Source organism: Mchenga conophoros, linkage group LG14, assembly GCF_057382185.1.
Source record: "Mchenga conophoros isolate Kocher_MC1m ecotype Shallow Benthic linkage group LG14, M_conophoros_male_GT1.1, whole genome shotgun sequence".
Lineage (NCBI taxonomy): Eukaryota > Metazoa > Chordata > Actinopteri > Cichliformes > Cichlidae > Mchenga > Mchenga conophoros.
Genome location: NC_140539.1, coordinates 20,640,108 through 20,712,196, shown reverse-complemented (window position 1 = coordinate 20,712,196; position 72,089 = coordinate 20,640,108). Strand labels below are relative to the sequence as shown.

Sequence of the window (72,089 nt, the reverse complement as noted above, 5' to 3'; positions counted from 1 at the left end):
CTGTTTCAGGTTTACATGGAAGAAGAGTTTGCAATGTAGCCCCTTTCACTAGATAAATCAGGCTCCACCTGAGTCTAAGTTCTCAAGACCAGGAGGTTGCCAGGAGGACACGGTCAATTTCTAGGCCTTAATGACTGAGGCCTAAGGAGCAAAATTCACTGGTTATACAGCAAAACTGTCATGGCCGAGCGGCTAGTGCATGGTGTGAACCGAAAAGCAAACGCTCGAGGCAAGAAAGGACTTAACGTAAAGCAAGTAATTTATTTGAGGCTAATAAAAACATACAAAACAAAGGGCAGAAGGGAACTAAGACAGAGCTAACAATAAATTAAACTGGGAAAATAAAAACTAAACGCAGACCCAGACATGAAATACTTGAAAAGGAAAAATCTGAACATAAATACCTGGTCCATGGCACAAGATGAGCACAAACCTGGGAAGGAACAAAGGGAAACTCACACAATATAAACACACGAGGGTGACTGGGGAGAGAGGAAACACATGGAAACACATCTGAGGCGAATAGACAAAAAGACACAGGGGAAGCAAAACCAAACACACTGAACTCGGGACGAGAGATTGTCAAAATAAAACAGGAAACATGCTAAGATGCAGACTAAGACACATGGCTTGACACGGGAGCCAGAAGAAAGAAACAGACATGGGGACAAACAGGAACGTGGGGACAGTTAAAAGGAGATGAGACGCGGAGGGAGACCAAACACAGACATGACTGAGGAAACATAGAATGAAACACAAGGACAGGACTATGACACACAGAAGGTGAGGGAGACATAAACACAGATGACACAACACACTCACGTAGTGTGTAACACAGGGGTAAGACAAGAGGAACCTCACAGCCAATAAACCGTAAACTCCACCTTCATATTCATCACAAAACAGAGAAATTAAAAGTATTAATAAACCATTTATCATTAATTCTGTCACATTCCGTTTTGGGTTTAAACATAATTACCGTACATATAATATAAAACAAGAGTACAACTGATTAGCGGAACATCCCACATAACTCATAATAAAAAGGTTAAGGCACTACATAATATGACCTGTTCTCCTAAAAGTACAGGGTTTTTACGATCCAAGATGTAATTTTGTTTGTTTTTATGCTAAAATAACAAGCGATTACCCACTATTTAAAACTACTTACAGTATAATTTGCGACTCGTTTCCTGTAAAATACCTGAAGTTACTTAAAATGTTTCTTTGTTCCTTTAAAAACTTGAATTATTAGCCCTTTATTCTGGTGTATTTAATTTAAGTATTTGTAAGTAAATATAATTACAATGTAATTACATGGTAAGATAAAATATATGAAAATGTAGTTTTAGATGGATTACGCTGTCAGTTGGAGGCCAGTAAAAAGATGTGATCAATAACATTAATTCTAGCTGTATTCAGTGGAGGTGTCGATTGAATAGATTGTGTGGTATCATCGATACTCAACTCACTGTGACATCAAATCAAGCCAGTGTTAATGCTATTAGTTTCATTTCTGCTCTTCTATATTATCAGTCAAAGTAAGCTAAACTTGCTTTATGCTGTTGAAGTTAAGTGACAGTACTGTGGAGGAATCTGTGCAGGTGTGGACAAAAGAATGAAATCCAAACCAAATTATTGTTGATTTTAGCTCGTGCGCCAGCTGACTGAGCATTTTTCACTACTGTGAGACCACACTATGCTATATTGATAGTCAGTCCTCGGATACAGTAAATTGCTTGAGTAAGGGCTTGCTTTTACTGCTCATGGAGCAGCTCACACCTTAAGAAGATTATTGTTTATGTTCCCTCTGGCAGTATAATGTATGTCTACAGCAGGAAGTCTGCTAGCTAAGTCCATAAGCTTGGAGACGGGAACACTAATGTCCTGTGGTTCAGCTCCCAACATGTGAATCTGGCTCCCGGGCTTTGTGAGAGATAAAGTTAAAACAAAGCACTTACACAATATTAAAGTTTAATGTTAGAAATCTTAGTGAGAAGCTTGTAAGATACTTTTCAGGGAATTGTTAGACCCAGAACCTTAATGTCAATAATGGGTGTTAGTGGATGGTTTTTTTAACTACTACTTTTTGTGGTATTACTTGTCGACTTGAGCTTTGTTTTTTTATTTCCCTCAGATTTGTACTATTATGCATCCTTGAGAAAAACAAACAACAAGCAGAATTCCTTCATACGTTCTTTAATCAAACTGCAAAATGCTAAATGTCAGGGGCAGCAGTTTGCTCTATCTTCATCTGATTATGTTAAACTCCACGTTTGGGGTCCTTAACGCTGAGCTGCTCACTGACGAGCTGAATGTGGTATGTTAGATTTGCAAAGTATTTATTTACTTGAGTTTCTATTTTTTTTGTTTATAATGATGGTGGACTGTCAAACTGAATTACCCACTGCGGAATAAATAAGGTTTTCTGAACCTGAACACAGATAAACACAAGACACACAAATTCTGCACTCAGGTTTCCTGCAGTGCACAAATTATACAACCTTAATTCACTTAGAACATAATGGCTTACATGCTGTAAATGACTATGAGCTAATAAAATAATATTATTGATGTTGTCCGCACTGATTCAGTTCTCTTTGGATGATGTTCTTCCATGTCTCTGTTTGCAGCAGCTGTCTGTTCATCTCTTTGTGCAATGCTTTACTGCTTTCTCGACCTGCACAGCTGGCAAAACAGCTGGCTCAGGTACCAGGCCACCCAAGTCTTGTGACACAGCTAAGATTCATCTGAATTAGAAGGAGAGAGGAAGGAGGAAGATTCACACACGTACAAGTATCAAACCCGTACCAGATAGCATAAAGTCACACCCTGTATGGGTGAGGTGGATTCATCTTAGAGCAGCTGTTCCTCCATTACGTGATAACGCACTCAAAGGACAATTTCCCGGGCGTGGCTCAAGCGGCCGTTGACCTGAAAGAAACCTAGACAGCACGGAAGGTCAAGGTGTGGCTCTTATAGGCAGAGTTATGACGCAGGATAATGACAGTGTTACCTGAAGAGGATGTACAGAAGGGAGAGTGGAATAATCCCGTGTTAGTGTTTCCTGTGTTTGTGTCTGTCACTTAAGTGAAGGAGGATTGTGGGGGTGGTGGGGATGAAGAAAATGTCTGCCAAGAACAAGGACAAGAAGATAAGGAGATTGGGGCACAGACTGGGAAGAACAAGCCCGACTACTCTAAAGGTATTTGATAGAGATGAAGATGCACTTCAGACAGGCTGACGAATGAGTCTGGCCAGCTCGTGGTTCCATCTGTGGTGTTAACTAAGAGCTCGAGGAGTGAGAGAAGGCAGCACTGAGCATGTGTGCAAGGGAGAGCAAGCTCGGGCATCTGGTTCTGCTAAGGCCCCAGAACATTCCTTTCCTCTGTTCGACTCCGGCTGGCAGCTTTTAAAGGGACACATTTGGTCTTACATCCTGCTCTGGGCATTGCCCTTTCTCTTGTAGTTTGATTTATCGCTGCTGAAGGTCACAGGCAAGATGTCGGGCTGCCGGTTTAAATGTGGGTTCTTTTCTCGACACTTACGGCTGTTAGAGAGGAAACACTTAACAGCAGCAAACTTTAGCTGTCACACTTTTTTAATACATTTTAGTGTTGGCAGTTTCCATTTTCCTCTCACTAGCCTACTACAAACTAATTCTTTGTGGTAATCTTTGTTCTGTATTCACTGATATATTTGAATGCTAATCAATAAATCAATAAATTATTATTTTTTACTACAATATCAATACAAAGACATAAAGTAGGATGTGTAAATGCTTATTATACTCAAGCCTTCAGTCTTATTAGCATCAGCTGCTGAGCTTTTCACACGGGAGTTTGTTTAAACACTCAAAGTTAAACTGAAATAAGTGGAAGAAAATGACTCGTCTAAAATGTGTCTTTGGGCTGATGCAAGCCAGGAGAAACTTACAGCTGTGCCAATACTGTACAACAACTTTACAATAACATGTCATTAAAAACAAACGCTGAGCTGCAGAGCCATCACGAAGACTAACCCTGAGTGACAGATGACTTCCATGATGCAATATTATTGTTACATGATACAGCAGGTGTCACGGTGTGAATCCAGTCACATGAACGTGCTGCATAAGTAACAGGATTTTCAGACCCTGAGTGACTATCCTGTTTTTTTTTTAAATGTGTATGATGGTCAGAGCCTGGATTTTTAGTCTCGTTATCTTCATGTCACTCCTAGGAGGGGGGGTGGAAGTGTCTTCGGTGCAGGGAATAGCCAACCACAACAGTTCTTCAGCTGGCAGCTTTAGCTGGTACATGAGGACATAAAGCTTGCCAGTGAAGAACTGCTGTAGGTCAGCCAGTGAGCACCTTATATCCAACATTCGGATACACAGCATAACCTGAAGGGAAATATATGCAGAGCATCAGTGAAGTCAGCTATAGTTCCTTCTGAAAGACATTTTAAGCCTTTGACTTGTCCTAAATTTTAAAAAAATAGCTAAAATAATTTCACTTATTGTCAATCTTCTGCCAACTTAGAGAAAATAAGGCTAACAGTATGAAATACCTCTCAGTCAACCAGATGCAATAATGACTTTGTTTTTAGAGGGTTTTTTTTAGGTGCCTGCATCTAGTAACCTCTATTTGTACTCCATCTTAAGGCCCATCCACGCTGGCTTTAGCTTTCAGTCGTGGTGGTTGCTGCTTGGCACACCACCACACAACTGCTTCTTTCTGTGCTGGCTTCAAGAGGATCTTGTGGGAGAAAGGTGAAGAGGTAGAGAGAAAGATGCCAGAGAGAAAGAAGGAGAAGTAGAAAAAAGGCATGCTTTCTTCGTTTTTTGGTGAATATTGCGGTGCGGTGAGTTAAAATGTCCATGCGCACGTAAACGACAGCGCTGTGTGTGTAAGTGCCCGAAGCTATCCTGCATCAGGAGTACCAGCCTACTGTTTTAGCCTTCTCTCTGCTTTTTGCTATAATTGAGTACAGAAGTCTTTGCTAGCTAGATAGCTCGGCCTCTGGTTACAGCCTGGAACTCCTGATAGAAAACAGCTCTCGTCCTGTGGGGCAGTTCAGTTTACAGCAGCCGTACAGGGCTGAGCGAAGGAATTTTTCCTCGCAGTTCAGGCAATTCTACTCCCCTGGGTGTGTGACTGCTTCACCAACATGTCAAGTATGTTGTTATTTCACCTTAAGATCTCCCCACAAATTTTCATCCAAAAACGTGAGTTTAGGATTGAATGAATTGACTGCACAGCGCTGATTTGAACCGGCTTCCCCCCCCCCCCCCCCTTTATTTGTTTTTGCTATGAAGTAATTTTTTTAAAGTTAAACTTTATTGAGTGTTAGAGATTTAAAGTGACAGGAAAACCATTTATGGGATGTTCCCCTTTAAACATCCACATTCAGCCGGCGACAGTGTAATACTTAGGAGTAGCCCAGGATTTGTCTTGCCTGGCTTCCATTCAGCTGGCCTGACTTCAACTATTGCAGTCAGTCAGTCTGAAAAGCCTTTCCCTAGCAGCATATTCTTTCACAGTTCAAGGACAGGACTTTGGGCAAACTAGCCCTCAGCGGCACTGCGAACCCAGCAACCCATAGAAACTCAGCGAACCCCACGCTGCTCTGAGCAACACTGGAAAGCTCTGGACTTCACACACAAAACACACACACTCACTCCGTGTGACCAGATTGTCCTCTTCCACCGAGACTAGATCGAGAGAGAATTCTGAATCTGCTGTGGGCCTTGAACTTGCACTAAATCCAGAGGGATCCATTGTGAGTGCGTAATATTGGAGATGAGATCCAGGGCAAAAGCTTCCTCTTTTGTACTCAGTGAGCATATTTACAAAAAGGCACCTGATGCCACCACTGGACTTTGTTAACAGTGAGAAGATTAGTTTCTCCTGGTGTCCTATGGAGTGTGTTTGAACTGGTAAGAAGATTAGAGTTTTACGCAAGGACGGACGGAGATGTAAACAGATGAAATAATGAAAACAGGATGGAGAAAAGATGGCAGCAAATGGCGACAAGGTCAGAGATCATCGCTGCTACAAGAAATCAGACTGGTGACCATGCAGTAACCCTGATGTGACACAGAATGAAACAAGTCTCCCTCTGGCAATATACTAGGCGTTAGCAGCTTGTCAGTTCAGATATAAGCATAATGTGCAAAGGATTAAGTGCAAAAGAAGCATATATGGCAATAATACTTTTTTTTCCAGAATTGTAGCATTTGCTTTAAATGCAGCACTTTAGTGGGGAAGATAAAGAGCACTGTTTAATATTTCTACATGTGAAACATACAGGAAAGAAAGAAGTCTGGAAGAAGAAAATAAGTGCAAAAAAAGAAAGAGAAGAAAAAAATCCTCATTATTTATCAATTGCATGCAATAAGAAAATGAAGTTGAGCCTGTTGTGACAGAGAGCTGGAGTTTCTTTGTTCTTCGTGTAGTTTTCAAACCGCATTATTTCTCGGCTGTGTTTTTTTCCCCTCTACTCATGAAATGCTAAGTATGCGCACTACACGTGCAAGCAGAGGCCATCCCGTACACCAGAGTGGAGAACACAGTGTACCAGAGGACTGATTTATTACCCAGAGCTGACGATTCCCAGGACAATTACGGCAAGCCTAAGCAACAGGGTGAAAATGGCTCCTCGGAGTGTGTAGGAAGAAACAAGCAAATACACACAAGTGGCACACAGCGCATGTGTGCACGAGTGATAGAAGCAGTGAGTTGGCAGTGAGCTAGTGATAGCTTAAACTTCTGAGATCAAGACCCATTGTCCCCAAATCGTGACATTACTCTGAGGTTGACGTGCGCAGCGAACCAGCCCATGTGTTTTTGGTTATTCCTGAGGCAGCACAGACATGGACAGACTAAATACCTGTTAGGTTAAAAATGCAAACAAAACCATGGAGAACACAAACTCGGCAAAAAGGGTATTTAGTAGTGATGGCACGATTGTTAACTTTGCCTTAGAGCAAATATGAAGCTGTCCAGAGGCTCGACAAAAGTAACACATTAACCAACGCGCTTTAAATTGCAAAGTCACTGTAAAAACATTTAAAAATAACTCACAGCCGACTGCCAAGTAGACATCCTCTTACAAAAGTGACCTGATATTAAAGGGTGCGCTCACCCTCGTTTGTTTCCAGACAATCCCACTTATTTGGATTTGGCTGTGGGTATGGTTTGGGCTATAATGGTCTTTTTTGGTAAATTGGAATGCTATCTAATTGCGGAAGTATGACTAAGAGGAAAGAGACTAGATTCAATCTATGAAAGCAAGCCAACAACAACATATCCCAGAAGGCAATACGGGATGATGATACTGCCAAGACCAAAGAATGGGAAGCCCCATGAATCATTCCAGAAATGCCATATCTTATCCAAAATGAATTGCAAAAAATGAATCCAGTCCATATTGTGGTATTTGAACAGTTTTACTGTCAGGGGTACGAGTGGGAATTGATGCTAAATGTTTCTCCTGCAAGACGAAACAGAAAAAAGCTAAAATAGGATAAAAAAAACCACCACACAAGCATTTAAGGCAGACTTTGTGTCCAATGTAGGTGGAAGCCTAATGCTACAACTAAGTATACCATGAAGGCTTTCTTTATATGAAGCAAGAGAATCTTATACAGGTGCTTCCTGTGCTGAGGATATGAGCAGCTGTGCAACAGATTCTGGCAAGCCTCTTATCTGTCCTCCAAAAGCATCAACTATATCCATTTTACAAGCAGGATCAAGCCCTCGTCTTTTTTGGTATCGTAGTCATCTAAAATATTTTCTGTTGAAAGCGGCAGTCCTGGCAGAAACCCTAATGCTAGTTTTATTACAGCAAACTCACGGCACACCCCAGAACAATTAGTTCATTGCCAGTATAACAATTGCACACATTCAAGTCCAGTTTTTTTCCTCTCCAAATAACAATGTAATACTTGAAAAAAAAGTCACAATACTGCTTGTGCTCTTTATTACAGGGAGCCAGTCCTCTACAATTAACCATAGTTTTGAGAGGAATGCTCTGCAGGTTGCTTTGAAAGAAGAAGTTACCATTTCTACTGCAGCAAACATTGGAAATGTCAGCGTAGGCCACAAAAATGATCTGAAACATGTGTTTACTGGTATCTGTTGAAGAATTTCCTCATAATCTATCATATAAATAACAGCAGAGGTAATGCACAGTCTGGCATTTCTCAATCAGCCCACCTTGAGCTCATTCTTGTAAGATACAGTCAGTCACACGTACTACACCCAGGCATTCAAACACGTCCATGTTTGTAACCGTCATCTGAGAGTTTAAAATGTGCATTTAAGGTAATAGGCCAACCCATTAGGAACAAAAGGTGTTTGAAGATATTTTGCATTCCCCAGTGTGCACGCTAACATCCTATACGTGCACACGCTGATGGCCTATTGTATCACTGTCACGGTTTGGACTGGTCTGCACTCGATCATATGTGCACCCCCACCTCCCTTAATCCTTCTCTGAAGGCCATGACAAATTGCTTTCAAGTGAATAGTGGATCAATATATTTGCCAGGGCTTTCCTCCTACAGCTCTGAATTGGATTAGTGAAGGGGGAAAGAATTTCAAAAGCCATGAACAAGCACGCACATACACAAATCCCACTGAAGCGTAATTCCGGAAGAGATGCAAGCTAACACTAGCGCCCTTTCTCCTTCGCGCTCCTGGGTTATCAAAATCACCACGAAAGATTGGAATCTTCTTTGGTGAGTACAGGAGGAGGATAACTTATATGTATAATGCATTTTAGTAAGTAAACAAATACATGCATGAGGCTAGGTGGGTGAGGGTGTGGTGGGATCCATGGAAGTACTCTCCCTATGTGCAGAAACACACACAGACTTTAAATTATGAGATGCAACTAGATACTGCAGTGTGAGAGTGAATTGCATGTGCATGTGGATCTATATTGTGTAATCACTCTTTGTGCCCACGGCTGATGTTTATCTGAATATGAATTAATGATTCAAAATGAAACCAGTTACAGCTGTGGGTGGAGGAACACCTTCCGCTGGTAGAAAACAGCCCCATAAAAGGCTAACATGTTCCTCATAGGTTCTATCTGGTTCAGCTGCATAGCATTAACAGTATGTCCCGTGAAACAATAGGTGTAACACGCACAAGCACGCACACACACACACACACACACTAAAAGGACCAAAAAGACCCCACAGATTCACCAACCTGACAGCAATTATACCACAGTTATTATCCACGTGGCTGTAAAAATTTGCCACCCTCATTCATCCAGTGAGCACAGCTTGGAAATGCGCTGACTTCCTTCAAACGGAGTATGGTATTTTTTTAAGGAAGAGGTGATGTCAACTGACAGGAAGTCCGCAGGTGGGAAAGAGGAAGAGGAAGCAGCCCTTCCAGTGAAGTCCCGCTGTGTGTCTTACAGGGTTTAATGGAGAGCATCTGGAGCCGGGAATGCATGTGAACACGGCAGTCTGCGAGCAAGAACAGAGGTATGCGTCACAGAATATATACACAGAATATGGCGTCTCTACCGTGCGCGGAGAGACGGTGATGCAGCGTGACTTCAAATCTGTGTGCGCACATCTGATGCAAGATCCCTGTGAAGGACACCGAGGGTCAAATCGAATCACCCTTTGGGGGAAAAAAGTAAATAAATAAAAAAAGAAATAGAACGGGAGACACAGAGTTGAGTGAAAGATCCTCACACAGTGAGACAGAAACAGAGGGGTGGAAGTCGGGGTGTGAACACTGGGCAAAGACAGCCAACATAAAGAAAAGATTTGTGTGCTTCCTCTGGCTGTCATCTCGCTTCCTACAACTGGGACGAAGTATGTCAAAGACTACATTGTTTCTCCCTATGTTTCGGTTTGTGCCCATCTTTTACTCTGTAGTTCCCATGAATTCACCCCTTCCCTGTGTCTCTCTCCGTATATACATATATATCCCTTATCACCCTCCCCCTCTAACTAGCAGTTTAGTTAGCATGCTGAAAGACAGAAAATGCCTGTCGGGTAAATGAATAAGAAGTGGCAGCTGCCCATGCGCGGTGTGAATCCAGAGAATCTCCTCAGTATCATCGCTTCATCCCAACCATCCTCTCTAAAGAGGAGCAGAAAAGGGTTCGGAAGACTGAAATATGCCATATAACATCTCGGTAACGATTCTGTGAGATTTACTTTGACAAGCAGACACACGGCGCTCTGCAGCTTACAAAAATGTCACATTAAATGGTCAGACCTGTGACCCTGCACTCTTGAACCTGCGAGACTTACCGGTGTTATAATACTAGGTTGTTATGCAAGGTGATTGCTTCATCCTTCAAGCTAAAACTTTGCATCACAAGATATTTATAACTTGCATCAAGTTAATAAGGAAGCTACACAGCAGGGGTGACCCGATGGCTCAGGGGGATAGGGTTTAAACTACATGGGCAAAAATGCTGTGAGCAGGAGGGACTCTTTTTTTTTTTACGTTTCACATTTCAAGATCACTTCTTCAGCAGCTTTACAATAAAGGCAGAAATAATCTATTAAGAAGATAAAAGAAGATGAAAAGCTGAAGTTGTAAAAGGCACCAAACATGGAGATTGGTGGGTTGAACACAAATAAGGAAAAGAAGGAAATAAAGTTCTGGTATTAGTATTTACACATGATTATACTCTGAAACATGAAGTAGCCTGAAAAAGGAAATCATTATTTAAATATAGAGCGACAGTAGCTTTAATTTGGAGAACTGTTTATGGTAAACTTTTGGGTGTAAGTCTGATATTCTTTCTGTTCTGGGCTTCTGACTTGCCACCTAAGGTTTCCAAGTTTTGTGCACGTTCACATTTGCCGTAGTTAGCTGTAAGATCGGTTCACAGAATTAAAAATGAACTGGGTTACATTTAATTGTCATGTGTTTTTAAAAAAATGCTGCTCGGAGCTTTTCTTTTTCAGGAGAACATCCTCCTACCATCATCACAGCCTCCAATTGTCACAGATTCATAAACTAAACGAATTGCTGTGTACCGTCACACACAGCAGCACTTTAGTAACTTTTGAGGCTCATTGTCTTACTGATTGGCAATGACTTCTTGTTATCATATACTTGCAGATATTTCCCAAGACAGGCCGGGTGGTTTAATTCAGAACTGCTGGGTGCTGCGTTGACTTAACCGCCGCTAGCAGTAGCCATGCCAACAAGCTGCATTGCTTGCAGCCTGTCGTTAATTTGTTAATTCTCATAAGGAACGAGTGGCGTTAATGTCGTGATTTTTTTTACGTTAGCTCACATGGTTTCTAATGTGTTGATGTGCAACAGGGTTATTAAAGGAGTATTAAGGAAAAGCCATTCACGTGGACACTTCTCTATTCAGTCATTTATACATTTTAAAAAGACACAGGGTCAATTTGATTGGCCACTCATGTGATGCTAGCTTGACCTTTAACCCTACAGCTCGCATTTGTGCAGAGATGAAAATGTACTAACGGTCTAATGTTTTGTCTTGAGCTACAGATTAGTGCAACAAAGGGTTTTAGTACTAATGTTGTACAAGGTAGATGTCATAAGGAAAACTCTAAGTCCTGATATCATAACTTTAATATTTCATTAGATGAAAATAGATAAAACCATTAGATTAAAGCCATTTAACTACTAGCTCATCACACTCTATCAAGCAGGGTGTGTGTGCATATGTGTGACAGTGTGTGTGTGTGTGTGTTTGAGAGAGAGAGAGGGGGCATGACCGGGGTGTGCCAGACTCAAAAAAATGAGAATGTTTGTATAAGTGTGTGTATCTGTGTGTGAGTGTGTTTCCTGCCATTCTGGCCCCAGCTGTACCCAAATAGCCTAAGAGCACAGTGTGCTAAGCTAACAGAGACTAGAAAGCAGCATTCACCCTGGGTTAGTGAGCTGGAAGATCACGGTGCTCTGACACCACAGAAAGAAGGAACCACAGCTCTGAACCTGCATGATAACACCCATCCACGTTTCATTTGCAAGACTCACCCATCCCCTATTGCTCTGTACAGGTGTTTACTACAGACATTAGACATGACATTAGTATTCAGCAGCTTTAAGTCTTAAATGAGGCCTCTACTAATGGGGTAGGCTGCCTCGCTAGACTGTAATTACTGACACATTTACTCAAAAACTACCATTTAGTTTCAGGCTGGTTGGTTTTTATCCAAGTTACATGCATCATGGCATTTTGAGGCATTTAATAAGCAAGACACTGTTACGTTTCCAGCTCCCTGACTCTCCTATCAATTCTTCCTCCTGTCTACATTTCAAATGAAAAAGAGCAAAAATTGACAAGTTACAAGTTCCTTACAGTGTTTTCTTTAATCCCCACAAACAAGACAGCACACATGGGCTGTGACTGAGACGCAAAGAAGTGATTAGATTTCTAAATATAGTCACACTCTATACATAAATAAAATCTATATTCATTAATTATCTGTCGATAAATGTGTTATTAGGCAAAGCAAAATTGCCAAAAGAGCCATTTACACATCCAAAAACTTGAGATGGTTTTGTTTGACCAAAATGCAAAATTTGAGAAATAAACTAAAATGGCAAAAAAATAAATAATGACCTTTAGAAATGGTTTGTTCCTAGTTAGTTTTCTTCTTTTTTTTCAACCACAGCAAGTAGACTAATTTTAAAATGCATTGCCGTGCCATCTTATACACACCAATTTTTTTTTTATTGAATGTGATTTAAAGTAACCTTTTGTCTAATAAATAACATGCAGCACATTTTTCCTGAAGCTTTTCTTCTACGCATCCTTCACCTCTCGTCTTCTATCTACTGAGCTTCAATTTCTATCGTGCTTTCCTTGCTCATTCCTCATTTTCTACCTCCTTATCCTGCTGCGCTCCCACAGCGTCTTTAGGTTGGTCAGTTCAGCGAGGCCGAGTTACATTCTTGGGATGCCTCTTACATATGGTTCACATTCCAGCCGGTCTGCTGAGAGGCCCACTGCTCCTCATTGCTGGCCCTGCATAGACGGGCCCAAAGCTAGGCGTGCTACTGCGTTTCTTCAACCTAAAATAATCTCAACCCAGCTTTAGGTTAGCCTAGCCTATGCTAGCATGAGGGTGGAATTTATTAAACCTCTTCAATCAAAATATGAGATATATATGGGCCAACCCAAGCGCACACTGGTGTTTCGTTTAGCTCTCTGCACAAAGGTGGCTGTAGTTTCTTTTGCAGTTTATCTAATCCCTCGGGCTACTACATCCGCCTCTATGTGTGCTAAAGCTATATAGCACAATGGTCGTATTCTTTAATTAGGTCACCTACAGAAAAGAGTGACAAACTGAATCTAGAAACCATTTATGCAAGAATTCCCTATGTGAAGAAACACACACACATCATGGATGAGCATCCATCTTAAGCTTAAAAAGATTGAGCTTAGTATTTCTAACTTACTAGGTGACCTAAAGTAAGTTCGCATATTTCTGCACACACAGACAAAACTACTAGTTTTATGAATTTTGTAGAGATCCAGTGAGCAGGTACTTGTGTTTGTGTCGTACATGTAAGTCTAGGCCCCATCAGGTAAACCACACACCGAAGAGCAGTGGACATCTCTCCATATGAGGCAGTTAAAATATTATTCTGGGACATGTTTGGAATACTGGTAAAGCTGCATCATCAACTACTCTATGCCAGACTTCAGCATGCTGCATACACCCACACATCCTGGTGCAGTGCATGTGTGCACATGCAATCAGAGAAAGAGAGTGCATCTGTCCTTCAATCAGACCATACATATCCGCACCTACGTACAGCATGGCAACACCTGTTCTCTTAAACATCCCCAGACACTCACTCTTTCAACCCACTTACAATTTCTACACTTGTTACCCTCTTAAAATTGCATATCGTTAGCTTCATAGCATAATTGCCTAAGTCATTTGACTAAGTCAATGACTTAGGCACTTATGCTATGAAGCTAACGATATGCGACATTTACCATAAGGTCTGTCATAAATTACTCTGAGCTAGTCACAGTTAGCCCGCTGAGGTTGTCTGGGCGTGGCCATAAAAATGCGCAACCTTACTGCAGCTACCACAAGTCCACCGCAGATCCTCCCCTCTTTGATCGGCCTTCAGCGACAAAAAAAGTCAGACCTGCCCAGTTACACAAGTCACTTGACGGGCCGGTCACTCATAAGTAAGCAGAGGACGAGTGACTCATCAAATAACATTTTTTATTATTAGTTTTCGCGTCAAGAACGCGGGTGATGCAAAGCGTTTATAGATCTGTCTGTGGGCATTTTGGAAAGTAAAGGCCTGCTTGTCAGGCAAACCCCTCCCAGTTTACCAAACCACAAGCATACACACAGTTTCATAAAATATGACAAATATGCAAAGATAAATGCTTTCATATGCGCCCAAAATACTGACTTTCACATTGACCTATCATTTGACTCTAGATTAAAGATCGTAAAAAAAAAAAAAAAAAAAATTACTGGCACACACATCAGATCCTGTCTGTCTCCCTGTTACGTGTCGTTTCTGAGGAGTGGAGTAACAGACGTCATGGCTGGACGGCTGTATTAATCAAATCTAGGAAATAATGACTGTGCTGGCTAACCACTAAGGCACACAGACATAGGTAAATCCAAAGCAGCTAAACGATCAGAGCTCAGACAAAGCAAACATTCATACAGGATGGCAAAGGGGAGAAAAGGGAGAAAGAGGGCAGAAAAAACAAGGTTGTCATCGAAACAACAGTTTAATTCTTCACAAATATTCCCCAAAATGATTATTAACTGACTACAGAGCCTGTCAGGTAAGCTACTTCATGTGAACTTCGAGTCTGGGCCATACTTTATGCAGTCTCCTGACTTCAGTGTGACTCTTCTAACAATAAAAACATTTTCACATCCTTTTTGGGTACTAATGTTAAAAACACTCACAATGAGTCATTGTAACTGAGGTCATTGAGGCCTTGTAAATACATTATCACGCTCCTATATGTGAAACTAGTTCCAGCACGGCACTTCCTTCCCAAAGTGTGGGTGCGACATGCACTGGAACTATTACAGTAAGTAAAATTTTGCCCCAAGTCTTGGCATTCAAATGCGTCCTCAAATCAAGATGTGTCCAGTGGCACTGGACTCTGGCCCTGCCTGTAGCTTCATGTATAATTCACTGTTCATAGGCAAAGGGAGGATAGTTACAGCAGGACTGGCTACTCCTGGGGAAAAGACAGGCTGACGCAACTAACAAGCATTTCCAGAGCATCTCCACCCTGATAAAAACATTTACTCTAAGACACAGTATATAACTGGATGAATAACATTCTTATAATATGTAATTCGTCTAGATGAGGTTGTCAGCATTGGAGCAGGCTGTGTGTAGCATAAGCAGCGAAAAAAAAAAAAAGGCAAGCCATCCGCCATCAGAAGTGGCCGTGATTTGCACGAGGTCAAGTGATGCATCGGGAGTTCTAAGCCTCGCAAAGATCAGGGACGACGAGGTCTGAGCTGTCGCGTAGCCGGCACAGATTGGATGCAGGTGGAAAAAGCCACTGGCTCATGGATTACAGCTCAGTACCCAGTCTTTATCAAATTATAACCAGACACCACAGTTTTCCACTGAAGAATATGAGGTTTGAAAGGACAGCTCTTTAACCACGCTGCCATCCTGAATGCTCAAATGTTTGAGATTAGATTAACCAAAAGTAGGACTGTGAAGACAGCCTTTAAGATTACATAATCCCTGCCACTAGAGTTCTTTGAAAATGGAGGTCAGAGTACAGAGAATGGCTAAACTTGCAACAGGTTGATGGTCACAGGTTGAGAGTCAGAGATGCCAGGAAAAAAAGGGAAGCGAGCAACAAGAAAGAAGGAAAGAAAGAAAAAAGTCTTGACAGATAAAAACCTCCTTACGCCCAGACATGTCACAATGGATAGGCTACATGACTTCATGACAAACTCGAGAATTCCACAGGTTGACTCTCAAACAGTCCAGTCTTACCTCAATTTATTAAAACCTCTGGACAATCCTGGAAGAAGAACCAACCGTGATGCTCAAAAAGTCGATTTAAAACAAGAAGATCTACCGTGGACACCTGGAGATACTGAAGAGGGGGGAAAACAGCACAATACAAGCTTGAACGGGGAAATGAATGACGCTCAGGGAAGGAGGGAGGGAGAGAGAGGTGGTGGTGGTGGGGTTACTCTTCACATCCATGTTGAGCTGCAAAGGGTGGGGCCTTGAGGAATTCACTCTTTCCCCTGGACTTAAAGCTTATCTTAATTTGACTACACGGGGTCAGACTGCCTGTGCACTCAATTACGATCGCGTTATTGTGATATAAACGCATTATAATACCGAAGAATGACTCCTCGGTTGTCTTTGACAAGTCAGACAGACTACTGTAACATAAAGAGCAACTCGTATATTTCATCTCCTCTCCAGCAGTAGATCTGTCTATCCAGCGGACAAACGTCGGGCTTGGCAAAGACACACCCGCTCCATCGCAGTCTATCCTTGGGCTGTGTCACGAACAACTACAGTATATATATATATATATATATATATATATATATATATATATATATATATATATATATATATATATATATATATATATATATATAAACAGGCGTCACCAACCGAGAAACCACCTTCAGTGGCTTGAAATTACGTGGTTACGTGTCTTCATTTCCTACTGACAAGACAATAAAACCCGATGAAATGCCTTTAATGGTTGTAGCCTCTAAATGTCACCTCCGCCTGAAAAAAAAAGTTTGCAAAAAACGTATCTGACAGTCGCACTTACTTTAGTTCAGCTCAATCCTCTGGTTCCGCCGAGGTGCGCGTCAATGTGGCGGTAATGTGACAAATATGCGCAATTTGCGCCGTGCTTGGGGGAGATTTGAGGATTATTAGACTCTGTTCGGACTGTTCCCTCACCCCCTCCTCGCCCTTCCACCTCATCCTCCTCCCCACACGCCCAGTTCGCCTGTGGCATTTAGCGGGGCTGGCTACTGTAAAGTTGCCACGTCCGTTACGTTTCTCAGACTTATGAAACCAGAACGACCCGCTCGGGGAAAAAAACCCCAAACCCTCCAAAAAAAACTCCTTAACTGCGCAACGGTATCAAATCAATCGCGGCCACCGTGGGAGATTTAAGCGAAAAGGTGCGCAAATCAAATGGCATTACATTTGTTATGTAATATAATCCTTAATGAAAACGACTGGTAGATGTGTACTCTCAGCCCTCCCCACCTCCTGACTGAGTACTCTCGAGTGGAATCACTCGGTTTTTCTGCTTTTCTGTCAGCACAGAAGCCTTACAGAAACCATCAGCCACACCTTAACTCTCAATCAATTTTGTGACACTTCCAGAGGTTTCGACGTGACGCGAAAGCCCTCAACTTTAACCTGATAAAACGGTCGCTTTTTGCACTCCTGTGTTAACGTTTAAACCTGTAACAAAAAAATAAAACACCAAAAACCCGATCCAATCTGTGTATCCGGTTGTCCGGTCCCACCCCATGCTTCTCGCTGCTCCTCGAGGTTCCTCCCCGGTCTCTCTCTCCGGTCCAACTCCGTTCTTCAAACCGGCTTCTCACTCCGATCAGCTGGCAGGGTCGTGACGTCAACACCAGCCAGCGACCAATCAGACAAGAACCGGAAAACTCACCTCTGATGACCACGGTGTACGTACGATGACGGTCAGGCTCTTCGACCAATAGCAACACAAATCTCTGTGAGAACTAAGGCGGGCGCTAGAGACAGCGGCCAATGACATTACAGCCGCCCATGGGAGGCGTTTTATCCTCGGACCTATTAGGTGTTGGTAAGTATTATGTGTGAACTGCGAGGAACTTTTTTTTACGCCACTAAGCCATAGATGAAATTGAAATTATAGACAAGCGGAGAAACAAAATGTTATCACTTACTTCTTACTGTAGCTGATGACAGGTTACCAATCCGCACTTCATAAAGTCAAGTGGTAATTACTGTTATTTTCAGCATGTGTGTCACACCAAGTGCCAGAGTCACGGTTGTTTATACAAGTCAGATATCTTTCCATCATATAGCATTATTCGTATATATACATGTGCATACTCATACTCTCAGGCTGTCACGTGTCCGATTCAAGGTTAATAGGGTCATGCATCAGGTCTGTTGCATGAAGACACTTATTACTATAGAATGACAAGCTGATTTGAGTGGAGAATGACAATTTCACCATGTAGTTAACGCTGGTTTCTGCAACTGAAAGCGTTGTACTTGCATATGCATTTAAAATGCCTTTAGATTTGGGGTTTTATTGTGCAATGTGTTATTTTATGTGTTCCCATAAGACACCAGAATTACCACTTGAGTTTATTGGCTTGAACTTCTGGCAGTTATTGCGGTGTTGATATAATGTCCCTTAAATAAATGAGGCAGTGAAATGGTACTCGCCGCGCTTCCCCCCCCACTGCCCAACCCCTTTCCTTATGTTTCATATCCAGGCAGTCCTATAAGAAGTCTCTGTACAGAAAATACGCAAAACTGACATTGAAACAAACGAAACCTCCAAAGAAAATGTTGTCCAGTGTTCTCTTTTTTTTAAGCAAACACAGCATTCCTGTGGTTTTGAATTGAGCAGGAATCTGGCTCTACTGCCAAATAAGTGATTGCACTTCTCGTGGACAAAAAACCTCAATTGGAGGCTTGCTTGTTGAAGTCACAATTCCACATTTGGAAAAGAGAATGGAATGTGCAACATTTTCCCTTCAAATGGGATAAAAAAAAAAGAAAGAAAAAAAGAAACATTTGTGTGGCAGCTGTGGAAGCAACTCTCTCTCTCGAGGGCTGAAGGTGAAATTAAAATGCAGATGATGTAATTTACATAAGTTTGTTGAGAGCCTTAGCTACTGTCTGGGTACAGTATGAAAGGCTTATTTGTTCCTTAAATACAAAAGAGGGTATAGAGAGTCTTTGATACGAACAAGCCGTGGACATGCATAATTGAAGATACCTGAAGTCTTTCAAGCCACTGCAGTGCACGCATGAGAAGAACCAAATCTTAAGTGAATTCGCTCTTGACTTTTTAATGCACTGGGGCTTGTGTGCTCATGCTGCACTGGCATCCCGTTCTATGTTATCATGGATTTTAGGAGTGAGCCTTTACCTGGTTTTACCTGTCACTGAACAAACAGAGGAATGCTCACGTTTACAGTCATGTCAGAAATCTTCTTTGTGCTGAGGCTCAGAGAAGTGGGGTTATACAGATCGAAGGCAACAACCTGCCGACCCTTTTGCTGTAACAGTGGAGCAGCACAGTGCTGCTTCAGTGACACAGCTTTTTATCCCTTGACTGAATTTATGTTGGTGCATTCACAAAGCTGGACAGAAATGCTCCACATCCACACATCACTCAGGAAACCAATCCTTCCTGCCCTCAGTCTTTTCACATGGTCTCAGTCCACACTGTGAAGTGTCTCTTACCTCTGGTAGCAAACACTGACAGTTTTTCTTTTTGCCTTTTCTTCATATTTTGCCAGTTTATTTAAACCCATCACGGCAGGTTGTGCCTTCGAGTCTGTATTCAGACACACAAACACATCTTGGCTGCTAAGCCATGAAACTGGTGTGAAAACGTTACTGGTAAGTAAACACGGAACTGCACATAAAGCCACACCACAGGTAACAATCATGACTGTTTTTCTGAGCTGAGCTTTATACTAATCACATAAAAGCAAGTGCTTTTATGTGATTAGTAGAAGAAGAAGAATATGAACACTTATGTCATTATGTCATTTTTATGTCATGTCCTTCCTTCATCCTGCTATTCTTTAATAACTTGTTGCATGTAACCTAAATCAAATAAATGTCATCTATCTACTTTATAACTTATATTTTTTATAAATTATACACATTTGCATATATTTTTCTTGCTTATTTATTCAGTGTTCTGTATTTCTTATGACCTCAACATACTGTACCTTTGTTGCGCTACTCTGAGCCAGGTAATTTCTTTCTGATGACTTTTGACAAACAATGACAAACAAAATCTATTTGTCTCTCAAGCTCTAACATATGCTCTGTTACTTTATGAATTTTGAGCTTGACTGAATCAGCATTGTTTGTGACAATGAAAAAAGGACCTGCATCATCTGACTAACCTCTGACGTCTTTAAGCAAAAAAAGAAAAAAATAATAATGCTGCTACTTCCTGTTTCTCAGAACCACACAGCACAGACATGAGAACATTACGGTGATTTGCTGTGACGCTATCGCCTTTCTCATATGAATAATCTACGTCCTCCTGTCTACTGTCTCTGACCGGCCTCCTCTTTTCTTTAGTTGTGGTCTTGCAAGGGAAGTACATAAACACCTGTGTTAAACAGATTTCAAGAAGAAATAGGCACCTCTGCCAGACAAGGAGGCAATCTGGGGACTCTTCAAGCCAAGTAATTGCTTTTCAAAGCAGAACACTGCGTATAGTCACTCACATCAACAGGTGGAGGGGAGGGACTTTTCTGCTTTGGGCGAGCAAGACTGTCTTCCAGATGAAATTGAGAGCCTGAATCTATGAGTCAGAGGGTTTAAAGAGAGAGAGACTGCAGGGAAACAAGCAATCGCTCTCATTCAGAATCAAAGCATTATTGTTCACAAAACTGTGCATCAGTTATATAGCAGAATGATCCAGGTAACTATAGCATGATAATGTTATTATTTCACTGATTTGTGTTTGTATTATTGCTCAGTTGTTACATAATAGTGTGATTGATGTTAAAATCCTTTAAGTCAGTTGCAATGGAAGACTTTAAAGTCACAATGACGGTTCCTTTAGCAGGAACAGTGCTGTCCATGTTTGCCATCTGTGCTAGTCATGGTAGTATGCTAACACTCAGTCATGCAACTAAATGTAATGCAAATGGCATCACCTTAGCTGGGTTTTGGGTTTGTACAAATAAATATGTGACTTGATGATGGTGCTAAAATATGGTAGAATTTATGTGGCCAGCATGAATTTCCTCCACCGATTTAATGGCAACTGATCTAACAGATCTCTGTTGCAAACCAAAAATACCACTATTAGAGTGACTCTAGATGAAAATACAGGAGATTGCTGTAATCAGTAGGTATCGCTCTGTGGAGAACATGGAGTTAGAATGGTAAATGGTACCTTTGTGTTCTTCACCTGTCTCGTCAGCCATTCATTTGATCCACTTAAAACTTGGAGTGTGTATAGCTGGGCCCTAAGTGCTGAGTTTGAGGTTACTGCTTTACAGTATTGCCAAACGGCAGCATTTCTTCATGCATACGGTACAAACATTAGCACGTGAAAGGTTCTGTTGTGAACAAACCAAATGCTGTTTAACTGTTAATACATTTGGCTTTGTTTAATACTTTCTCATGTCGTTATACTGTTGTAGACAGTAGATTCAAAGGTTGGTTTGCATGTTCTGCACATTAAATCCCATAGAAATGACTACACTGGCCTACTGTACATTTCTCTTTTCAAGGTCCCATTGACAGATCATTTGTCTTAGAGCCAGCAAGGTGTCATGAAAATGTGACACACTGTCATATTTTAAATCAGTTGGTTACAATTATAAAAAAAATTGTTCCACGTCCATATCAGCAGTACAGTTTACTCTTTGAATCAAAGTGTCAGCAGAGCTGGAGCACCAGGTATCACTTTTACAGGTGTTGCATCCCTTTTTTTTTAGTTTTATATTATATATAATGACTCAATAAAACTATTTTAGTGGTCATTGACCTCACTGTTGGTTGGTTAAATGTCAAAGGTGTCACGTATTAATCTGTCTTTATGCCGCGATGCTGACTCCTCCCCAGTCCCTGATTTTTTTCTCCCAGTGCTTCACCACCTAATGCCTCATCTTTACCACACAGCTTCCCTCTTCCCAAGCTTCCCAAAGCTAAATTACTGTGGAGTTCTGGGATCTGTTCCTCTCAAACAGATGTCAGTTATGCATCAGTCACAGGGGAACGAGGGGAGTACCTCTGCCGCTTTAAGAAAGGCTTCTGGCGAAAAGAAACTGATTAGTAGTGCTGGCAGCCAACCACGTGGAGTGCCGTGTGGAGACTGAAGCCAATGAGAAGCCCTGCTGGGTGGAGGTTACAAAAGCAGTCTGAACCCAATGACTCAGCAAAGTTGGGTGCGTGTGAGATGTTACTTTGCAGTGCTTTAAAGGGCCAGCATGCAGACTTCAGGCCCTCCAAAGGAAGGTGAAAAATGTACTTAAATACTGCCCAAGTGTTCACTCCCTCTGGTACAGATCCTGAAAGTATGTGGCCCGTGCTGTTCTGCAAGGTTGTTAGTAAAGAAAAACATTGCACTGGAGACGTACACCCACCTTTCTGAAAAAGCACCGAATACCAGAATCCACAACTAATGAAACTAAATTATGGAAAATGCCTACTGTATATTTACTTGTGATTTATATATTACCAAATATTCCTTGATTTTTTTTTTTTTTTAAAAAGGCAGCACCTGTAACATGGTCATCAATTATAAAAGTAAACAGTCTGAAAAATTGTCAGAAAAATCTATATTGTTGTATTTCTTTTAAAGCAGGAATAAAGAAGTAGACTTTAGCGCATAAACTTGTTGTTCACCTATCTTCAGTGTGATACACTTGCAGCAATAATTCCTACGAATGGACCACATGTCATGAAATTTGTTAATTTAGTTTTGACCTAGTTTGTATTTTAAGTCACTCTCTGGAGCATTACTCTCTAAAGGTGGTTTTCATTTCCCGCAGTAAGAATCTAATTCACCCTCTGCTTCCCTATAATCTGTTTCCTCAAATATGACCAGGCAAGTCATCCTCACGCTCGCATAAAGATTCACAGCTGATAATGAGTTGGCTCTTTCAACTCTGTTATAGATTGAATGACCCACATTATGATTCAGTCAGGCACTGTTCCTTCTTCCTCTCTGCTCTGTAACAGGGAGAAGTATTGTGCAGTATTCAGATCAGTGAGCAGGAGTGGAAACTTCCATTAGGCCAGAGGAGAAGAATACTCCTGAGTATTGTTCTGATCAGGCCTGTATTTGTTGTCGTGGCAGGGCACACCTCAGTGACAAGACACGGGGTCAAATTCATATATATTTGTGTGTGTATGTGTGAACTGTGGAACAGTTTCTAACAGTAATTCAGTAAGTGCAGTTACTTCCAGTATCCCAGCTATAACTGCAAAAGGACAATGGGCCTCTTAAAGGCATAGTTCACAACTTCATGTTATATAGTTTTACTCTGACAATACGAGACATAATCCTTTGCTGATAGAGATTACAATTAAGATCAGAAAGCATTTTTGCAGTTCAAAGCACAAAACTCTTAAATGGGACAGAAGTGACGATGACAAACCTTTGACTAACAGGGAATTTATACTTCTGTGTTAAATCTACACTGTAGACTGTAACTGCAAACCCCTCTGAAACCTATTCTGGTCTTTAAGTCTTTAAGCCATTTCCAGGTCCAAACAAACAATGCAGCATCACTGAGAATTAAAAACTGTCTAAATTCTTTCATCTTTAATAAAATGATCAATGTCGCTGCTCTACCAGGTGAAACCATTGACTGTAGAAAATAATCAGTAAATTCCTGTAGGTAATTTGAGGGAATGTATAAAGAAGTAGAAAGACTTTAGAGACAAATATGTTGGTAATGGCACTGGCCAGTTAGGTTTTGCTGTGGGCTCTACAAAACGGCACTGCAGAGGTCTAAATCAGCTGTCACTCCACCACCACTTGCATTAAATCCATCTAATGAAACTTTAGAAGACGACCCTTCCATTACAGTAGGTGCATCATGGAAAGGCTGCCAAAAGACAGCTGGTGCTTACAGCTCCAGAAGCATCTGACAGAATGGCTGTTTTTGATGTGACTCATAGTAAAAAGTTGGTGCATACTGTGACATCACTCATTGGTTTCTAAAATAACATTTTGAAGTCTTGAGGTGAACATTTCAATGGTCATCGGTTTGGTTGCAAAAAAAAAGCCTATCTGAGGAGTGTGATCATGCGCTGTTTCTTACCCAGATAATACTCTGTTTAGAACCAAAGTATAACCAAGATTTTAAAAACGGACTAAATTTTTTATTCAGTATGATCAACATTTTTTGTGAAATTAGTCCAGCACAAGATGATGAGTGAGTGAAGTTCACTTCTGTCTGATAACTCATTACTGAGGTTAGGTGTTGCGGATTGAGGATATCCTTTCTGCGAGTAAGCTATGCTGCATCTGTTAGCTGCTGTGTTTGCTATTGTTAGCCTTTGTTAGCTGCTACTACCCAGCGCTAATGAAATGTTCTAACACTGTAAGTGTGATAATAGACTTCTCTGCACTGAATCATACTTGTTATTAATCTCTGCCTCTCTTCTCTCCTGTCTTTCTTCTCTCACCCTGGTCATGGCAGATGGCCGCCCCTCCCTGAGCCTGGTTCTTCCGGAGGTTTCTTCCTGTTAAAAGGGAGTTTTTCCTTCCCACTGTCACCAAAGTGCTTGCTAACAGGGGGTCATATGATTCTTGGGTTTTTCTCTGTATGTATTATTGTAGGGTATACCATACAATATAAAGTGCCTTGAGGCGACTGTTATTGTGATTTGGTGTTTTATAAATAAAATTGAATTGAATTGAACTGTAGGACGCGGACACTTAGCAAATAAACTCTCATAGGATGTAAGAATGTAATCAAACTGTTTATCAGGGAAAGTTAATATTACCTGGCATAAGGTTAGCTTATAACCAGCTGCTTTTGTTTAGCTGGCTCATTGTGAGCTGTCCAGAGAGGAGAGAGTCGCATATCTAATCTGTTGGCAGCCTGTTTATACATATTTTCGTATATTAGAGACAGAACTGTTCAGAAGATGAGGCTTGAGATGAGAAGGAAAAGGGTGAAGTTTTAATCAGATGCCTTTTCGGTTCTTTGGTGAAGAGGACTGCTCTTCATACATATGATACTTCATTCTTGAGTCATATCTTGTAGACAGGAATTATAATTTGCCTCCATTGCACATGACACCTACGGGTTCGCTTGGCTATGTATGTGGGCAGTCTTTAGTCACATACATAAAATGTGATTAGGCAGAACAGTGATGTCTATCTCAGTGACTGTGTGAAGGACCGTGTGTTGGAAGAAGTAATCACATCAGTCATCCTATATTTATAAGTACAATGTGATTCCCACTAAAGGCAAGTCATAGCTTTTTGTTTCTCACAAAATAGTTGGTTGGTGGGGTCAGTGGATTTACAATGGGCAGGCTAAAGTAATGCTAAAGGGGTAATACCTATATTCACAGAATATTTATTTTTTACTCATCCTACCAGGTGAACATACAGTCTCTGCATTAAAATCATTAGAACTGTAGATAAAGCGATTCCTCTCCCAGTAGATTAGACATTGGACCAAAGTGTCATGTTCCTTGAGCACCCCTATCTTTAGTTGTTGTGCTCTGTGCTGTCAGTGTACAGTGAACACTGCCCTCTCCACCTCTCCACATTAAACTTGTTTGTTCCAGGAAATGTTCTCACTTGAACCCTGAACCCTTTTCGGAATCACCTACTTTATTCGGAGCTCAAGCCAGAAACAGGAATCAGCTGTTTCCTTATTGATTCATGTGATCCACATCCTCCAGTTTCATAAGCTGGTTCAGGGTGTGATGTCAGCCACATTCATGCGTGTAACTGCAACCAGGAAACTACACAGAGGATTTTTTTTATGCTCAATAACAGCTGACAGTAACCGCTCAGCAGCAATTATAACACTTTTTTTTTAAAGTGTAAAAGGTTACGTTGGTCCATGTGTCACTTGTTACGTCACTCTCCTACTCATTAGCTACTATTCCCCACGGCATGCAGGGAACTCTGATCCTTTTGCATGTGAGGACAAAAAAGCCATGGCAATGTGCAGCCGTGCCTGAATTCTTGGAGAACAGCATTTCCACAAGGTTTATCTTGATTGCCACATCCAGGGCCAAGGCCTACTTACTGATATGATTAGCCTTGCTGGTTTAAAAGGAACACATTATCCTCAGACAGTCTGATCCAACTTCTGTTCTTTCCAAACGGCCTTATTTATCTGATGCTTGGCATGAATAACCATGATAGTAAGTAAAAGGCGCTCCTCGCTTTCTAAAAAAAAGAAAAAGAAGACCAAATGTGAACTGCTGAAGCTAATAGATGGAGACAGGTTGGCAGAACCGTGGCTGCTGAAACTGATGACATCACTCCGAAAGGGGGACTTTGAGTGAAGACATGTTAGCGACGAGTGGTAGCTATTGGAGCTGACAGACCGCTCTCAGGCACTTTTTATTTCTCAGTATCACGGTGACAAGACCTGCGCTTTCACATGAGCAGGTTAAATATCAGCCAAATCTCTTGTTTCATACTAGCTACAAATCTGATATTCACTGGATCAGTTTGTGCCAGCAATACTCTGACACCATGTCATAGCATTGCAGCGGAGAGACCAAAGAGCTGCCTCAGCCCCGACTGGCACTCTGCTTTCCGACATGCACTCTCGCAGATCAATAACCTCTTACATAACATTCTGGTTTGGACTGGAGGCGAGATTCCAGCTGACTGGAACATGTGAAAGGGCTTTGACTGTGTTGACCCACATTTTCCCTACCTCCACAGATCCCTCCCTCCCTTGTGCCTTCCATCTCCTCTTCCCTCCATTAGCCCAAACCCCTCTCTACCCCTTCACACCCTTCAGGAAAGCAGTCATGTAGGCAGTCAGATCCAGACTTGGGTGGGTCAGGCCTTTCTGTGATGTGCCCAGACATGCAGCTAGACAGAAGAAAGACACATGTGGAGAAAAGCTTGTGGCTTAGCAGTAATTTTACTTGGACACATGACATAAGGGTACAAGAGCATTTTTGTACCCTTGTGACTCAGTATGGTATTCCACAACCATACTTTTGTCTAAAATTTCCCTCTAAATGCAGTAATGTTTTTACTGAAAAGCCATTAGCAATGATTACAAATAAAAAAAAATAAAAGTTACATCACAACTACTGATTGCCGTAGCACATGCAACAACTTTGCTTTGAGAATTGTCATAACGCCAAAACATATTTGCGGCATTAGCACAGGTTTAATGAAGAGCTCATATCAGTTTGCTTCTCGTCCGCTCAATAGTTTCACGCTGTGGATATCGGTTAGCTAGCAGTGTGGTGGGAGGTGTGAGAAGGATTTTCATGCAGTGTCAGTTAAAGGAGTAGAAAAACAAAATGGAACACCTCCTGTTATCCCAATGCTGACTCTGTTCATATACTTTCCAGGACACCTACCCCAACTGCTATTTTTTTAATCACAGTTTAACTTGCCCCGTTCTCTTAGATATATTTCATAAAAGCGTGCAGTCTATTATAGATTAGTAATGCATTAATGTGTCATTAATATGCGCAGTGAAAACATGAATAATCTCAGTAATCCATCATTTAATAAAGTGACACTCTTCTTGGCTGCTGGTTGTGCAGTTTTGTAAGGCTGTGTTTAGGGTGTTAGTGATGGGGTGACTAAATAGTGTTTCCATAGACAACATAATCTTGTTGTGCCTACAGGAAAGAAAAGAGATCATAGTGTATGTGCGTGTTTGGGCAATACACACACACACACACACACTAGCTCACAAATAGCAGATGCAGTAGGTTCCGCACGGCACTGCTTGTGCAAATTTGTATGATTCCTCAACGGTGAGCAGCATTACGGTATGAGGCTGAGTTTGAATGAGGTGAACCCCACACTGGATTCCTGCCACATTGACCTGTCTGGCTTCGTATTACTGTAAGCTGATTAAGGCACCACAGGTGTTCTATTTAAGTGTTTGTTTCACTGAAACGTCCTCCAGACAAGCACATCTGAGTCTTGTGAATATTTCTGACAGTCCCAGCAGCTGAGTGACAAGTGGTGTCTGACGTGGCTCTGCGCAGAAAGCGTAACTAAACAAGATAGTCGAGGCTTTTCACTGCCTAATTATGACTCATCCCGATGGAAAGAAAATATGGCTAGAAATGTTCCCTGTAATAGAGAACCCTCTCTGTAATAATACAGAGAAATGAAAGTTATCTAATTCTCAACAAACTGAGCATTTTTTTCCTGTTTTGCATTTCAGGTTTCATGCCCTGGTGCATGTGTGGATAATTAGAAGATCATGAATTGCACTAGGCCTGCTTTTAGTTCTTTAGGAAGTAACAGTGACTCATCAAAAGTTGGTTTCCTGCTTCTATGAATAGCCAGTTATTCACTAGCTTAAACACGAGGTACTAAATGGACTGCAGAGCCCTCTCTTCTATGCTTTCTGTAAACTGAAATGTTGGTTTCTGGTTAGTTTTCTCTCTCACTCGACCAATGATTCTCAAATTTCTTTCTGGAATTCCCAACTTCACACTCCCAAATTTTTATCAGCTGAATTTGATAGAACTAAAGGTCAACACAGAAGCGTCAGCAAACTCTGTTTATTTTCTGTGCAAACATCATTCATTTAACAAAGCTTCACTCAGTATTTTAACCCTGGTTATCCATGTCCCTCCCGCAGGGGCTCTGTGCCGCAGCGGTGGGCCCACTCCAAACTTTGAGAATCAAAGCTGCAGTGAGTAGACTGCACTTGTAATATTCTAGAAGTGTATATATGTACGAACAAAAAGTACCACCCCACAGCTGTATCATTAACTTCAGTGCCATTATCACAGGTGTATAAAATTGAGCACCTAGCCATGCAGTCAGCCTTTACACACATTTGTGAAAGAATGGGTCGTTCTAAAGAGCTCACTGAATTTGAGTGTGATCCAAGACCATTGCAAAAAGTGAGTTCATGAAATTTCTCGCCTCCTAGATATTCCACAATGAACCGTGAGTGGTATTATTTGAGAGGAGAAGTGTTTAATAACTACATAAAGTTAGAGAGCAGGATCGTTAAGCTCTGAAGTGCATAGTGTGTAAAAATTGCCAACATTCTGCTGACTCAACAACTGCAGACCTCCTCTGACATTAACATCAGCACAAAAACTGGGAGCTTCATCATGGCATGGGTTTCCATGGGCGAGCAGGCCCTGTAGGTGTAATACGTGGGTGCCTATACAGTGCTATTCACATTCCAAGCAAAGTTGGGTGCACATTAAGAAAAGCACCACCACCAGCAGCATGTTTGACTGGTGGCACTGGTGGTGGGTGGGTGGGCAGATGCAGCAGGGCAGCCAAGCGGGACTGTGATGAGACACATCAGTGAAAGAAGTGAGAAAGAAGGCTGGTGCTTTTCCAAGAAGGCCTGCTGTGCGCATGTCTGCACACGTGCCATCTTTCAAGCATTTCACCAGCTTGTCCAGATTGGTTCTGCTTACTATCTTTCTATCTTTCTACCCCTCTCCACATTCCCTTTACTCTTTCTTGCTCCTCTCTACTTTTCCTTCCTTTCTGCTTTTTCCTCCCTGCCCTTCCACTTTCTTTCTCGTCATCTCCAATATCCCTCTCTCCCTTTCTGTCTCAATCCATCCTCATTTCCCATCTGTGTCGCTTTCCCCACCTCCACCTCAGTTCACATCCGGGGCCCTTGTCAGAGCTGTCTCGCCCAGACAGGCACCAAGGGCAAGGAAACATCCTCTGGTGACGCCTTGCTATCAGACACAGTGATAAGACAGCGTGAGACTGCACAAATGTCTGAAGAAAAAACTTTTGTTTTTGTGTGTTTGTAGTATTTGCAATATCTACAGTAACCTATGTGCAAAGATTTATGTGAAATTGTGCATATTGTGTAAAAGAGAAAATGCATCATGAAGTCAGTTTTGAATGCAGCTGCTCTTGGAATGTTTGCTTATGTAAGTCTTAACTGTAACACAGAGCAAACCGGTTGCCTGGGACAAAGGCCCTGCCCTCACTGCTGCACGTGTGCTTTTTTCTGTTTGTCCATGTTTTTGGAGATAAAATGGAGAGAGGCACAAACTGAAAAATAGACAGACAAAGAAAGAAAGGGCAAGTCCACTGGAGATTAAGGTACTATGGGGTGATATCGGGGTGGACCGGTGTGCTGCAGATGAAGGAAAAGATGACCCCTGCTGTGCCCTGGCAGTCCACCTGCTGGTTTCTGGCCCTCGTCTACTGCTGTTCTGTCATACAGCTCATTGCCTTGCACAACACTCCATGGGATCCACCAGGAGAGAGAGAGAGAGAGAGAGAGAGAGAGAGAGGGAGAGAGAGTGAAAACAGCATAGCATTATAGGCAGTGAGAGTGATTGCAAATAAGAGAAAATCAAATGGAGGTATCATTATTAATTGTGTGTGTGATTCCTGTGATCCTGCTTTTTGCTCTCCACTGAGCTGTTCTGGTCTATCCTAAGTCATACTCCTAATTATACAGTAAAACTGACTTACATTTAAAAATAAGTCTCTTCTCAGAGCGCTATTGGTCTCCAACTGGGTCATTCTGCTCACAGCTACACGGTAACGCTGCACTCCCCAGCTCACCTCAGCTGCTTCAAGTGCAAATTCACTAAGGTATAAAGCAGAAAGAAGTCACTGCTATAGCGGTGACCCCACTGAAAGTTATTTCAGAGATCATATACTTCTGCAAAACGGCTGGTTTCATTTTCCTGAACTGTAAAAATTGTCCTGTGATCTTGTGGGGAGATGCTTTGGTTTTAGTTGCCAGGGCTATTTAGACTGTGCACAGAGACAGTTGGGCAGACCAGGCTAACTGTCATGTTGCATTAGATATTCCAGCATTAGCTGGTTGGAGTTTAGCCTAAAGGAAAGGTGGTTACCTACCAACAACCTCTAAACGTGCACAGAAAAGGACATGCATGCACATGCTACATGTACAGATCCAGATGCACCTACTTAAAGAGCAATACAGAGGCAAAATGACCCTTTCAGTCCCTCTCTGTCTCACCCAATTTCCTTCTCTTATGGATCTACCTTCCCTTTTTGTTTCCCTTCAACCCCAGCATGACTGAAAGTAGCACAAATTAGATGGCAAATTTGCTAAGCTCAGCTGCTACTTGCCAAGAATGGCCACACCCACTATAACCCATGTTATGTGACAGTAGAGGAATTCGCTGTAGGCGAGCCACAAATACTTGCAGCCTGAGTCTGAGGTACTTCTACGTCACTGGTGGTTTGAATGACAAGAAAATTCCAGTGCAGGAGTGAAGCTTGCTGAAAACGGTTTTCGGCATGTTTGCTTCGTTTTACTTTCACAGGTGTTTCGAAAAATATTTGGCATTTTTAAAATGCCTGTTTGTACAAGACTGAAGTACAACAACAGAGTAAAATTCAAACGCAGATGTTGATTTCTGTATTTAGACTTAATGATTGTGTTTCATGTGTATTTTCCTTGGTATCAAGTAGCTTCTCTATCCAAACAGCACATAGGATGAATGGAAACAAACAACTGAGCAAAACAGTTCTCATAACATAAATAAATAAATATCTCATTTTTATTTTATTAAGTAATATATCTTATATATAGTATATTTTACTCTGACTTTTTGCCATCCATGTTGAGTAGAAAAGTAGAAATCCACGGTGCAGAAATCAGACAGTAGAAAATGCAGGTTTTGCGGTTTGAGGCCCAGGATCAGACATATGCATTTTTTGACACATAACACTTTTACTGAGTTTGAAGTTTACTCTTTCCTTTTACTGATTGCTAGATTTTCACTGTTAGTGAGCAGAATAGACAGGATTGGAAATGAGCACATCAGAGGGACAGCTCAGGTAGAGCAGACAAAAAGTTAGAGAGGTGAGGCTGAGATTGTTTGGACATGAGGAGAGGGGGGATAGCGGATGGAAGGTGGAGCAGCAAGGCTGGAGGAAATGAGGAAAACGTCAGAGGAGGTTAATAGATGTTGTGAAGGAGGACACGTAGAGGGTTGGTGTGACAGAAAAGTATCCTAAGGTAGGATGCTCCCCTAAAGGGAGCAGCCGAAAGAAGAACAAGTGTTTCTTAGCAAGATTGCCAGAATAACTGGCACATTTGCGCTATGTTATCCCAGCATTCATGGTAAAGGGTTTCCTCTTACTTTCTGATGGAATTAAGTAGCTGATGAGCTCAGATTTACATTAACATTTAATTTACTAAACCTACTAAAGCTAAAAAGCTTATCGACCTGCCCCCACATTGGTTTTCTAATGAAAAATTAACCTTTGAGTGCAGATTCAATCTTTAACTGTAGTTTCAGAGGCATGAGTAAATTAACATAGTTGTTAGTATATGTTGATTGGTAGTGGATGAAAAAATATAAGTGCATACCCATGTCCCCTCTGATACTGATAAAAAACGGGTCGTTTGTATGCACTGTTGTGGTTCGTTTTTACTTGCAGAGACAAGGTAGTCACACAGTAACCTTAGTCAAATGATTTTTTATCAGCTTTATTTAATAATCACAGATGAGCTTGACTAGTACGATGAATAACTCTCGAAACTTTGTCTTTTGCCGGTCAGCTCTGTAAATAATCATTTGTTTATAATGAATGGTTAAATAAAAATGTTTTAAAACTATTTACTGAAGTTGATTATGCTACTAGGAGAGGGGCTACAGTCCAAGGTCGCTCACATAGGAGCAAACCACAAGGTGCATGTCACAAATGTTCACGAGCTTTTTAGGTGTCGAACTCCAGGCCTCGAGGGCCAGTGTCCTGCAGGTTTTAGATGTGTCCTTGATCCAACACAGCTGATTTAAATGGCTAAATGACCTCCTCAACATGTCTTGAAGTTCTCCAGAAGCCTGGTAATGAACTAATCATTTGATTCAGGTGTGCTGACGCAGGGTGTTATCTAAAACCTGCAGGACACCGGCCTAGAGTTTTACACCCCTGTGTTAAACTGTTAAACCAGTGCTAGAAGACAGTGAAAAAAACCCAACAACAACCAAAAAAACCTTTGGCATAAGCCAAACAATGGCTTAAATTATGACAATCACTCCATCGTACTCGAGCCCTGAAAATGACAGAACAAAACACAAATGTTTAGACAGTTAAGCAAAATACAATATCAAAGATAAATGACGAAGACCGCATTCATTGCAACATGCTCTTAAAGTCACTCACTTTGAAGAGCTACACATTAAATGAGTTATATTGCTATGGTGTACACAGGTGCTGCTGTCCTGTCTGTTTTCAGCCTGTGGCACATTTGCTCTGTAGAGTGAAAACCAGTTCAACAGAGGGTGTGGATATTAACTGTTGCCTTAATAATGTGGCTTGTATCAACTGCCGTACTTATATGTAATAATTATCCCATGAGCAGCTTGGCTCAGAATAAGTACCACAAATACATATATCAGCATACATATATATATATATATATAATAGGGGTGCAACGATATTCGTATCGATATTGAACCGTTCGATACAGTGCTTTCGGTTCGGTACGCATATGTATCGAACAATACAACATTTGTAATTTCTTTTATCAATTTTCCTTCTGACGATGCTGTCTGTGTTGAGCGCTCAGTGAATCTGTGTTCGACTACTCCGCCAAGGCTGCACTGTCGAGCGCAGATCCACTGAGCACTCAACACAGACAGCATAGTCAGAAGGAAGAGCGCAGGGCAAGCTAGCGAGACAGAAGTTAAGCTCTACTTGCAACAGGCAAATTGAACCTCATTCAGATCTGGCGTTTGGAATTATTTTGGTTTTCATGTGACGTATGACCCTGAAGGTAAGCGAGTCATGGACTAAAGTAAAACAGTATGTTGGATGTGCCATGCAATGCTCAATTACATTGGTGTGAACTAGTGTGTTAGCGCAGTTAGCTCGTTAACGTGTTGGCCGTCTAGCCCCATGCACGGAGTGATCGGCGGTAGCTCGTTAACGGAGATTTGCCGTGTTGTGGCGTTAAGGTCATTTCAACGAGATTAACCTGAAAGCACTAGCGGGAACACAACGAATATGACTGCACATTTACGCCGACATCATCGTAGTGCAAAGACAAGTGGAAGCAGACAAAAAAAAGCAAGCATGCTACTAACTTTAGCCGAGTCATTTAGACAGCTGTTAGCACATGATTCTCCTTATGCTGCTGAGAATATAGCCCAGAAGAAGCGGATAGTATAGCTTTTATTTTGGAAAGAGACATTTCTCTGTAATAAACTCTCTTTTCCAAAGATGAATGATTCCTCAATCAGATACAGGGCTCGCAATATCGCTAGCCCGACGTCCTGGAGCTAGCGATTTTTTTCAGTCGGGCTACCAAAATCTATCTCTTCCCTGCCCGTCGGGCTATTGTAGGAAAAATATATGTCAATGCTTTTGCATTCTTTCAGAAATGTAGCTGGGTAATTATGTCATTGGCATCGGTGAGCCACTGTCAATATGTGACATATTGAAGTCGCGTTTGAATTTGCGCTTGTTTTTTTGCTTTCACTTTGCAATCGTGCGAACTGTGTATAGAGAGCGACAGCACTGATCTGTGAGTGATGATAATTTGTGCACCAATTCCTCTGACATCGTCTTATTAATCGTTAGCTTACTATGCAAACATGACAAGTGAAATCTCCCGCAGCAAGCTTAAACATGTGAGAGGTTGATCGCGCAGAGAATCGCTGAGCTTATGTGAGTGCGTGTGTAAAAGCATTTCAGTTCTGCTGAGCCAAATAAGACAGGTCAGGGTGAAGAAGTGACAGCCAAAGAAAAGCTTACCACAAAACGGAGAAGTTATGACAAATCAGACTATAAGGCAAAAAGAAAGTGCAGCTTTATGGTTTCATGGACAAAAGAATTTCTGTGGCTGCAATATGATGAGCTAAATAACCAGGGCTGCACATAAGTGGTCCGCAGGTGCGCATTCGCTGTCAAAATAAAAAACACGCACAAGGGTTAGGGTTAAATTTAAAAACTGTACTTTTGAGTTAAAATATATATTTATAATTTTAATAAATGACAAATTAAAAATGCATGAACATTTTTTTGTATCGAAAAAATATCGAACCGTGACACCATATATATATATATATATATATATATATATATATATATATATATATATATATTAGGGGTGCAACGATACACAAAATTCACAGTTCGGTTCGGTTCGATACTTTGGTGTCACGGTTTGATATTTTTTCGATACAAAAAAAAAATGTTCATGCCTTTTTAATTTGTCATTTATTAAAATTATAAATATATATTTTAACACTCTGCGCGATCAACCTCTCACATGTTTAAGCTGCGGGAGATTTCACTTGTCATGTTTGCATAGTAAGCTAACAATTAATAAGACGATGTCAGAGGAATTGGTGCACAAATTATCATCACTCACAGATCAGTGCTGTCGCTCTCTATACACAGTTTGCGCGATTGCAAAGTGAAAGCAAAAAAACAAGCGCAAATTCAAACACGATTTCAATATGTCACATATTGACAGTGGCTCACCCAATGACATAATTACCCAGCTACATTTCTGAAAGAATGCAAAAGCATTGACATATATTTTTCCTTCCTACAATAGCCCGACAGGCAGGGCAGAGATAGCCCCGGGACGTCGGGCTAGCGATATTGCGAGCCCTGTATCTGATTGAGGAATCACTCATCTTTGGAAAAGAGAGTTTATTACAGAGAAATGTCTCTTTCCAAAATAAAAGCTATACTATCCGCTTCTTCTGGGCTATATTCTCAGCAGCATATTAAACATATCAGGTCTCCATAAGGAGAATCCTGTGCTAACAGCTGTCTAAATGACTCGGCTAAAGTTTGTAGCATGCATGCTTGTTGTTTTTGTCTTTGCACTAGGATGATGTCGGTGTAAATGTGCAGTCATATTCGTTGTGTTCCCACTAGTGCTTTCAGGTTAATCTCGTTGAAATAACCTTAACGCCACTGTTAGCAGAGCTGCTCTGGGCAGCGTTATGGCACGATAATCTTAAGGGAGAATAAAAAGTCGACACACATATCTCATTCCTGACGGAGGACTCTACCACTACACTTCTCCAGTGCATTCACAGAGTCGTTGCATGGTAAGACCTGGATGGGAAGTGGGCGGAGCCTTTTACCGTCATTTTATTACGGCGCAAAGTACAAACACCTGTGGACACACAATCCAACACCCCCACTTGTACACAGGTTGGGGAAAAACAATCCTCCGGAAAAAACATCTTACATTCCAAACACAAATACAGAGAATTTTTCTAACTTAGACTTTGAAACTGGTTTCGTCATCATATCTGCTACCATTGACTCAGTTGGACAGTAATCAATGAGCACTTTCCTTTCATGTACAGCTGACCTTATAAAATGATATTTCACATCAATGTGTTTACATCTTTGTCTGTTCACTGGATTTTTTTGACAAAGCGATTGTTCCCTGATTGTCCTCCAATATCATAGGTATTTCATACTCAAACTCATCAAGATCTTGAATCAAATAAGTCAAATACATACATTCCTGAACTGTTGCTGCTAATGCCATGTATTCGGCTTCACAAGTTGATAGTGCTGTAGTTGTCTGCTTTTTGGTTTTCCATGATATCAAAGGACCATTTTCATTTAGGCTTACACAATAACCTGTCATACTGCGTCTATCAGAAACATCGGATGCCCAATCTGCATCACTGTATGCTTGTAGACCTAGTTTTCCACTTGAACATTTCCTAAAACACAGTTCTTTTCCTCGACTACCTTTTAGATACCTCAGAACATGTTTCACTGCTGTCCAATCATCAACAGTTGGCGCATTGAAATGTTGTGACAGTTTGCTGACAACATAGCTTAAATCAGGTCGCGTACAATAGCTCAGATAAATAAGACATCCTACTGCTTCACGATATCTCCTCACATCTGGTAATGTCTCGAATTTATCAGAATGAGTCCATTTCTGTTCACAGGGTGTTAACCTTGGCTTACAGTTTTGCATGTTAAATCTCTTTAAAATGTTCTCAATATATATTTTCTGTGACATTCTGACACATTCTTTTTCTTGAATAAAATCTATTCCTAGAAAATGGTTAAGTTTCCCCAGATCTTTCATTTGGAATTTAGAAGAGAGCATTTCTTTCACGCCTGAAAGCACATTTTCATTGTTAGCTGCAATGAGTAAATCATCCACCCACACTATGATGATTACTTTTTCACTTTCAGTTTCTTTTGAATACACACAATGATCAGCAATATTTTGTCTAAATCCACAACTGCTTAAATAGTCATGTAAGGTTTGGTTCCAGTTACGACCCGATTGCTTCAGCCCATAAAGTGATTTCTTTAGTCTGTACACCAGTTTATTAGTCTCACTTGATTCTGTCTCAAAACCTTCTGGTTGTTGTATATATATTTCTTCATTTATTGGTGCGTGTAGATAGGCGGTTTTTACATCCATCTGGTGAACCAACATATCATCCTGAACCACTTTCTGCATCAAAACTCTCACACTCGATAAGTTAGCAGTCGGTGAAAAAGTCTCCTCATAATCAACTCCTTTTGTTTGACTAAAACCTTTAACCACAAATCGAGCTTTATATCTGTCTGATCCGTCTGAGTTCTTTTTAACGGCATAAACCCATTTACCCCCCACTGCTTTCTTACCCTCTGGTAAAGTGGTTAAAGTAAATGTGTCATTCTCCTTAAGGGATTGAATTTCTTCATTCATCGCTTTTTCCCATTCTTTTGACTCACTTGACACAATAGCTTCGCTAAATGATGTGGGTATTTCACACAACAATCTGTAGCAATAATCAACACTGGTTTGCATCTGTTCATTTTCACACTCTTTCACATCCGTGATATAATCACTCAAATAATCAGGTCTCTTTCTGATTCTGGATGGATAACGTGTAGCTCCAGCATCTACTTTATCATCAGTTTTAACCTCGGACTCAGTTTGACTGCTTTCACTACCATCTGGAATATCCTCATCCTTCGTCTGTTTGGGTTCACCATCTTTTCTGGATTCATAAACCTCATCTTCATACGTCTGATCACTCTGTGTTTGTTGATCCATTGTCGCGGGATTTAGTATTTTTATCAATCTGTGCTTTTCAACTTTCCCAGTTTTTGGGAAATAGATCAAATATGCTGGACTATTTTTGTCATATCCCAAGAAAACACCTTTGTCGCATCTTGGATCCAGCTTTCCCCTATTTTGTTTATAAGCATAGCACAATGATCCGAATTTTTTCATTCTAGAAAGATCAGGTCTTTTTCCAGTTAACATCTTATACGCTGTCTGACCTGTGCGTTTGTTAAAACATCGGTTCCGAATCACTCCCGCGGTTTGTACTGCATATGGCCATAAAGACTTTGGCAATTCGCTCTCAACTAACATGCATCTCGCCATGTCAAAAAGTGTACGCCAGTTCCTCTCTGCTGTTCCGTTTTGATGAGGCGAATATGGCGCCGAAGTTTCCTGCCTAATGCCGTGTCTACTTAATAAATCTCTGAACTGTCTGCTTGTAAATTCAGTTCCATTATCAGAACGAATGCACTTGATTTTCCCATATGACGCCACCTCTGCAATAAATCTTTCAGTTGCTTGAGTTGTATCACTTTTGCTTTTCAGATTATATACAAATGTTGCACCTGAATAATCATCAACAAACGACAAAACATACTTAAACCCTTCTTTCGAGTTCGGCGTAATCGGACCAGCTAAATCCGTATGTACCAACTCTAATGCTGCCCTGGCCTTTTCATCTGGTTCTCGGTTCCTAGTTTGAGTAAACTTCCCTTGTATACAGGCTTCACATTGCATGTTTTTGTTGATTTTACCCTTAATTTCCATTCCATCAACGACATTTTGCAGATTTTGAACATCCTCATAATTACAGTGTCCTAGAATTTCATGCCACGTTTGCATATCAAAACATCCATTACATTTCTCTTCAAACTCTTGCACAGTGTTTATAAAGAACAGTCTCTCGTGTTCATATATAGGGAATTTTGTTCCATCAACATGTTTAAGAAAACTGTCCCCGTGTTTGAAAACCACAGTGGCTCCGTTACTAGTAGCTGCTTTTACTGACAAAATGTCCTGTGGAAACGATGGAATGTAGAGTGCTTGTTTCAATGTTACCTTGTGACTGCGTCCTTTACTGTCAATCATACTTATCTCAGCATCTCCTCGCCGCTTTGCAGCTCCTCTGCTCCGCCTTCCGTCAGCCAACTCTACACAATGAGCCTCGGGTCGAAATGTGTCATCAAAAGTCTTAAAACTCTCGATCTTCGTAAAGATATGTGACGTCGCTCCCGTATCCACCAGTAGCTGGTTATTCAGCATCTCTTGGCCGCCGTCCGGGACCCTCTGGGGTTCGGAGCCCGTCCTGAACGCGTAGTCCTTCTCCACAACCCCTCTCGCTTCATCCCGTCTTAGCTTCCTTCTACAGGTCGCATCTTTGTGTGTACTACTCCGGCAAAAACTGCACCATACTCTGGATCGGCACGTTCTTGCAGTGTGTCCCTTTAGTCCACATTTAAAACACACAATCTCATTATTCTTTGATCTTCGGTCATCTGCTCGCCATGAAGTAGAATCCTGGTCTAATTGCACTTTTGTCCTCATTACGTTGTCATCAGTTACAGCCGCACGCATTCTCTCGGTTTCTTCATAACTTCTGAGTTTTACTTTAAACTCTGAAAATGTGATTTTTGCTTCGCTCTGTGTAACGTGCACAATCAGGGGTTTAAACATCTCTGGTAGACCTCTCATTATCATTGCGATCAGAAGTCCATCAGTTAATGACTCACCCGCATTTTTTAACGCTGTGATAATTGCTTCTGCTCGGATAATATAGTCCGTCACACTTTCATTCTTTTCATTTGTGAGAGAAGTAAGTTCGGTGTACAGACTTATGATCCTTGGCTTGCCCACTCCTGCATAATGACCTCTCAAAATTTTTAGGGCTTTCCGTCCGTCATCAACTGCATCTCTCATAACTAACGATAAACTTTTGTCATCCAGAAATTGTATCAACTCTGCATATGCTTCTGCATTTTTGTCATCATCTTCACCATCGGCTTCTTCATCACCCTCAGCCTTTAAGATGACATCTTTCAAACCTTGTAGTCTGAGATGACCAAGGAACTTCGTTTCCCATATCTCATATTTCCTTTCATCTCCATCAAACTGCAAACGGGAATATCGACTGCCCGACTCTGCCGTGCGTCTGCTCATGATGCACAAAAACGCTTACTCACTCAATCGTGCCAAACTTTTAACACCTGCCGGTAACCTGCGGCTTTCCAGGAAACGCTGCCCTTCCTTTGGCAGTTACAGGATCTCTAGGATCTCTTTACTGCTGCTCTGGGCCCATAACCTGTTAGCAGAGCTGCTCTGGGCAGCGTTATGGCACGATAATCTTAAGGGAGAATAAAAAGTCGACACACATATCTCATTCCTGACGGAGGACTCTACCACTACACTTCTCCAGTGCATTCACAGAGTCGGTGCATGGTAAGACCTGGATGGGAAGTGGGCGGAGCCTTTTACTGTCATTTTATTACGGCGCGAAGTACAAACACCTGTGGACACACAATCCAACAGCCACAACACGGCAAATCTCCGTTAACGAGCTACCCTATACAGAGGGGCTAGACGGCCAACACGTTAACGAGCTAACTGCGCTAACACACTAGCTCCCACCCATGCAATTGAGCATTGCGTGGCACATCCAACATACTGTTTTACTTTAGTCCATGACTCGCTTACCTTCAGGGTCATACGTCACATGAAAACCAAAATAATTCCAAACGCCAGATCTGAATGAGGGTGGGGAGGTCCACTTCTGTCTCGCTAGCTTGCCCTGCGCTCTTCCTTCTGACCATGCTGTCTGTGTTGAGTGCTCAGTGAATCTGCGTTCGACTACTCCGCCTAGGCTGCACTCTCGAGCCTAGGCGGAGTAGTCAAATGCAGATTCACTGAGCGCTCAACACAGACAGCATCGTCAGAAGGAAAGTTGATAAAATAAATTACAAATTTTGTATTGTTCTTTTTTTTTCTCCCCTTTGGTTTTCTTTCTTTCTCTCCCCCTCTTTCTTTCATTCTTTCCCCCTGTCCTATCCCACAGTCATGTCTGTCCCGTTTGCAACTGAAAATAAAATAAATTCATAATTATAATAAAGGTCAATCAAATGGACCAATATGATGATCCACTTAAAATAAATCCTCTTGGCATCTTTCTTGGCCTCAAGACAACAATTCTGATGGCTATAGATCCAAACGGGACACAAAAAAAAAAAAAAAAAAAAAAAATTGAAAAAAAAAAAAATTGAAAAAAATTGTATTGTTCGATACATATGCGTACCGAACCGAAAGCACTGTATCGAACGGTTCAATATCGATACGAATATCGTTGCACCCCTAATATATATATATATATATATATATATATATATATATATATATATATATATATATATATATATATATATATATATATCCATCCATCCATCCATCTTCATCCGCTTATCCGAGGTCGGGTCGCGGGGGTAGCAGCCTAAGCAAAGAGGTCCAGACCTCCCTCTCCCCAGCCACCTCCTCCAGCTTGTCCGGGGGAATACCAAGGCGTTCCCAGGCCAGCCGAGAGATATAATCTCTCCAGCGTGTCCTGGGTCTGCCCCGGGGCCTCCTCCCGGTGGGACATGCCTGGAACACCTCGCCCAGGAGGCGCCCAGGGGGCATCCTTGCCAGATGCCCGAACCACCTCAGCTGGCTCCTTTCGATGTGGAGCAGCAGCTGCTCTACTCTAAGCCCCTCCCGGATGGCCGAACTTCTCACCCTATCTCTAAGGGAGAGGCCAGCCACCCTTCGGAGGAAGCTCATTTCCGCCGCTTGTATCCGCGATCTCGTTCTTTCGGTCACTACCCACAGCTCGTGGCCATAGGTGAGGGTAGGGACGTAGATCGACCGGTAAATTGAGAGCTTCGCTTTTACGCTCAGCTCCCTCTTCACCACGACTGACCGGTGCAGCGTCCGCATTACTGCAGCCGCAGCCCCAATCCGTCTGTCGATCTCCAGCTCCCTTCTCCCATCACTCGCGAACAAGACCCCGAGATACTTGAACTCCTCCACTTGGGGCAGGAACTCATCCCCGACCCGGAGTGGGCACTCCACCCTTTTCCGGCTGAGAACCATGGCCTCAGATTTGGAGGTGCTGATCCTCATTCCCGCTGCGTTACACTCGGCTGCGAACCGCTCCAGTGCGAGCTGGAGGCCCTCACCCGATGAAGCCAACAGAACCACATCATCCGCAAAAATCAGAGATGAGATTCTGAGGCCACCAAAGCGAAAGCCCTCCGCCACTTGGCTGCGCCTAGAAATCCTGTCCATAAAAATTATGAACAGAACCGGAGACAAAGGGCAGCCTTGGCGGAGCCCATCACCCACCGGGAACGAGTCCGACTTATTGCCGGCAATGCGAACCAAGCTCTTGCAACGGTTGTATAGGGATTGAATGGCCCGTAGCAATGGGCCAGACACCCCATACTCGCGCAACACCTCCCACAGGACGCCCCGAGGGACACGGTCGAATGCCTTCTCCAGGTCCACAAAACACATGTAGACTGGTTGGGCAAACTCCCATGCACCCTCAAGTATCCTCGAGAGGACAAAGAGCTGGTCCAGTGTTCCGCGACCAGGACGAAAACCGCATTGTTCCTCCTGTATCCGAGGTTCGACTAGCGGACGAACCCTCCTCTCCAGCACCCTGGCATAGACTTTCCCGGGGAGGCTGAGGAGTGTGATCCCCCTGTAGTTGGAACACACCCTCCGGTCCCCCTTCTTGAAGATGGGGACCACCACCCCGGTCTGCCAGTCCACAGGTACTGCCCCTGATCTCCACGCAACATTGCAGAGACGTGTCAACCAAGACAGCCCTACAACGTCCAGAGCCTTCAGGAACTCGGGGCGGACCTCATCGACACCAGGGGCTCTGCCACCAAGGAGTTGTTTAACTGCCTCAGTGACCTCGCCCCCGGAAATTGGTGGGTCACACCCCTCATCCCCAGACTCTGCTTCCTCCCCGGAAGACGTGTCAGTGGGATTAAGGAGGTCCTCGAAGTATTCCTTCCACCGCCCGACAATTTTCTCAGTCGACGTCAACAGCGCTCCGCCAGCACTATACACAGTGCAGGTAGAGCACCGCTTTCCCCTCCTGAGACGCCTGACGGTTTGCCAGAATCTCTTCGAGGCAGTCCGAAAGTCTTATATATATATATATATATATATATGAGCCTCGAGGGGGAAAAACGCCTTAACTTGATTGATCAAAAGCTTTTATATCCAGGTTTTCAGAAAGTTGAACTCCTCTATTAACAAACATATGTGTGCTGTGTCCAACTTGTGTGACTCGGCAGACATCTATTTAAACTGCCAGCTAAATTTATTCCCCATGTGCTTAGCTCTAATTTTAAACAAGGTGCTAAATATACAGACAGTTTCCAAGCCAAAAGCAGAGATAGCTGCGTCATTGTATCTCTCAGAGCGGAGTCAACCCCTGGAGAAGGTGGTGTTGAGCTTTCCAGGCAGAAACCTTGTTAATGCTACCATCTGCTGGTCACTGACAGCAACCGAGCAGGAGGAGAAGGAGTAGGTCTCCATGGCGACGTCAGATGAGATGATTGGTTAATTTGGATGGACAAGTAGGTCGAGTGATCTTGCTAAAGTCATCTTCGGAAAACCAGGTCACAGGGAAACAGCAATGAGGAGGCCTATTTATGGACTTTTGGATGTAAAGCTGCACTCACTTATGATGTGATCACAATACAGCCATGGTTGGGCAGTGTGCCCTCTTATTGCTAACAGACTCTTGCTGTTTCTTCTAGCTTTATTTAAGCTATTCCCCACCTTTTCCTCACATATCTGGGTAAATAAAGCACTTATTTACCTTTTATTTAAAAAAAAAAAAAGGAGTAGTTCTGCTTTTGCTTTGAGCCCATGTATGGATTCAACAATATAATATAATAAAATATAATAATAAGATATTTCTGATCATGTACAATTTTCCAATCACTATACAGTATTTGTTAAATAAAGTGCTTATGAATATAAAATGGAAGGGATTGCTGCAGAGTATTAAAAACTATTAGTGCAGTACGGTAACAATTGAACTGTTGTAGCTGTCAGTATCCACAAGGTGGAGCCAGTGTTCAAAGTAACAATCTGGGCGTTCTTTGGCATAACAGCACTTCAAATACAAATCCGTACTTGACTGATAATGTTTTATACACATGACTGTGCAAAAGTCTTGAGCCACCAACCCCAATTTCTTTATATGTTGCTTCCAAGCAGCCAGACGTTGTTGTAATTTTTAAAAGTGGAGCAAAAAAAGAAAACAAACAAAAAAAGAAACAGGCCAGAAACAGGACCTGAGAGATGCATCTGGTCCTTCAGTTGACCCATCTATTGTTCCCTGAAGCCTCATCATGGAGGAGGTGAGGAGACAGGTCCAACAATAAGTATCTGTGAAACAGGGTGGAGGCTCTGTTCTCTGAAATTATGATAATAGAACTGTATTATACAGCTGAGATGTGACTCACTGCAGGTTTTCATTTTTTAACTATACTCCCCTGAATCAGCATGAAAGAAGAGATGAAACACCGAGAACCACCTTCCCCAAGACTTTCACTCTCGATTAAATATTAAAAAAACCTTCAGCTGGTGTAGCTTTTACTTGTATTTTACAGAACATTACAGGAAAGCTTAAAGTTTCATGCAGTTACTTTAGAGATATTTTAGCTATTGGATTCTCTTCAGTAGATGTGATCACAGAGAAAAATGCAACCAGCTGGCCAAAAAAAAAAAAGACAAAACGGATGTTTAGGTTTGGGTCAGTGACGCTCTAATCGAACTTGGTCCGGTTGGTAATCATCGAGTGAGGAGTACGAATGTTTCAGTGTCTCTTCACTTCTCTGTTCCACTGTAAGCATCAAAAGAGTTGTACTGCGCACCGGGTTTGTTTATAGTGGAGGAGTTCTTGCCTCCTGGATGTTTACATGAGGGTACAACTTAAATAAAACACCAGAGATACTGTGGTAGACAGTTCCTCCCCTGCTTTGTTAGATTTTTAGTTTTTTTTTTTAAACCACCATCATATTTTTATATTCTGTTTATATCATACTTCAGTTCTCAGTGTTTATTAATGTTCCAAATATTAATTTAAAAAAGAGGTTGTTCTACTGTAGCATATTCACTGCATGTGCTGTAACTCACGTGTGCCATGCTGCTTTTTTATGCTTTAGAGTTAAGCACAGAAACTTATGATGATGACATCAAGATGGAGCTGGAATCAGTAATTACAGCAAACTGAAAAAAGACACAGTTGACCACACACACTGCTGCACTTTATGACTGTTAGAATTTAGCAAATATGTGAATCACTGTTTGCACAATCAGTCTCTTACAAAAAATGAAACTGTACCTTTTGTTCTTTAACATTGCCTAACAGTATTTCCAATACATAATTTACACAACAAAGTTTAAAGCTTAAAGGAAACTACAGACCCTGCAGAGCTGAAACACTCGGCCTAGCTGCTGAAAAACCCTATCACAGAAAATAGCTTATTCAGTTTTATTCTGACTAAACTGTGCAAAAGTCTTGAGTCACCCCTCATTTCTTTACATTTTGCTAGAAAAACTGGAATTCATTCATTTCATTCATTCATTCATTCATTTATTTATTTATTCATTTTCAGGCACAACAAATACCTATATTGAACATAAAATACACAAAACAAAAAACAAAACTTGCCTGAAAAAGGAGTGGGACGAAGAAAACTTATTAAATCCCACCCCTATACTCACTCATCAACAAAAAAAAACAATAAACTTCCCGCAGCTACGCCCATCATTGCATACAGACCCATCAACAGCCCCGGGCAGATACAAGCATCTAAGCGGCAGCTCGCAACCAACAATTAGAGCCTTCATAACTGAATACAGAATATATAAATTATAAATTGCATTACCACAGGTAACAGGCAGTAATAACTACAAGTAACAAACACACATACATATACATACATATATATCTACACACACAAGTACATATATGTACATACATACGCACACTTTATTATTATTATTTTTTATTTTGGAATCCATACCAGCAATGGTAAGAGGACAGACATTACAGAGCACACTAAAACCATCATTGAGTATACTGTGACCAGACCAACTGTTTGTAGAGAAATTTAAATCTATGAATATTTTTGCATTGTTTCAATTGTAAACTCAGACTGTTCCAGATTTTCACACCACATACAGACACACAAAAGCCTTTACGGGTTGTTCGAGTTCTGGGTAATTTGAATTCTCCAAAGCCTCTCACATTATAAACCTTTTCTCAAATTTCAAATCTAGTTTGTAAATTTGCCGGTAAAAGTTTAGTAAAAGCTTTATACAAAATTATGGATGTATTGTAATTAACCAGATCCTGGAATTTAAGTAACTTTGCCTGAAGAAAGAATTTGTGAGTATGATCTAGATAACCAGCCTTGTGAATAATACGCAGTGCTCGTTTCTGTACTGTGACTAATGGATTAGTTGTATTTTTATATGTATTTCCCCACACTTCCACACAATATGTAAGATATGGAAGAACCAGGGTACAGTACAGAGTACGAAGTGCATCTTTATCAAGGAATTGTTTCACTTTGTTCAAAACTGCGAGGCTTCTAGAAATTTTGGTTTTTATGTGTCTGACGTGGGGTTTCCATGAAATTTTGTTATCAATTATAACTCCCAAAAATTTGTTTTCACTCACATTATCAATTGGTACACCTTCAATGATAATTGGTAATTCTATATTATATTTTAAATTACCAAAAAACATTGCTTTAGTTTTATTTATATTTAATGATAATTTATTTATGTCCATCCATTTTTTTATTAATTTTAGCTCCCTGTTTACAGTCATTACAAGATCAGTATAATCATCGCTACTGAAAAATATGTTGGTGTCATCTGCATCTGCATCTGAATTGTGTGCATTGAAATGTGCAGACAGAGTTTGTACATTTTTTTTGTGACCACCTTTATTCTGCAATACAGCCTAAACTTGCTTAGGCAAACTTTCTTGTCATTTCTTTAAGTAGTCTTCAGGAATAGTTCTCCAGACTTCTTGAAGGGCATTCAAAACTCTTCTTTGTATGTTGGCTGCAAGATGATCTTACACAACTTGAGTGATGTTGATGTCCAGGCTCCATGCCTGATAAGCTTTAGCTATGTGTTAGCTATGTACAGCTGAATCTACTTTCAGTCAGATGGAATCCAAACTATGATAGAGCCTCCACTGTGTTTGACAGATGGCTAACCACCTCCATATATACTTATGAAGATCTGGATTCAAATCTGGATTCGTGAGGCCATCAGACATATTGACACTGATTTTTTTGTCCAGTTCTTTTGTCATTCAGCATACCTCAACCTTTTCTCCCCGTTGACTGCCAACCTTTAACTGAGATCATTTCTGAGGAAGCTTCAGAGGTGGCTGTAGCTATAGGCACAGCAAGTCATTCTGCTCCTGTCTGCATGTCAAATTATCCTTGGCCAAGTTACTGAACTGATTTTATCAGAAAAATAGTGTGCCGCCCTTAAGAGAGCCTATGATTTAGTACAATCAAAGCAATGGATAAGTCAGGTTCTGTTAATTGAATATCAGTCATTTTAATTAAATCAGTCTCTTATCACTGAAGCACACCATTGGGTCAGAATTAAATAAGCAAAGCGGGAAAGGGCAATTCAATCTTAATGGCTTAATCTTTTTGGAGGCTAGTGAAAGTCAGCGTTTATTGCGAAGAAACAGATTGGTCATAAATTATCCGACTTAATATCAGCAACAGCGACAGACCTTTTTTTTTTTTTTTTTTTTAAAGTGGGCACGTCTCCTGTCAGCACCTTTCACCATATGTAGGGTAGGGTAATTAATTCAAGAATAATTCAAGCTTCACAGTCTGATCATTTCAACACCAAATAGAAGCATGTTTAATGGGAGATGTATAAATGCAGTTTAGTAATAATAATAAAAATTGCCTTGAAGATAAGACTAAAATAAAAACATTTCATGTCACCTATGGGCAGACATGTTTGTGTGTCAACTGACTTCTACTGACACTACTGATAACATTAGTGATTATTTCTTGTCCGCTATAGAATGTTTATATAGTAAACTGATGTTTAGTATCTGTAAATATAGAACTTTATTTGCTACTTCATGGGAAATGAAACAGGATGGCACAGTGGTGAGGTGCTTAGCACTGTAGCCTTACAGGAAGCACGTCTCGGCTTTGGAGCCAGGCTAGGGCTTTTCTGTGTGAAGTTTGCATGTTCTTCCCGTCAGCATGGTTACTATAGTTTCCCCACAAAGATATGCAAGTGGTGGATGTGGATGGTTGCCTGTCTCCATGTGTTAGCCCTGCAATGGACTGGCAACCTGTCCAGGGTGTACCCTGCCCCTCGGCCTATGACAGGAGGGATAGAGTCCAGTGACCCTGTGTAGTGGAGATATCAAAGATAGGCACGGCTGTGGCACTGATTCAGTCTTTGAGCACTACAGTCACCCCGGTGTGTCGGCCAGAACACCACTTAAGGCCAAATTGTCCCAGAGTATGAAAGAAGAAGGGAGCTTGAGGTTCCGTTTGAGGCACTTTATTGTCACCAGTCAATTTCTGGGCCTGTAAACACAGTTGCGGGTGTACATGTGTGTGTGTGTGTGTGTGTGTGTGTGTGTGTGTGTGTGTGTGTGTGTGTGTGTGTGTGTGTGTGTGTGTGTGGTTTTCTACAAAGGAAATAAACAATGGAAATAACGATAAAAAAGAGAATAGACAAGTAAAACACTCAAATACAGACATAATATAATACAGTTAACATAATCAAATATAAAGATCAGCAAAAATATAGCACACTTCAACTGCTCACACTATCCGGTCTTTAAGTGATGACGTGACGAATCCTACTTCCGGGCCTAAAGTAATCTGCGTTTAATGGCTTTTGTGTTGTTAACATGTTTAATGTTTTGTATTTTCTTCTATTTATTTAAGTTTGGTCTTTTTACAGCATCCTGCTATGCGATTACATTTGTTCCTGACCACCGAGCTAACTTCCTGCTAACTTCTAACTCCGTTAAATGTCACAAATTCCATTTTCATGGATGCCTGGATGTTAAACTCAATTGTTACACCCGGTAGAACAGAACGCTGATCATTTTATTAAAGATGAAAGACTTTAGACAGTTTTTCAACTCTCGGTAATGCCATAGTGATCGTTTGATATGGACCTGCAGCGGAGTTTAGGCCCAGACACGGCTAGTGACGTCAGACTTAACGACTGGATATGCAGCTAAACAGCATCCAGTGGACAGCCTCTTCCTCCCAGGCTGTCCACTGCTGCATAAGCTCCTGAGGTGGGTGTGGGTCATCCCAACCCCTTTTCTTGTCCCAAAGATGGCAGATGATTACCTTCACTTTGGTTGTGTAGGGTAAGATGAACCCTAGGGGGTCGTACTGGCTGGCCAGGACCTTGTAGATATTGCGCATCGTGGGGACTGCATATGGAACTTGACGATGCTTGTAGCCTAGGACATCTGTGTGGAATAGCCAGCTCAATTCAAGGGTAGATTCTGGGGTATCTACCTTGTTCTGGGCCAGCCATAGCTCCACACTAGCAGAGCAGCTCTCTTCTGGAAAATGACTGATGACGTCACGTTTATTGCTGGCCCACTGTCGTAGGTCAAACCCTGCTGAGGCTAGGATGGCCCGTAACTTGTCGACAAGGTTCCTTGCCTCTTCCACGGTGGGGAAACTCTGAAGGCAGTTGTCCACATAAAAACACCTTTCGACTGAGAGTCTCACGTCATCATCTGGCTGGCTGTTATCCATGACTTGACGCTGCAGGGCGAATGTGGCACAGCAGGGGCTACACGTGGTTCCGAACGGGGGCACCCACCACTCGTAGGCTGCTGGAGGGCTCTTGTCGCCGATGTCTCGCCAGACAAATCTGAGCAGTGCACGATCTTCTGGTAAGAGACGAACCTGGTGAAACATGCCTTTAATGTCCCCACTCACTGCAACTGCATGCTCTCGAAAGCGTAATAGAACTCCCAGAAGCAACGCACGTAAGGATGGCTCACCATGTGATGAGGGATGTACCGCGCCTCCTGACCTTCTGTCACAGGTGTCCCAGAGTCCCACTTGATGATGGAGCCAGCCTTGATAAACTTCTCCATCTCCACCTTGTAGGCCTCAGCTCTTTCTGGGTCTTTGGCCAGCCTTCTCTCCACACCCCGTAGACGTGACATGATGGCGTCTTTAGTAGCCTGCGGTAAAGGCATCCCATTCCGGCGAAGCAGTGGGGGGGGGGGGCATAGCGGAGTATGCCTTCAACCTCTATTTGGACAGTTCTGGTGTCTAGAATGCGTATGGCCTCTTGGTCTTGCCTTGAACGAGTAACAAGCTTCTCGTTTCGGAATGGAACGATGTCAACCTGCCATAGTTTCTCCACATGTTTCATTAACTCACTGACCTGAGGTGCCACAGTTGTCAGTAAGCATTGCTGCGGTTGGGCAAGCTGGCCGACTATACTTGCTGGCCCTTGTAGCGCCTAGCCTGGTACGAATAGCAGCAGGCCCTCCTGGAGGTCCCAGCCTGACTGGTTCAACGGGGGTAACCAGATGGGGATGGTCACTGCCAATGAGTAGCAAAGGTTTCACATTTATCAAGGTGTGGATCGGAAGGCCAATCAGGTGCTTATACCTTTCTCTGAGTTGCTCCATGGGATAAGTGTGGCCTGCAAGTCCGATGCGTGCAGCAGTGAAGGCCCCAGCAATCTTGAACCTGGTCCTGGGCCTTGAGGGAGAGGAAACAGAGAACGACACTGACTCACCTCTGAGAGTCTGCACATCCTGCCTAATCGTGCGCAGTGGGACGTCCTCTGCGATCCCTTGCATGCCTAACTTCTCGGCAGCCTCTGGCAGAAGCATTGTCCTCTCTGACCCGTCATCCAGTACGGCGTAAGTGTTGATTGTTCGCTTGCCATAATGAATGCAGGCTTTGACGATCTTTAGAAGGACTCTGCAGCCTTCAGTGGGTCTGTCTAGATACAGGACGTCGGTCGCCGCCTTCGAGTCACAGCTCACCACCGCTGTTGTTGGTGACCCTTTTAGGTGTTCTAACATTGACATCATGCAGTACCTTGCAGGTGCTTCCCTTGGCAGAGGCTGCACGTCTTTCTCAGATTGCACTGGGCCGCCTGGTGTGACCGTGCGCAGCGCCAGCATATCTTGTTACTCTTTATCCACTCTGTTAGCTGGTCCTTTGTCAACTTGGATACCACTGTGCACTGACTGAGATAGTGCTCTTCCGTGTTTCAGAATGGACAGTATGGCTTGTTCTTACTGGCCACACCACCTGGCCTCACAGCCTGTGGCTTTGTCGTTACCTCCTTTGCACCATGAAGGACTGTGATGGATCTCTTACTCTGGCGCATCTCAGGCCTGGGTCACTGTTTCTCCTTTGTCCCTTTCACTGCTAGCTGCCCTTCAGAGTCTTGGCACGAGGACTCATACTTAAGCCACCCTGCGAGATCTGCCAAGGTATGCATCCTCACACCTTGTTGGAACATGCAGCGGCGGAACTCTGCTCTCTGCTCGGGGGGTAGTTTACTAAGCAGACGAGCAACATGTGAACCACAGTGTAGTTCCACTTCTCCTTCTGGGCCTAGTGTCCTTAACATCCCCACTAGTGACTGTACTTCCGGCGCCCCCCGTGTGCGGCAGCCTGTTACAGCAGCTCTGCTCATTCTGAGTTTCTTTCTTTCTTATCTTTTTTCTCGTAATTTTTTTATAACTAACGTATTAGTAATTAGACTCTGCAACCATGTTCTACCGTTTTGTGCTAGTCCTGGTCGTTTTTCTCAGTTTATTTCTACTTTTTTCACCCGTGTCTGGGGACCCAGAGCAGAGATCCTTTGTTTACAGTAAGGATCAGCTGTTAGTGCTGAGTCCTGCAGCGGTACTGCCGGCGGACAGACCCGATATTCCCAGCGAGCTGAGGAGGAAAAGACGGGGGTGTCGTGCTGGGAAGGAGTGCCGTCGCCCGAGAAGGAGACGTTATCGACCATCTCTTCCTTCTGTAATTATTGGAAACGTAAGATCTTTGCCCAATAAGATGGATGAGCTCATGTCGCTAACCTGGTCACAGAGGGAGTACTGGCAATGTAGCATCATGATGCTAACGGAGTCGTGGCTAACATCGCTAACTCCGGACACAAGCGTGACACTACCGGGATTCCAGCTGCTGCGAGCGGACAGGACCAGAGACAGCGGTAAGAGGAAAGGAGGGGGACTGGCAGTTTTTGTGAACGACAGATGGTGTAACCCTGGGCACATCACTGTAAAAGAGCAACTCTGCAGCAGAGACATTGAGCTGTTAGCCGTTAGCATGCGTCCGTACTACCTGCCCCGGGAGTTCTCGCATGTTATCGCGATAACAGCGTATGTCCCCCCCTCGGCCAACGCGGATGCAGCCTGTGACTCTCTCCACTCTGTGGTCAGCAGACTGCAAACACAATCACCGAGAGCCCTTCTCATAATATCAGGGGACTTCAATCATGCCTCACTGGACTCCACACTGCCCACCTTCACCCAGTATGTGACCTGCCCAACCAGAGTCAATAAAACACTGGACTTACTGTATGCCAATGCAGAAGAGGCATACAGTTCATCACCTCTCCCTCCCCTGGGCAGATCTGATCACAACCTGGTGCACCTTGTCCCTGTGTATGAGCCCTTAGTGCGCAGGGAGCCACCAGCCACCCGCACAGTACAGAGATGGTCAGAGGAGAGCGAGGAGGCTCTTAAGGATTGTTTTGAGTCGACTGTGTGGGAGGTGATTTGTGATGACCACGGTGAGGACATCGACAGCCTTACTACATGCATTACTGACTATATAAACTTCTGTGTGGATAACACTGTACCTACCAGGACTGTACGGTGTTTCTCCAACAACAAACCTTGGATTACCCCAGAAATTAAAACCGTCCTCAAGCAGAAGAGGAGGGCCTTCAAATCCAGAGGCAAAGAGGAGTTGAAAAGGGTGCAGAGAGAGCTGAGGGGACTGATAAGGAATGGGAAGGAGAGCTACAGGCAGAAGATGGAGAACCAGCTTCAACAAAACAACATTGGTGAAGTCTGGAGAGGCCTCAGAACCATCTCGGGCCACAAACAGCAGAACTCTCTGCCTGGGAGGGATGTGAGATGGGCAAATGAACTGAATCATTTCTTCAACAGATTTGACTCAGCCATGAGGCAGTCTGCAACATCGGCTGCAGACTCACCCACCCCCACTGCTGCTGTTCCACCTCAGACACTTCACACCTCCTCTATTCACCCTGCTCACTCCCCCCCACCCCCAACAACAGCATCCAATACACACTCAGCACAAGGCTCCAGCCTGTCTCTCTCAACCACCCAGGTTAGGAGGGAACTGAGGAGGATTAATGGCAAGAAGGCAGCGGGTCCAGATGGCATCAGCTCGAGGGTCGTCAGGTCCTGCGCGGACCAACTGTGTGGGGTGATGGAGCACCTCTTCAACCTGAGCCTGAGGTTGGGAAGAGTCCCACAGCTCTGGAAAACCTCCTGTGTTGTACCAGTGCCAAAGACTTCACACCCCAAGGACCTCAACAGCTACAGGCCGGTGGCTCTGACATCCCACCTGATGAAGACCCTGGAGCGGTTGGTCCTGGCTCAGCTTCGGCACCTAATAAGCTCATCACTGGACCCACTTCAGTTTGCCTACCAGCCTGGCATTGGAGCGGATGATGCCGTCATTCACCTCCTACATCGTTCCCTCGCTCACCTGGAGACCGCTGGAAGCACTGTGAGAATCATGTTCTTTGATTTCTCCAGTGCCTTCAACACCATTCTTCCCTTGGTTCTAAAGGACAAGCTGGTGAACTCTGGAGTGGACCATCACCTCACTACCTGGATTTTGGACTACCTCACCGACCGACCACAGTATGTGAGGACTCAGGGCTGTGTGTCGGACAGGGTCGTCTGCAGTACGGGGGCCCCACAGGGAACGGTTCTGGCTCCGTTCCTCTTCACCATCTACACTGCAGACTTCTCCCACAATTCCACCCAGTGCTTCCTGCAGAAGTTCTCTGATGACTCTGCAATAGTCGGCCTCATCACTGATGGGGACGACAAGGAGTACAGAGGTCTGACCCAAGACTTTGTGGACTGGTGCCAGCTGAACTACCTCCAGATCAACGCCAGTAAAACCAAGGAACTGGTGGTAGACTTCCGCAGGCACAAGCATTCTCCACTGCAACCACTGAACATCCAAGGTATGGACATTGAGGCTGTGGACAGCTACAGGTACCTTGGTGTTCATCTGAACAATAGACTGGACTGGACTCATAACTCAGACGCCCTCTACAGGAAAGGGCAGAGCAGGCTGTACCTGCTGTGGAGACTCAGGTCGTTTGGAGTGGAGGGCCCACTCCTGAAGAAATTCTATGACTCTGTTGTGGCTTCTGCTATCTTTTATGGCGTGGTCTGCTGGGGCGGCAGCATCTCTGCTGGGGACAGGAAGAGACTGAACAGGGTGATCCGAAGGGCCAGCTCTGTTCTAGGATGCCCTCTGGACCCAGTGGAGGTGGTGAGTGACAGGAGAACGGCGGCTAAGCTGTCATCCCTGATGGACAACATCTCCCACCCCATGCAGCAGACTGTGACAGCACTGAGCAGCTCCTTCAGTGGGAGACTGCGGCACCCACGGTGTGGGACAGAGAGATTTCGCAGGTCTTTCCTCCCCACTGCTGTCAGACTCCATAATAAAGACTTTAACTGATCAAGCACACACATCCATACATATGCAATAATACTAAGTGCAATAATCCTTTCTGTCATCGTTGTATTTTTACTCAGTTGTATATAGTATTTGTATTTGTATTCTATTTTTATCTTATTGTATATTTATTTTATTTTATTCTACTGTATATAGTATTTTATTTTATTCTATTCTGTACAGTTGTGTACTGTATTTATTCTTATTGTATTCTAATTTTTGCCTCATAACTTTTGCACTGTCCACTTCCTGCTGTGACAAAACAAATTTCCCACGTGTGGGACTAATAAAGGTTATCTTATCTTATCTTATCTGGAGGGCAAATCTCTCAAATGCCGAGACGTCTCCACGCCTGATGTCAGGTTGTCATTGTCAATTTATCATTGAAGGCCTCCATAGTATCAGTGAAGGGTGTGGTAGAGTTGAGGTAAGCATCGGCTATTAATCTGGCCTCCTCTAGGTGCAGGTGATCAACCAACACTTGATACTTGAACAGCTTAGTCGCGTCCTTAAATGAACTTATATAAACTTATAAACACCAATAAAACTATTCTATGAACTTTGGGGCCTTTTATACACCCTGAATTAGATATGTGGAAGAAAATGGATGATTAGTATGAAAATCTTCCTGCAGATAATGTGCATCGATATGAACAATATATATCTGACAGCTTGTTTGTTTTCCTCTAGGTCTCTGTATTTCTATTTCTATTTGTGTGCTTTTCTGACCGCAGGGCTGTATGTTGACAATGTGTCTGCCAGCACACATTTTGTGTCTTTCAGTGTGTACACTGCTGGGTTCCAGCTGTCTGAGTGGATAAGGCTCAATGAAAGGACAAATGCTACAGTGATTGTAACACACATGCACACACAGAAAGGCCGTGGGTACTTTACCATAATAGATAATGTCTGTGAGCACTGATTTAAAAAAAATAAATAAATAAAATAAGGGGTTGACAAGACCACAGGTTAGCTTTAATGAGATCTGCAACATAGAACAAGACATAATATCATGCAACATATCGTTATTAAAGAGGAATCTGTTTAACGGTAGTAGAAGGATGCATGGTTATTAAATTCAGACCCAGCAGCGCGTCTTGGTTCACTCAGTATACTTTTAATTTCATCTTGTCACATAATATAACACATCAAACGTGGGCACAGCCTGTTCAATAAACACAAGACAACAATCATTTGTGCACTGTGGTACTTAATGTCCTGATTTACTGTATACTCACTGTTATAATGCACCTTGGCTTTTCCTTAATTAATAGGAAACAGAAATACTGAGTTTTATTTATTTATTTATTGTTTATTGTAGAAGTATGAACCCAAAATTCTCCTACTCAGAGTAAAACAACAGCCACCTGCGGATCCCAAGCAGCTCAGGAAAAAGCCTCGGAGCAGGAAGTCAAAGGATACGAAATGAAAACTTACAAAGTGCTTCCATTCGCATGACACAGACCTATAAAAGCTGACTGGTTAAAAGTCTCACAGGTGTTCACCTATTCTGTTCATCACAGGATATTTTCTGACACAGAGGAGAACATACTCACTTAACTCTCTGTAACACATAGAAAAAACAGTCGATTAACTAATTAAACTCCTTTAACATTCAGCTCCAATTAGTCTGAAACTCTGATTCACTTAGGCATAAGTCTTAGTCCTCAATAGATATACTTGCAGTAAAACCAACAAAATACAATACACAGTAAGGTTTCAAAAGTCAAAGCAAATGTGGCTACAAATGTAGCAAATGGGGGAAAATGTGCAGCAGATGACTTGGACCCTGTAAACATATAGTGAGCTTGTTAATATAACTGAGAAATTCCTGCAACAGCTGACGTTACAGAGGACCTAAATCTGTCTGTAGAAAAATATAGAGACACTCATAATTTGTCGATTTTTTTTTTAGTGTCACTTTTGAACATAACAACTGCTTGCAATCTTGTGGTCTGTCATTTTTCTATCCTAATGGTTTGTGCCCCGACTTAGCAGTGTGAAAACAATGCACGCACACGCGCATGTGCGCGCGCGCGCACACACACACACACACACACACACACACACACACACCGACTCAGTGCTTCACAATCCCAGCACTTTTCAAAGTTTGGTTGTCATAACACTTTCAAGTGAGTGCCACACATCCAGAGAACAATTTGGCCCCTCACATCCCAAATCGGAAAAAAAACATTAGAAGCATTAAAGTCAGACGTCACTCGTGCCCTGTGGTGTTTTTTTTTTTTTTTTTTTTAGTTTTAGCAGTGCTATGAGTTCACATACATACACAACAATGCACATGTACACACATATGGCGTTACACCATTCCACTCATCTACATGTGCATCGAGCATCATGTATAATACAACAACGCATGAACAATGGGAGGCAAGACGAGTCAAAGGAGCCAGCAGAAAAGTCAGCTCTGTTGAGGACTAAAGTGTATCTGAATGTAAAAGTTAAAACTTTCTCCCTTTTTGGTTTACTAAAATGGAATAGCTGAATGTGATTACACAGAAACTCCACAGGGTACCTTTAATCTCCATAAAGCTTCCTCATCGTGTGTAGGATCTCTGCCAGCTGTAAATAGCATGGATATTATGAGAACAAGCTGGCACTCTTTTACATGTACTGACACTGCGGTGGCGAAAAAATCTTCCTCCTGCAGCTCCTCCCAGGCCCCTCCTCCTTGAAGCAAGCTGCTTCGCTCTCTCCTCTGCATTGAAGAAGTCCGTGGTGGCCCTAAAGAATTCCAGTGAAGCTCTGTGGCTCCAGTTGATCCCGTGACTCTCCATCCCTCTGTTTGATGCAGCCACGGAGCCCACTGCACCCACAGCACCAGCATCATTCCCTTCAGATTGGGTGGAGAAACCGCAGTGACCTCCACGGTCAGTTAGGAGGAGAAAAAAATGTGGATTTGTTTCAAAAAGTTCCAAGGGGACTGTGGACTGGGCATCTCCACGGATAGGGTCATCCTTAGCACACACGCTCAAAACAGGAATGGCCACTTCATCCACATCTCTTAAGGGTTCATTGTGTTCCCAGTAAGCATCCCAGGTAATTGATGTATTGCTGCTACAGCCGTTTCCTGTTGGTGCTGCAGGTGTAGAGTCAGGATATCCAGGCTGACAAAACAGTGCTTCCTCCAGGCCACGCAAAGAATGGCTGGAGAACAGAGTGTCTGTCTGCAGGGTCTCAGCCAGCACGGTCCTGTATCTATCATTACAAGCACAAGCACAAGCACACACACACACACACACACACACACACACACACACACACACACGGTTACAAAGACAAATGAAAAAACAGTAAATCAATTCTGAAGAGCTGCATGGGTCTCATACTCCTCATTGGCCTTGATTTGAGAAACTTTGCCATGGTCACGATGTCTCTCAGAATCAATGACTCAACACTGAGCGAGCTATTTGTTGCTACAGTGACATGACTGTTTCCTAAATTGTATGTGCCTCTCCAATTGAAGGTTTGTGAGTACTTATTTGTCTGTTTGTCACACAAGTCTCCTTCTCCCTTTCGGCCCACAAAAACATTGCGATTTTCCGTCTTAAAGGACATAGTTTTAAGTTGTACTTCGAACCGGAGCCTTATTGAGCTCCTTTTTTTCTTCCCTTTGCAAGCTACCAAATATCATTAAAAGAAAACTTAAATTTTCATACAGTTGTATTTATAGAATTCTTTTATTTTGGTGTTGTGCTTTGTGTATGCCACATGATCACATGGCCTCATGACTTTGAGTGTACAATGCATATTTTACTCATTAGTATAGGTCAAATTTGTACATCCTGTGTCACAAACCCAAACATAGCACAAGCTCATGCTATGTTAATTTCAGCCACAGCATGCAAGCAGCTCAAATGAATTACCTTGTGACACAATGCCCTTATCCTTACATGGCTGCACTTTGACAATTTAAGCTGAATAAAACTGTTCCAGCACTGAATTCCTGAAATGTTACCGTGTATTTGGACAAATACACACTTTGTCTCGTCTTCTGTTGTTCTGGGGATGCAGCAATAAACCCCAAGAATAAGTCAGAATGGACAAGACAAATTAGCAGTCAAATAATTAGACGAGCTTCTTACATTATGGAGGATTTTACTTATTTAATCATCTGCCTTTTTTTGACTCGCTGTTGCGATATGGATATGCATAAATCATCATACAATACAAAATGTAGCCAAAGCTATAAAAATAAAACCCAAGTGGTAATATTGTGGAGTTAAGGCCACTGTTTTACTATCAGTCTGTCAATACACAGTTTTTTTCAGTCATGTGACAGACTCACTGCTCTCGTGGTCACAACATTACTCCATCTGGCTCATAGTGGACAGTACTGCAGGCCAAAAGTGTTGCTTTTTTCACCAGTCTTGAGTCTGGTGACTACTTGGATCTCTTGTGATCCATATTCTGACCCGGCAGCTTTATTTAAGTCCCTGAAAGTGACAATATCTCTCCTAGACCTGCAGTTCGGTGCCAGGATGAAAGATGTCATCCTGGCGTAAAGTATAGACAGGTACATGTATTTTGATCTGAATGGGTAAATAATGTCACCGTCTGGGAGGTGAAGAACTAGAAATTGTTCATCATTAAAGCAAAGGTAAGTAATACATAGCAAGCTTAAACAAAGCTACATGTAAATCTTACAATTTGTCAACTTGAACATTTACAGTGTAGGGCCAGAAAAGTTCTGGTAGTATAAATTTTTCACATTAATGTCATGTCATGACAGTAAAGCTGACTGATTATTTTCCAGTGTCAGGTAGGAAACATTTCTATGAGCTGCCACTAACAGCGTGTGTCGCTGGCCCTTCTGGCAGCTGTAAATAAACATTGATGTATGCATCTGATAGCACAGCAACTATCTGATATTTCGGCTAAGTTCAATTTGAAGACATTCAAATAATGGCTGGAGTGCAAAGGACTACTTTTGGCCATGAGGTGGGCATGTCCCAGTAGTTTTGACATCATGTAAAAACTATGGATAACTGGTTCTTATCCCCCCCCCCCCCCTCTCTGTACCTGCTGAGACATATTTTCTGGTACAGCACCAACGCCCCCTGCAGAGGCCAGCACAGCCCACTCTCAAACCAGCTCTGGCAGCGGAACACAGGAGACAGGCAGACAGCCGCCGTCACGTAGCTTGAAGATCCACACTCCCCCAGGTAGGACAGCAGAAGGCCCGACCCTGAGCTCTCGCTCACTGCATACAGTCTACCCGCAGGCTGCCGGTAGCGAATGTAGCGCACAGCCTCTCGTAGATCTGCAGGATCACCAAACTGCTGCAGTTTCACGGTTGTAAGTGGGCAGCTGTTGTGGTTGCGGCGATTGAATACCACGGGAAGGTAGCCATGGGACAGTGCCATTTCACACAACTGTTGAAAGAAACAAAGCAGATTGATTGATTGATTATTTATTTATTTACACACACACACACACACACACACACACACACACACACACACACACACACACACACACACACACACACACACACACACACACACACACACACACACGAGTAGAAAACTTTTTTAGAACACAGCATCTTCACAGCTGTAACACACAAACATGAATAACATTACTTTTATTGTATGGAAAAAAAACTATTACTGTAGGAAATCAGAACATGGTAAAACTAAGAAAGCTTTGCTTATTAAGTGTCCATTAATTAAGTGTCTAACTTTGCTTAAAGTGCACACGACTGTCTTACAGCATAGGTTTAACTATCAGCTCCCAACAGCACACATCAATGCTCAGATACACTTAAAACAGCTACAGACTATACAGGCTTAAGTTAGCATATTAAATATAAAGTAAATGACAGTACAATTAGAAAAAGACAGCGGAAGAATGGGTTATGCATCTGTAGGTTCTCCGTCATCCAGGACATGGTAGTCTTAAGACTTTGAAAAGAAGGTAACTGGACTTCTCCAAGGTTATTTTAAAGAGTTTTCACCTCTCATCTAAAAGGCTTCTCCAGTTTTAAAACAAGAACTACAGCACCATGTTTGGAGAAAAGCAACCACAGCCTATCAGCACACACACCTCATACCAACTGTCAAGCATAGTGGTGGAGGTGTGATGATATGGGCTTGTTTTGAAGCCACAGGACCTGAGCACCTTGAACTCACAGAGTCAACCATGAACTCCTCTCATCTGAAGTTGTATTCTAGATTCAGATGTGAGGACATCTGTGCAACAGCTAAAACTTGGCCCAAACTGGTTCATGAAGCTGTGGCGGGAGCTTAAACATGGAATTATATTTGTGGTAAAATCTAATTATGAGCAAAGTATTTCACCTCACAAGCACAGGCACAATGCTGCTTATGCAATCCTATAAGGATCTGGGAGTTCAACTGGATCACGAGCTGGAGTGCTCAGCTAACACTGACTTCTACGAAGGCTCAGATCATTCAATGTATGCAACAGGCTGCTCTACATGTTTTATCAGTCTGTTGTTGTGAGCACCATCTTCTTTGCTGTGGCGTGCAGGCATCGAAGCAAAGGACGCAAACAGACTGAACAAACTCATCGGCAGAGTCTGTTCTTGGCATGAAGCTCGCCACCATGGAGGAGGTGATCAGTGACAGAATGCTGACAAGACTGCGGGCAATCATGGACAATGACTCCCACACTTGGGACAAGCTGAAGAACAGTTTCAGCAACAGCTTCCTTGAACTATCTGAAAGAACATTAAAGGAGGTCATTCCTTTCTGCTGCTATCACACTCTTCAATTCATCGACTTGGGTCAGGTCCACACGTGTGGAACAGAATTAATCACGCCTCAATGCATCCTGTCACTCTTGTACACCACAAGATATATTTGCATGCGCACTTGTCTTTTTATATTTATACCTATATCTCTATATTTATCTATTCATCTTAATATTTATCTATCATTATCTCTGTTTCTACCCTCATTTTATATAAGTGCTTGATGTTTGTTGTATATTTGCTGCTATGACAACCCAATTTCCCTCTGGATTAATAAAGTCTCTCTGATTCTGAATTAAATTCCTCACATGTAAATTCAATAACATACACAGGTAGAACTCAGCAACCAACTACACAGAGAATCCATTACAAGAGTATCCACTTGACAAGTGCTACAGCAGATTCACGCTCTTGCAGGCAGTGCTCGCTCTAATCAGACTTCTCATAGTGATTTCAAACGAGTAATTCCACAACCTTATAATCTGAGACATTCAGATTATACCCTCAAACGAAATGACACTATGACAGCAACATAATTGCTCTTTAATACCATATCTGTTCACAATTTAACAAATAAACTTTGCTGAATTAACTGCCAATAGTTATTTTTTTGCGGCGTAATGACGGAAATACTGACATCAATGGATGGACTTTAATGCTTCCGTTGGGCTCTGCCCTCCAAACTGTCAAAATTTAGACTGATCAGAGAAAGCAGAATTCAGCTTTGAGAGCACAGTTGCTTGTGAGAGCAATAACACTTTATTTCTTTATTTATGGTACCATGATTGCATCAGTTTGCACAGGTATTTGCCCATCTAGGGCCCACAAAGAGGTTTTCAACCAAAGCAAATGTGCCTCTGTGCAGTCCTCCAAAATCCCAAATGCATTCTGCTCAATATGACGGCGATGCTGTCCACCATTATAAGCTTTATGAACAGGGAAGGCTGTGACAGTGGAGTTGACTAGGAATGGAAGAAGCATGAAGAAAACCTAATCAAGGCTTTTAAAAAAAGAAAAACACCATAAGAAACACAGACAGTGGCTGCAGTGGACACTTAATTGTTTTTAACACAGCATTTCATTTCAGCTTTTTGAATGTAGAGATGGGAATAAACTCAATAAACTCAGTAGCTCACTTCCTTTCAATTGCTGCTCTTCTTGGCAGTTGGATCCGCTTATCAGTTCCAATTGCACTTGTGCAACAATCAGCTGATTTTAGTTTGTGAAGGGAGGATGAAAATAGTGACAGTCTACAGCGTGGATATGGACATTACTTTTATTTTTATTGAAAAAAAATGTTGCAGATTTTGCAACAATGTTGCCGATGTAAAGCGCAAACATCTGCATTTGCAAGCACCTGCACAGACAGCATGCTAACGCTAAACTAGCTAAGAACCCAGAGTGATGTTAAAGCTGAGTGAAATTGGTGTGTGGAACTTTACCCTATAAGTTGATATTGTTAACTAGTGTTTGGTTGTTGTAACCAGGTATTGTTAACTATGAGGCAGCGTTTTTCAGGTCATTTTACGGAGAAAACATATTGTACTATAAAGAAAAGTGTTCTGTGTAAGATTACATTATTTTCTTTGATTAACATTGGACATAATATAGAGGGAAAATACCTGCAACACACACTAAGATTTGACCACATAACGTAATTTATTCTAGACAAATGTCATGTTTTTGATAGACTCTCAAAGCTGAGCCAATGAGAATTGATAAGGAATCAAATCGAAACGAGATTTAAAAATGGAACAAGAATTGCTAAATTTGATCAATTCCCATCCCTATTTGTATGTTAGAACTTCTCTCTTCTCTGCAGCTTGCTGACAGACCAACAACATCACCAGCAGGAGCCCACAGATGGACTGTATGACATATTTATGACATAGTCCCCGTCTGACAACAGACGCTCTTTGCAGGTAGATGGACTGTCTGAGCATGCAAAAGGACTGCAAACAGGCAGACATGCAAACATAATTTCCCCATTAACCTGCTGCAATGCTCACCAAACAGACACTCTCACGTGCATGATGAGTTTTTTTTTGGCTGCTGAGATCTACACATGCAGGTTGTTGAATTTATGTGCAAGGAATTTAATTGTGCATACCGCATTAAATAGCTGCCCCTGTGCAATAATATTATTTGCTCATGATTATATTTTTACACGCCAATTTTTACACAAACATAATTTGAGTTATTGCTGCTACAGGTTGGTCTACAACTTACTGAATCACGGGTTATTCTTAGTTCTCTAACTTTCCTTTTCACATGACAAACAGACAACATCAAAAAATAGTGAACCTCTTCGTCTTCATTTATTACCCTGGAAAAAAAAATGACTGTGATTTAACTCTGGGAAGGTTTTGATTCAGAGCAGATCACAAATGACGAGTGATTTTCTAAATTACTGTGAAAAGCTCTCCATGCAGAGAGGGACTGAAAATGAGAAACTGCTGCAGTCTAGTCTCTAAATATTACCATTAGACCAAATGACCCATTATGTTGTCTGGAAGCACAGGGAGAAGATTTGTCTTCCCTCTAAATCTGCAGTGCTTCTAATCCTTTATCTCAGCACAAGAGAAGGAGAGTGCACAGACACACAGAGGCTTGTGACTCGGGACGACGGTGAGATTATTGTACATTTTGTGCAAATAAATGGCTGGATTTTAAATGACCTTTCACTTTAAATCTGCAGGAATCCCAACGGGCTGCGGGAAGAGCATTAAATATTTACCAGCTGAGAAAGACTGCAGTAGCAGTTTTGCCACTTCTTCGTTGTCTATATGAAAAGAGGATTTACTGTGCCAGACACATTACTAGGTCAGTGCTGCGCTGAGTTCTTATACCAGAACATCACTCATTTGCTCATTCATTAGCCTCTTCCTCAAATCATCAGGATTTGAGAGGAGCACACAGGAGAAAGGACTATTCACATATGAATATAAATCACTTCTGGGTTCAGTTAAATTCCTGGTGATGCAGAGAAACGCAGAGCGATCTTACGGTTTCAGCAGCATATTAGAGCTGTGACAAACAATGAGCGCTCCAGCTGTGATTAAATTAGGAGAACTGCCCGCCTACTAAGGTATTTTCCAGTCGCACAGTGTAAACAAACATCAGACGATGCAGTTTACCCACAATAATGATAAAAAAAAGCTTTATCATTAAACCTCAAAAGGACTTGACGTTTTTAGCCTCAGCATTACCATTTGGTACTTGATCACGAAAGATTCTGTGATTTTAAAGTCGCTGCAAAGCACATGTCAGATCAAATGTACATGTTCTAGTTTGTGGGGATATATTATACTAACACTATGCAGTTGGTTTTGTTAGAGATTTAAGTTTAATTGTACTGCAACAGCCACTCCAGCACTTTTTGGCTGGTGCTGATAAACTGTCAGCTCCGTGACAAATTCCTCCACCCAGGGCTGCACACACTGCGCAACACCCCTTGTCCTCACACAGCGACAAAGACATTAATACCAGAAGGCTTCTAAAGGTCAGCGGTGCTCACATTCAATTAGGAATGCTACTTGATCAAAAGCCCTTCAGAGGCAACAACAATGTGTCCGCTGGTTAACAGTTTGCTATAATACTATTCAGCAGTCACATGTACAGAACGTCAACACAAATTTTTGCTGCAATATATTACCATGTTACCACTTTAGGCTATTAGTTTTAGACGTTTAAATCAAAAATAGAAATCTACAATTTAAAAAAAGTTGTTGCATTTGTTATGTATTAATCACGATTTCTGGTGTCCTGGTTTATTTAAATGGTTGGCAGTTTTATGACCAACTATTTGTATGAACTCTAATCAAAGGAAAGGCTGTTTCATATTAATTGTTTGGAGTAAAACACACAAACAGTAGAGAAACAAAAGCCTGTGTTGCTGGAAGAAATGGGTGAGTTTATGATGCAACTGCGTTGCTTTACAAAAACCAATGCAAGCAAAGCGTGAAACTGATTTGTGGATGTAACGTTGCATTAAATCGAGAACTTTGTGAATGGTTCTCAGAAAGTTTTAATTTCCACCCTTTCCAATTTGTTATGTTCTGTACAGTATATAAAATTTAAGTATAAAATAAAGCAGTCTGCATTGTTCACTTACACATGCACTGGTTACTTCATTAGGCACCAGTGCTTTACAGCCACCTGGCACCAGCTCAGTGCATTTAAGCACGTAGACATGATCAAAACGACCTGCTGAACTTGAAACTGAGCAGCAGAATAGGGAAGAAAGGTGGCTTAAGTGTCTTGAATGTGGCAGGGCTGGTGCTGCCGGAGGCGCTGATCTGAGAAAGTAGATCAGCAGTTCACAAACTGCTGATCTACTGGGATTTTCCCACACAGCCATCTCTAGGATCTACAGAGAATGGACTGAAAAAGAGAAAATATGCAGAGAGCAGCAGTTCTCTGGGTGAAAATGACTTAGTGATGCCAGAAGTCAGGGGAAATGGCTTGAACCTGATATGAAGGCAACACTAACTCAAAATACCACTTGTTACAACCGAGGTATGCAGGAGACCATCTCTGGACAAACAACTTGTTGAAACTTGAAGCAGATGGGCTATGGCAGCAGAAAAACAACATGCATGGATTCATCTTCCCTTGTATCAGCGGTTCAGGCTGCAGCTAGTGCAACGATGTGGCACCAGCTGGTATTACCAAGGCGCACTTACTGACGAAGCCATTGAGGTTATGTGCGCATCTTTATACATATCTTGACATATGCACATCTTACACCTTTAAAAGATGGAAATCAGATTTTTGCAAGGACAACTCAGGTTGAGCAGTTTGGAGACAAACTTTGGGAGTCACGGCTGAGATGGTTTGGACTCTCTCACTGCTCTGACACTATAAATTATAAAAACTGATGGGGGAGACGGAAAACAGATCCATGATCAGGTTTTTTTTTCTTGTGAAAAAGACAGTAAAGTATTTGATGAACAGTATGCTCAGGATTTTGGCACATTTATGCAGAGCTTGTCATATTTTGTTTAATACTGCTGGTTAGCTTTTTGATAAACATACTCTTTTTCCAGAATCGGGAATGTTGAGGTTTTATTGCATCCCTCACTGACAGAATCATGAGTGTTGATATTAAAAATTTCTCCACTTTTACTGAGCAAGTGCTACGCAGCTATTCCATCCAAGACGTTCGTAAGCTGAAAGCTGCTTTTTTAACAGTAACATAAAGAAATGGTTAAAAAAATGTAAGTGATAAAGTGTAGTTTACATGTAACCAAAACATTATCTAAACCCCCATGTAGTGCATTTCTCCATTGCTGCACCAGGCCAAGAAATAAACCACAGTAAAGTATTTCTTAATTTCAGTCTCACAGTTTAAGCAAGCAAGATGCAACTTGTTAACTGGAAAGGTTTATGAGGACTGGTGGGAGTTAGTTTCCACTGTTTCCAAGGCAAAACAGCCACCAGCAACTACCAGCAGCTGGGTATGAGGTATGCAAGTACATTTAAAACTCTGACCTGAATATAAAGGCAGTAAAAAGTAATAGATATGATAAACAATGTTTAATGCATATGAACCGTACCAGAATGAGAGAGACGAAAGAGGTCTAAGACAAACTGTGAGTAAAAGTATGAATAATTGATGAAGAGGTGGTTCATTCATAAATTCATAAATCCCTGGAATGGGATGCGTTAAAGAGGAGGCGACAGGAACCACAAGCCCATAAAAGAATCTACATGTTCCTTGGTTTCAGTCTTGTGTGACAGATATAGATGCATGGTTGTGTTTGAGCTCTTTTTATCTTTGCCTCTCCCTCCCACACACAGAGACTGTGACTGCTTTATGCATAGTGAGTCTCACCAATAGCAGAAGCAATCTTAATTGGTGCACATCCCTTGTGGTGCCTCAGTTTCCAGCCCTCCCAAGCGTAAATGACCGGGTTCATTGTAAATACTGTATTCTGATAATGGGTGCCAGTAAAAAAAAAAAAAAAATGCATGCTGCACCGATCACTTACTCTTCATCTCTACATCATTCAGAGGCTTTTCCTTGTGGTAAAGCTGTAGGCTGCACTCTCCGTTTTCTTTGCTTCTTCTTATTTCTTCCTTATTGTCACTCTCTATCCTTTCCTCTTTTTTTTTTAAAGAGTTGCCCTAGTTTAATGTCAGGCACATTTGATTTTCCAGTATTCCTGCAGACTTGTCATTTCTGACACAGGGCTGACAGTAAGCCTGTGAGTGCTTTACACACAAAGCTAACAGTATGAAATGAAGCATGATACCAGGTGGCCAGAACGGTGAATGAACCAACAAGCGTTCATGTGGAGCAGCACTTGCACTTCCCCGGCCTTCACAAGTCAAGCGATGCTTTGTAATCCCTCACTCAATTACCTCAGTGTATTGAAAGAGCAGTTGAAAGACTGGTGCAGCCACTGCATCTGCTCTTTTCACTGCTCTGCTCTTTCCTTTCAACTCAACTTGCCATGGCTTAAGCTCAAATGGCTATTTGGCGTCTTCTCTTTTTAATTAAGATGGCAATTCACTGTGCAAGGGTGTGCATTAAAAATTACCTTATTTGTTTCTGGTTTTATTTTATTTTTAATCATTTGCCCAGCTATTTAGCTCTTGAAATACTCAAACTGCTACACTTGTATTTTTGATGCAAAAACCTCCCCCAAATAAGACAGAACGAACTCCCAAGCGACTGCTGTATTTACATCACGTTGGTTTATGCTGTAACACTGATAAGAGGAACAGGGCATCTGTAAAAGTTCACAACACAAGTTGAGATTCATCTGCTGGGGACTTCAGCCATTTGTATCTGCTTCTGTCTCTAAAGCAGATACAAATGGCTTCCTGTTGTCAATACGCTGTATACAAACTACTAGCCTCCTCTTTGTTCCACAATATACTTCTTTACACTCAGTTAAGTTTTTATTGACATGCCGATAACGCACGAGTTACCTTCAGGACATTTCTAGTGATCTTCCCAAAAGAGTTTGGAATGATGAGAAGAACCGGACTGGTGGAGTGACTCGAAGTCCTGCGACGTTTCTGGTAGGATGGCACAGCCCAGTCCAAGGCCACCACTCCGTCATCACTTAGCTGCAGGTTATCTCGCACAAACTGGACCGGGCTTTCGTACGGCCAGCACGCCTCGTAAACACTCTGGAGAAAGGCGCTGGCCCGCCATGTCCAGCCGACACACGGTGAGTAGTTACTGAAAGTCCAGCAGTGCTTCAGCAGGTAGTTTGCCAGCGCGGAAGGTTTACATATTAGCGCCACGGTGCGTTGCTTCTCACCGGTCAAAGCGCCCACGCAGGCCGACTGGGCATCGTCGCTCCCCTCTCGCTCCGAGACGCACTTCTCCGTCTTGCCTTTCGCCACCTGCTGTAAAATTCCAAATCTCTGAAGCAAAGCATCGCGCTGGCTCTCGGTACAGAAATATTTGGAGCCTGGCCAGATTGAGACCACCAGGATCACAAAGCACAGAGCCAAAAGCCATTCCAGCATTGGCACGGTTCGGGATGAGCAAAATGCGACAACGCGAACACTTTCCACTTTATATTCTACATTTGCATATTGCAAATTAGTTAACAGAAAGATTAGCCGTCTTGCACCTTGCTGCTTTTGTCTGTTGGTGCTCAACTCCTCAGTTAAAGCTTAGTGCTCCCTCCGGTGCCAAAGCGCACGAGTCCCCGGTCATTACAACCGCGCGGTCCCGATTACGCAGCGTTTCTGTCATTCCAGCTCCCACAACAGAGGCTAGTTAATGCCTTCAGTTGTGATTATCTAGCTATAAAACACGCAGGGACAGTTCCGTTCACTTATCCACACTGCACTTTCCCGACACCAGCGCTTCCACCCAACAGTCTATAGCGCGAGAAATATCCGTGAGCAACGCGCTGCTGGAAACGCCCCCCACGATGGGTCCCATTAAGACCAACCCCTTATAGGGGAGAACAGGTATGTGTGGTTATCTGTGCTGTTATTTACTCTCCCATGAAAATACTTCCTGTAAACAACGATTTTTAAAAAAACAACAACAAACAAACCCGTACACTTCGTCTCCATCAGCCTCATGGAAAGAACCACACCCTCCCGTAACTGCACTTTGCTCTTCACACACGGTGGAGGCAGACCTGTGTACCGCGCACGACCATTATCAGATGTGACCTTGTACTCGGAAAGTGTGAGAGAGGTAAAAATGAATAAAGAGTGATCTGTGAACTTTTGGTGGAGACCCTGTTAAGGCTTCTGTTCATCTTCAGTTTTGCTTGGTGGCACAGTTTTTGTGATTTTCACTTGTGGGAAAGGCTGAAAAAAGAACAATTGTCATTAGACACACAGACTTTTCTGCAGTTTAACTGCGGGGAGATCCAGTTTGTACCCACTCATCTCTCTGGTGCCCGAACTCAGCATACTACAAAATTCAAATGAATGAAAAGAAATTTAACACTTTAACGATTTACAAATGTTTCTCTTCTCCACTGTGTGAAGGGCGGGACATTTGAACACCATGCATAAAAGATTTTTTTAAATCAGACACGAGGTGAACCCATATTTGTATTTACCATGGAATATCCCATTTGAATCTTTATCAGTAGAATCTAAAGCTATTACTAAAATACTGTTAATTAATTTTGTGAAAAGCTTTAGTGCTGTCATCTGTTTTTGCAGTGAAATATATCTTTAACACTCAGTCTAGAAGCACAACTAAGTGCTTCATCCTGATCTCACAGTGACAGTGTGGAGATGTAATGTGTACAGGCAAGAGGAAACACACCCAAACGGAAACTGGCAAGGCGATAGTGCATTGTGTCTTTGTGGCAGGTTTCAAGCCTGCATCAGTCCACTGGATTAGCCAGAAAGAACAAATAGCCGACACCAAAACATTGAGCAGAGAATAAAGAAAAACAAGAGACCGAAGCATTGTGGTAACACGCCTCACAGGCACCAAATATTTGCTTTTCTGCACTTTGTGTGCATCCATGCGTGCAGTGATGCTCTAAAGTTGGGTGATGACCAGCTTCAATTCAGTTCTTTAACTTAATCTCTAGAATGTGTATATGTGTTCAGTCCCCTTAAATATTGCATTCAAGTTCTGTTTTCATTTCCCAGAAAACTCTTTTTCCTCCACTGGTTCTGAAAATGATATATTACCCTTCTTGCTGCCAAACGATTACAGCCACGGCTATTCTTGGACAAGCAATCATTTTTGTTTGTTGGTGAAATCGGTTCATTTTGAAAGCTAATCAAGGAAAACTCTGACCTCTGTGCAGTGCATCAGACTATCGAAGTCTCTAATAAGCACGGGTTTGCAAGGGTCAGATCAGGTGTTCTCTTTAAACCAGTAACAAATCTCATTATGCATTACTTTCTGTATATATGTGAACCCAATATTTGTAAGCGATGTTCTCCAATATTTGGTATTTATAAACTTGCTTTACTAAAGTAAAATGTGAGGCTCATTCACAATGATCACAGTTAAATAAACCATCTTACTGATGTAATTTGTAATGGATAGAAAGGGTCAGGACTTCATGTGTTTTGGATTTTAGATTGACTTTTGCACAGAGGCCATTTTTCAAAGCGGTATTAATTTGAAAAACTCTTGAGGTCAAGATGTTGCAATCCAGATCCAGTCTTTGTTCAGTCAATACACTGACTCAAACAGTCCCAAGAGACAAACTGGCGTGGACCACAAAAATACATTTTGCATTGATGAGAAGAGATGAGGAGGAAAATGAACTAGAAATCGACCTGACTTCTACAAGTAAAAATGACTACAAAGTTTAGACTAAACAGATTGTGGTGCTTTTTTTATGTTCAAAACAAACATCAAATGCTGTATTGCATGAAAAATATCCTCATCTTTGCAACTACTTACACCTGACAACAGATTGTAGATCCCATCAAACATTAGGAGAATAAGATAAGATAAGATAAGATAAGATAAGATAAGATAACCTTTATTAGTCCCACACGTGGGAAATTTGTTTTGTCACAGCAGGAAGTGGACAGTGCAAAAGTTATGACGCAAAAATTAGAATACAATAAGAATAAATACAGTACACAGCTGTACAGAATAGAATAAAATAATATACTATATACAGTAGAATAAAATAGAATAAAAATATACAATAAGATAAAAATAGAATACGAATGCTATATACAACTGAGTAAAAATACAACGATGCCAGAAAAGATTATTGCACTTAGTGTTATTGCACATGTGTGGATGTGTGTGTTTGTTCAGTTAAAGTCTTTGTTGTGGAGTCTGACAGCAGTGGGGAGGAAAGACCTGCGAAATCTCTCCGTCCCACACCGTGGGTGCCGCAGTCTCCCACTGAAGGAGCTGCTCAGTGCTGTCACAGTCTGCTGCATGGGGTGGGAGATGTTGTCCAACAGGGATGACAGCTTAGCCGCCATTCTCCTGTCACTCACCACCTCCACTGGGTCCAGAGGGCATCCTAGAACAGAGCTGGCCCTTCGGATCACCCTGTTCAGTCTCTTCCTGTCCCCAGCAGAGATGCTGCCGCCCCAGCAGACCACACCATTAAAGATAGCAGAAGCCACCACAGAGTCATAGAAGGTCTTCAGGAGTGGGCCCTCCACCCCAAACGACCTGAGT

The 72,089-nt window shown here is 42.2% G+C and overlaps 1 protein-coding gene across 1 annotated transcript; it reads right to left on the bottom strand.

The window, feature by feature from the left end:
* Positions 1-55,049: 55,049 nt before the first annotated feature.
* abhd15a (abhydrolase domain containing 15a) lies at positions 55,050-69,362 on the bottom strand. The gene is made up of 3 exons (XM_085243286.1): positions 68,420-69,362; positions 59,785-60,137; positions 55,050-57,960 (listed from the first exon to the last, which is right to left on the bottom strand). Exons 1-3 carry the CDS (start codon positions 68,966-68,968, stop codon positions 57,300-57,302), a joined length of 1,563 nt encoding a protein of 520 aa, XP_085099412.1. The 5' UTR covers positions 68,969-69,362; the 3' UTR covers positions 55,050-57,299.
* Positions 69,363-72,089: the final 2,727 nt, after the last annotated feature.

What these genes read in the sequence shown, in the direction of transcription:
- abhd15a (XM_085243286.1), bottom strand. Translation starts at nt 68,968, where the DNA reads ATGCTGGAATGGCTTTTGGCTCTGTGCTTTGTGATCCTGGTGGTCTCA. An exon ending in TCACTAGAAATGTCCTGAAG is followed by an intron (nt 60,138 to 68,419) that starts GTAACTCGTGCG and finishes TTCTTTCAACAG; the next exon opens with TTGTGTGAAATGGCACTGTC. An exon ending in CAGAAAATATGTCTCAGCAG is followed by an intron (nt 57,961 to 59,784) that starts GTACAGAGAGGG and finishes TTGTAATGATAG; the next exon opens with ATACAGGACCGTGCTGGCTG.